General features: G+C 33.3%; 1 protein-coding gene and 1 long non-coding RNA gene across 2 annotated transcripts; one reads left to right on the top strand and one right to left on the bottom strand.

The window, feature by feature from the left end:
• The first annotated feature begins 6585 nt into the window (after positions 1–6585).
• LOC107866647 lies at positions 6586–7450 on the top strand. The gene is made up of 3 exons (XR_001673010.2): positions 6586–6676; positions 6784–7062; positions 7144–7450. It is a non-coding gene; the product is annotated as an uncharacterized LOC107866647 (long non-coding RNA).
• A 34027-nt stretch (positions 7451–41477) lies between these two features.
• LOC107864663 (GDP-mannose 3,5-epimerase 2) lies at positions 41478–47187 on the bottom strand. The gene is made up of 7 exons (XM_016711101.2): positions 46847–47187; positions 44305–44715; positions 43253–43346; positions 43032–43161; positions 42814–42946; positions 41982–42189; positions 41478–41896 (listed from the first exon to the last, which is right to left on the bottom strand). Exons 2-7 carry the CDS (start codon positions 44712–44714, stop codon positions 41741–41743), a joined length of 1131 nt encoding a protein of 376 aa, XP_016566587.1. The 5' UTR covers position 44715; positions 46847–47187; the 3' UTR covers positions 41478–41740.
• Between the last annotated feature and the right edge of the window lie 24902 nt (positions 47188–72089).

Below are 72089 nucleotides of genomic sequence, written 5' to 3'. Positions count from 1 at the left end.
GGGTGTCGTTATAGATTCAATAACTCATAAATTTTGTGTTCTATCAAATAAATTTGAATTAATAGAAGATGAATTAACTCAGTAGTGTAAAAGGTAGAATCCAATAACTCATAAAATATGTGTTTAGTTGGATAAGTTCAAACTTATGGATTGATTAGCTCAATTGAATGAAGTAACATTCAACAACTCATAAATTTTGCGTTGAATGAAATAAGTTTAAATTAATTGAAGATAATTAACTCAATCGTATGTGAATTAAAATATAAGTGTTCATTAATTTTGTGTGCAGTTAAATAAGTTTGAATGATTAAAAATAATTAATTCTGTCGTGTGAAAGACAAAATTCATCAACTCATCAATTTTATATTCAATCAAACAAGTTTAAATTTAATTGAAGATTAAGGTAAACTTGTGATAAATTAACTTTCAATTAATTCAAACTTATTTGACTAAACATAATTTTTATTATTAATGAATTCTGTCTTTCACGCTGGTGGGTCAAATAATTTTTCTTTACTTTGAACTTATTTGGTTAACCAAGAACTTTATGAATTGTTGAATTTTATCTAATATTAGTGGTATAATTAATGTGTAATTTCATCGAATTTATTCTATATATTTTAATTTATACGTGCAATACACGTGTCAATAAACGAGTTAGTGTAAATATGAAAATCGGCTAAAATTTAATCATGTACAAATTTAAATTCATATTTTAAATCATATGAAATCCGATGCCAAAGTCAAATTCATTAATTTTAAATTTATCTTTGCACATAGATGATTTAATTAACCTGAATACAAAAGTCAATTAAAATCCATCAAATATTTTAAACTTAAATTTGTAATCTAAAGCTATAATGTTATTTACTGCTATGGACGAGTTAATTAGCTTTCTGATTCTTAGAACAACATTAAAATATAAAGGTTTACGCTCAATTTTTGTGCAATTTCTATTAAAAAATTAGGAGGTCCATTCCAATCTAAATGGATCTATAACCCTCCTCTAGAAGCTAATAGTTTAACTAAAGAAAGATGATCAGAAGAATATGATCGAACTGAAATACATAATAGAAATCTACAAAACCAATATAAGAAAAATGAAATATATTCACTCTCAATGCTATGCACTTGTTAATATTCCGATCGCAAATTATACTTCATGAAGTATTGATAGTTAAACTAATTTAATGTAAAGTCAACTAAAAATATAACAAATGTATTAAAGTGTAATGTTGAACTCTTTAACCAAAAAAAATAAAAATAAAAAATGTTGAACTCATATCTATTAAATTTAAGTTGTAAATTTTACTCTACACATACACGACTTAATCTATGTTATATTAGAAGCAAATTTTTTTATCATAAAAAATTCTATAGAAGTTTACTTGTTGATCTTGAATACTCATAAAATTATTAACTGTTTATGACATAGTGTGCTTACGCTCAATCCGTTTAGCATTATTAAATTGAAAAAGAGAGTAAAAATACAAATATACAAATTGTAATTTGATGATAAATTTATGTATGAAAGACATATCTTGTATTCATTATTTGGGTGCGACTAAATTGATTTGGAAATGTTTATTGATTATATATCTTTTAAAACTTGTAATCTTAAAATGCAGTCAAATTCATTTGACTCATGTAATTCGTCATATACGTGCAATGTACGTATAGAAAAACTAGTTAGTATAAATATAAAATTCGGCCACTAAATTTTTTAGACATATCAAATTTAAATTCGTGATAAAAAATATTAGTGTTCAATTACTTTAATTTTATTTGATTAGACATAAAAATTTTGAGTTGCTGAATTTTATCTCTCAAACAATTAGATTTATTATTTTTCAGTTATTTTGAACTATTTGATTCACCAAAAAATTTATGATTTGTTAAATTTGACCTCTCATGCAATTGAGTAGTCTTAAAGGTTTAACAACTCATAAATTTTGTGTTTAATCAAATAACTTAGAATTAATAAAAGATTAATTAATTCAATCTTTGAAAGGTAGAATCCAATAATTCATAAAATTTGCTTTCAATTAGATAAGTTTGAATTTAAAAATAACTGATTAACTCAATTGAAGGAGGTAACATTCAACAACTCGTAAATTTCAGATTTAATGAAATAAGTTTGAATTGATTGGAGATAATTAATTCAATCGTGTATGAATTAAATGCAAGTGTTTGTGATCTATGTGAAGTTAAATAAGTTTGAAATAATAAAAAATTAATTAATTTAGCTGTGTGAAAGACACAATTCATCAATTCATAACTTTCCTACTAAGGCAAATTCGAATTTAATCGAAGAATAATGTAAATTTAATCAAAGATTAATGTAAACTTGTAATAAAATAATCTTCAATTACTTATAATTTATTTATTTAAACACGAGTTTTATTATGAATGACTTTTGTCTTTCACACGTTCGAGTCAACTAATTTTTCATTACTTAGAACTAATTTTAATAAGAACTTTATGAATTATTAAATTTTACCTCACGGTATTAAGTTAATGATTGTGCAATTTCACGAAACCTACTCTATGCAATATAAACATATATGTGTAATACATTTTCCAAGAAATTGTGTAATATAAATATGAAAATCGACTATAATTTTATTATGTATAAATTTAAATTGTCCTTAGTTAATGTAAATATAAAAATCAATTAAAATTTTATCATGTATAAACTTAAATTCATATTCTAAATCATAATAAATATGACACTGAAGTCAATTCATTAACTATAAATTTATCTCAGCACATAGATGATTTAATTAATTTAAATATGAAATTCAATTAAAATTCGTCAAATATGTTAAATTTTAATTTTGTAATTTAAAATTAGAACGCTATTTTCTGCTTTGGATGAATCAATTAGCTTTCTGATTTTTAGAATAATATTAAAATATAGATCATTACGCTCAATTTTTGTGCAACTTCTATATAAAAATCAGGGAGTCCATCCCAATTTAAATGGATCTAAAATCCTCCTCCAGAAGCTAGTAGTTTGACAAAAAAAAAAGATGAACAAAAGAAAATGATCGAACTGAAATGCATAACAGAAACTTGCAAAGCCAACAAAAGAATAAAGAAGAGAGAATGCATTAAAACACCCCTAAACTTTTCACGATAATTTACTTTAACACTTAAACTTAACAAAAATTTATTTACTCACCTTAACAACTTCAAAGTGAATTATTTTCACCCTCTCATGCATTCAATCAGGTCAAGGGTTTGTGTTGTAGGACCACATGATATTTAATTGGTCCATGTCATTTAAAAAAACCGATCCCTACTAAATTTGGTTCGATTTATATTTAATTAAAAATTTACCCGTTTGCAATACCCGATCCGCTTCAATCAAATATCCACAATTCATTGAAAACCCATCATTTCTCTCTATTTCTCTCCTAATCAAATATCCCTATCTCCTAGTCGCGAATCCAAAGTATTTGCGTTCAAACACTAAAATTGTTGAGAAATTTTTCACTCAAATCAAAATATTTGTTTCCAAACACTGAAATCTTGAAGGTATTTTTTCATTTACGTAATCTAGGGTTTTAACTCATTCGTTTTTCAAAGGAATTAGGATTTTTCTGTTTTAAATTTTTGATTTTTGCTAATGCTTGTTTTTTTTTTTTTTTTTTTTTTTTTTTTTTTTTTTTTTTTTTTTTTTGCAGTTTGACTATGAATTTTGTTTACATTAGGTTAAGATCTCACCATGAAGAAATTTTACAATAAAATTTTTGAATTAAATACATCGACGATATTGTTACAGATTGTTTTGATGTGGATGTTGATAAATTCTCTTACTATGAATTTGTAGGATATGTCAAAGAAATTAGGTATAATTGTTCCTCTTGTATAGTTTATATTAGACCACCTACGTCTTCTCGCTTGGTTAAAGTTACATGTAATAGGAATATTTTGGGTATTGTACCCCAACTTAAAAATAAAGATATTGTTGACCTATTTGTGTCACATTTAATTGAAGAGGCTGTTGTGATCCCTCCTGCCCTTGAATATGTTACCCATGTGGGTGGAGAATCTAGTGCTTCTTTTGATAAATAGTTTGCTCAAACAAGTGAGGGCAGCTAGAATTTAGGGTTTGAAGAGGCAATACAAACTCAAAAATCTACTATTAGTATTGGTAAAAATTGGGTGGTAGGGTTTCTATTGGTATTGGAGAGGAGATTGGTGCAGCTTCTACAGGTGTTAAAGAGAAGGTGGGTGAAATTTTCGCTGGTGTTGGAGTAGAGGTTGGTGCAACTTTTACAAGTATTGGAGAGGAGGTGGATGAGGTTTCTGCTTGTGTTGGAGAATAGGTGGGTGGAGCTTCTGCTGCTACTGCATCAGATGTTTTAATTATTGAATTTGATTGAGAAAGTGCAAGTGAAAATAGTGAAGATTCAGGTTATGGAGATTTGTTTGATGAAATTAATAATGAATATGGTAGTGATGTTCATGAGGAGGCTAGGACTTTGAGGAAAGGTAAGAGAGCTGCCAAATTGAAAAAGAAAGAAAGGGGTCCTAGAGCTAAAGGGGTTAAATTAAATAACAAAGAAGTAGATATTGAATATGATAAGTATTTACTCAGAAAAAATAATACTTTAGAAGATAAGATAAGCAGTGATGAGCCATATTTTGATTCAGATAAAGAGGCTAGCTTTAAAATAAACACTGATGTAGATGCTAATGTTGAAGATGAGGTCCAACAACCTACAAGAAGTGAAAAAAATAAAGAGGGCGAAAAAATGTAAAGAAAAATTATGTTTGATCCTACTTGCAGGTTAGTTATTTGAGAAATTGATTTATGTTTTGAAAATGTCAAGCAATTCAAAAAAGCTATTATTAGATATGCAGTTCAAGAACATGTATAATTAGACAAGTTTGTTAATGAACCAACTAGGGTAAGGATAAAATGTGTACATAATTATCCATGGTTATTGTTTGGTAGTCATGATTCAAAGATAGAAAATTTTATAGTGAAAAATTATATTCCAGTGCATAAATATACTGCCACAATAAGAAATAAATTGATCAATTCAAAATTTCTAGCAGAAAGGTACAAGGATCGAATTATTTCTAAGCCAAGAATTAGAATTTTTTAATCATAAAAATTTGATGAAAAAAGATTTGGAGGTGTATGTTGGTAGAACTGTTGCAAAAAAAAAATTAAAAATATTGTCTTGCAAGAAATTATGGGTAATCATGTGGAGAAATTTAAAGGAATATTGAATTATAGGGATGAGCTTTTGAAGATTAATTCAGGAAGCACATGTGTGGTGAGGCTTAGTGAAGAAACTTTTGAAGGTGGAAGAAAACGATTCAATCATTTTGTATTTGTTTTGATGCTTCAAAAAAAGCATTCAAAGCTGAATGTAGAATGTATTAGATTTGATGTTTGCAGAGGACAATTACTTGTAGCAGTTTATAAAGATGGGAACAACCAGATGCTATCACTAGCCTGAGCAGTGGTTGAAGTTGAAAATAACTTCACTTGAAGATAGATTATTAGGCTTGTAAAGGATGATCTTGAGCTTGGATATGGGACAGAATTAATAACCATTTATGATATGCAAAAGATTATTTTTTCTCTCTCTTATCTTATTCATTATCTAATTTTACTTAATTTATTATTCTGTCACCTATTTTTTTTATATTTTGTTGAAGGATTTTGGCACTACTATTCATGAGTTGATGCCAAAGGCAGAACAAAGAATATGTGCAAAACACATTCTTGTTAACTGGTCCTAAGACTGAAAAGGCATTGAAAGAAGAAATTATTTTTAGAGATGTGTAAAATCTACATATAAGCAAGAGTTGAGAAAAAATCTAGACAGATGGAGTTATTAGATGACAAGATAGTAGATGATCTACTATGGTACAATATTGAAAGATGGTCTAAGATCTACTTCAAAATTTTTAGTTGTTGCGATAGTGTTGACAACAACATGGTTGAAAATTTTAGTGCATGAATATCGGGTTCAAGACACAAGACTATCATTATAATGCTTGAGAAAATAAGGATCAAAATTATGAGAAGAATTGAACAGTTAAGGGAGTTCTCTGATACTTAGATGACAGACATTTCACCAACGGTTTAAAAAGTATTGAAAGAGAACACATCAAAATTAATGAAGTGTATAATTAAATGAAATGGTGAATATGATTTTGAGGTTAAGGACAATTAGGGTAATACCTTTATAGTGAATTTGAGTAACAAAACTTGTACTTGCAGATCTTGGATGCTAAAGGATATACCTTGCTATCATGCTATAGCTACACTACATTTTATAAGATTAGATGCTCTTCACTATGTTGCATATTAATATAACAAGCAAATCTACCTCAAGACCTATAACTATTTCATTCAACCTGTCACTGAAATAAAAATGTGGCCACAATCAACCAATATTTCTGTTATACCACTTGAAATTAGAAAACTACTAGGAAAACCTAATAAGAGTAGAAGGAAAGAGAAATTTGAAAATAAGACAAATAAATTATACAAAAATGGGGTTGAAATGACCTTGCAAAAGCTACTATAGGTAGAGGAAGAGGGACAAGTTCAATAATGTCAAGTGTTGGTTCTTCTGCAGCAGCAAGTCAACCTCAACCAAACATAAGTAAAGAAAGAGGAAGACCTAAGGGTTCTACAAAACAGGTAATTATTTGACTTCTTTATTTATTATTAATTATTATTAAATAATTTTTTATTGTATTATAAGTTGCTGTTGCTCCTACTCTAAATGTGGTTGGTGTAACTGAAAGAGAAAGAGGATCTGTTGGTGTTGCTGGAAGGGGTGACAGGTCTGTTGGTACTGCTGGAAGGATGAAGGGTCTGTTGGTGTTGTTGGAAGGGGTAGATAAACTTTTGTTGCTGCTATATTTAATATAGATGATATTGCTGATTGGGGTAGAGGTATTTCTGTTGCTGGTGCATCTAATATTGGTGGTGTTGCTGGTTAAGATAGTAGGATAATTTTTAAAAGGCCAAGATTGATTGGTATGGGAGTGCTACATAAACAAAGTGATTTTACAATCCACAATGTAAGTTGAATGATTTCTCAGTTTTCAATTTTCAAGCAAATGATCAAATGCCTAAGATAATTTATGCTTTTGTTACTACAGCCTACAATGTCTTTGAAGTCTCTTATAGTGACTGAAATTTTTGGACATTAGAAATCAATATCGAGCGTGAAATAAAAAGAAAAAAATATCGTGACCCAACAAGAACTTCAAAAAATAAGAGCACAAAAAAAAATGAAGACAAATTCCAAACCTGTTGAAATAAATTATATGAGCCAAACAGGCTCATCAGCTATCTAGTAGAAGATGCAGTAGTGACTGGTATGCAGTTGTGCCTGCATTAGTTTTGATGAATGTTTTGTTCAATTATGAATGATGTTGTCTTTTTGAAAAATAATTATGCAACTATGACTGCAATGTAATATTGTTCTCTATTAATTATGCAGCTGTGAATACACTAGTTGAATCTTTTTTTTTTTCAAATAATTATGCCGTTGTGACTTTAATATATTTACCATCTTTGGTATATATGCAGCTGTGTTTGCATTATTTTGATGTGTAATTTTGATTGTACTGTTTTCATTGGTCATTTTGTAGTTGTGTCTGTACTTTGGTGAATATGAAATCTACCAATTTTATGCAACTAAGTTTGCATTATTGAATCATGTTTGGCAGTCCAATAAGAACATCAAAATTTCATTGTAATTTCAAAAAAAACATTATACTAACATATCATCCCACAAGACATAACAAAATTTACTCAATTTCAAATACAATACAATGACAAAGAACTACATTACACTTAAAATAAGTCAAGAATAATTATAAAAGATCAAATTCATTTCAAAATAAATGATGATACACACCATTATACCAACTAACAACATTATTTTTAAGGTACTTTTATTGAGTCTTTCTTTACGTAGATCATTCCAAATCAATAGCTAATAGCTATAACAATAGCACAACCACAAAACACAATGAAAAAGAGTGCATTATCCTTAGTCCTTCCTTTAGCCGTGTTACTTCTCCACTTCTTCTCTCTTTCTTTCATGTTCTCGATTTCTGCTTTCTGCTTCTTCAACTTCATATCTATACAATTATCATCTTCTTTGAATACTCTAGGCTTATCAACTTTTTCAAAAATTTTCACAATTAATTTTTCAACTTCACTAAATGATGTAGACTTGTTACATTGAAATGATTCCACTAAATTCTTACGCTCACCTGATTTTTAAATTAAATTAGGGATACAAATTTTAACCTCGAATTTGTATTTTCTGTATTCCTCCAACACCAAAAATCATAAAATCTTGGACCCTTCCATGATAAAAACGAAAGAAATCAGAATTCAATTGAATCGGTTGGGATAATAAAATGAGAGCAAAATATGAGCTTTACCCCATAGTAATTAAATGCCCAATATCTTTTATCAAAATTTTTCGAAGTCCAAGATGTCTCTAAAGGCACCACAAATTTATGATTGCATCGAACCTATTGGTTCAAGCAAAATTGTCCTCTTCCATACAAAACTTACTCAAGTTAATTGATCTCATGATGTGCTACAAAGAATTCATTTTAAAAAACTACATAAAATAAAAAAACTTGATAAGAAATCGTATTTTTTTAAAAGAAGAGATGAATTATACCTTATAATAAAGTAAAGGTCTTTGTTTTTTTTAAGGAATTTCAAATCTTGGGTTGATTGAAGATGATAAAAAAAAAATTAAGGTTTTAAAGGATTTGGGGCTAATATGACTATTGTCTTTGTTTTTCTTCATTTTCCTTTAATTTTGTGTTAAATTTAGACCTCAACACGCTTTGATTTGATGGGGCAACACGCGCAATGATTGAATGCACGAGGAGGTGAAAATAATTCACTTTGAAGTTGTTAAGGGAGGTATATAAATTTCTATTAAGTTTAAGTGCTAAAGTAAGTTGCCGTGACAAGTTTAGGGGGATTTTAATGCATTTTCTCAGAAAAGAAATAAGTTTATCCTTAATGATATGCACTTGATAATAAACTGACCGTAAATTAAACTTCGTGAAGTATTGATAGATGAACTGATGTAATGTAATGTGAAATCAACTAAAAATATAACATATGTATTCAAATGTAATGTTGCACTCAAATATATTAAATTTAATTTTTAAATTTTACTCTACGCATAAACGACTTAATTTATGTTATATTAGAAGCAAAAATTCTTTATCATAAAAGTCTATAGAAGTCAACCTGATCTTCATGTATATAATCCGCCGCATACGTGCAATGCACCTATAGAAAAACTAGTTAGTATAAATGTAAAATTGGACGACTAAAATATTTTTAGACATATTAAATTTAAATTCGTGATAAAAAATTATTAATTTTTAATTACTTTAATTTTAATGATTATATTTATTAATTTTCAATTATTTTAAACTATTTGATTCAATAGAAAATTTATGAATTATTGAATTTGACATCAAATGCGATTGAGTAGTCTTAAAAGTTTAACAACTCATAAATTTTGTATTCAATCAAATAACATTGAACGAACAGAAGATTAATTAACTTAATCTTGCGAAAGGTAAAATTCGATAATTCATAAAATTCGCGTTCAATTAGATAAGTTCGAACTTAAAAATAATTGATTAACTCATTTGAATGAGGTAACATTCAACAACTCATAAATTTTGTGTTTAATGAAATAAGTTTGAATTGATTGAAGATAATTAACTCAATCGTGTGTGAGTTAAATGCAAGTGTTCATTAATTTATGTGCAGTTAAATAAATTTGAAATAATTAAAAATTATTAATTTCATAGTGTGAAAGATAAAAGCTATCAACTCATAAATTTCATGCTCAATCAGACAAGTTCGAATTTGATTGAAGATTAAGATAAATTTGTGATAAAATAATTTTCAATTAATTCAAACTTATTTGATTAAACATGAGTTCATGATCAATGAATTTTGTCTTTCATGCTGTTGGCCAAATAATTTTCATTACTTCAAACTTATTTAATTGAACAAAAACTTTAAGAATTGTTGAATTTTATCTTATACCATTAGACTAATTAATGTACAATTTCATCGAACGTACTCCATGTAGTTTTGACATACCGTGCAATACATGTGTTAATAAGCTAGTTAATGTAAATATGAAAATCGACTAAAATCTTATCATGTATAAATCTTATTCTAAACCATATGAACGAAATGCTAAAGTCAAATTCATTAATTTTAAATTTGCAAAAAAAAATTAAATCACCTCTGAACTTGTCCGTAAAATTTACTTTATACCCTAAACTTTACGGGTAATTATTTACCTCCCTTAAAAATTTTATAGTGAATTAATTCAACCCCTAAAGCTGACGTGGCAAAAAAAAAAGAAGAAAAATACGTAAGTCTTATTTTTATGAAATAATGAGCCCACTTTATATATATATATATATATTAAGAAAAAAAAAGAAAATATAAAAGAACCCCCCTCCCCCCTCCCCCCGCCTCCCCCCGCCTCCCCTTCTCCTTCTTTCCCCACCTTTCCCGTTCAACCTCAATTTTTCTAATTTCGGTATCCACCATAAAAAGTCTCATCTTCGCACCGACGCACTACTAATCAATCAAGTACCAGTAGCCCTCCAATTAAGTCCCATAATTAGTAAAATTAATGAATTTTTCTCCACTAATTATAAAACTATCAGGCGAACATCTCTATTCAACTCTAACTCAAACTGAACTCAACTGAAACTGGACTTGCAATATCTGCCAACAATGGATCTCAATCATCTTTTCATTTCACTCTCCCCCTCATGGATTTCGGTCTGCATTTTATTTTGCTGATTTTATTTATAATTATTCTGTAGGCTATTGTGTATGGGTATTTTTATTTTGCTGATTTTGTTTATTTTTTGTGTCCTAACCAAAGCCAAAGACAAAGCTAGAGAAAATTCGGAGGTAAAATATCTGATTCTTATCACTTGAGTATTTTGGATAAAAAGAAATTGACTGGAGGAGAATGATTGTAGTTGATTTATATGCCCAAGTTTAATTATTTTGGAATTCGGATGTAGATTATTCATTCTTTGATTTAAATTTCAATGTCCAAGATTCATACTGGTCTTCCTATTTTTGACGCTTTGCTATTTTTAGCTGAAATTTATAGTTAAAGTTTTCAATTTGATTATTTTTGTGAATATAAGAAATTAGAATGAAATTGAAATTGAAATTGAAATTGAAGGGAGCTTCATTTATCTTTGTGGATATAAAAAATTGAAATGAAATTAAAATTGAAGGAAAGTATTAGCGGATGTCGAAAAACATGGTGTGTTAATGGTGGCAAATGAATGTGATTAATGGTGCTAATAGAGAGGTAGGTTTGAGGAAGAAAGTGTTTTTTTTTTAAAAAAAATTTTATTATATAATATTAGTGGCACTATTTTTTAATAATAATTTTTTATATAGCAGTGATGTGGCAATGATGTGGCATGTGATGTGCCGCGTGTGTAATGCACCTACATTTTTAGGGTGTTATATAATTCACTATAAAGCTCCTAAAGGGGGTAAATAATTACTCGCAAAATTATGGGTTTAAAGTAAATTTTGCGGATAAGTTCAGGGGTGATTTGATGTATTATCTCTTTAAATTCATCTCTGTACAAAGATGATTTAATTGATCTAAATACGAAAATCAATTAAAATCCATCAAATATGTTAAACTTAAATTTGTAATTTAAAATTATAATATTATTTACTACTACAGACGAATCAATTAGCTTTTTGATTCTTAGGATAATATTGAAATATAGATGCTTACGCTTAATTATTGTGTAGCTTCTATTTAAAAATCATGGAGTTTATCTCAATCTAAATGGATCTATAACCCTCCTTCAAAAGCTAGTAGTTTGACTAAAAAACAATAATCAGAAGAAAATAATCGATATGAAATATACAACAGAAACTTGCAAAGTCAACATAAGAAAAAAGAAATATGTTCACCCTCGAAGACATTCCGACAGCAAATTAAACTTCGTGAAGTATCGATAAACTAATGCAATGTTAAATCAACTAAAAATATAATAGATGTATTCAAATTTAATGTTTAATCTAATTTATTTAAGTTATAAGTTTTACTTTACACATAATCGACTTAATCTACGCTATATTAAAAGCAAGTATTTTTTATCATAAAAAATCTATAGAAGTCAATTTATTGATCTTAAATACTTATAAAATTAATAGCTATTTATTTACATAGTGTGTTTTCGCTCAATCAATTTAGTATTATTAAATTAAAAAAATTGAGAGTGAAACAAAAATGTACAAATTGTGATTTGATGATTATTTTGTGTGAAAGATATATATCTTATATTAATTAGTTGAGTGTGAATAATTAACTTGAAAGCATTTATTGATTATATGTCTTTTGAATTTGTGATCTTAAAATGTTGTCAAATTTGTTTGAGTCATGTAATCCGTCATATAAGTACAATGCACGTATTGAAAAATAAGTTAGCATAAATGTAAAATTCTATATTTTACACGACTGAATTAATTAATTTTTGATTACTTCAACCTTATTTGATTGAACACGAAATTTCTGACTAGTTGAATTTTACCTCTCATACGGTTAGATTTATTAATTTTTAATTTTTTTTAAACTTATTTGATTCCACATAAAATTTATGATTTGTTGAATTTTATCTCTCACGCACTCGGATAGTGTTATAGGTCCAGCAACTCATAAATTTTATGTTTAATTAAATAAATTTAAATTAATAGAAGATTAATTAATTCAGTCCTGTAAAAGGTAGAATCCAATAATTCATAAAGTTCATATTTAATTGAATAAGTTCGAACTTAATGACGATTAATTAACTTTATTAAATGGTGTAACATTTACAACTCATATATTTCGTGTTTAATAAAGTAAGTTTGAGTTGATTGAAGGATAAAAATTCAAGTGTTCATTAAGTTTGTGTGCAGTTTAATAAGTTTTAAAGAAGTAAAAATTAATTAATTCAATTCATCAACTCATAAATTTATGTTCAATCAGACAAGGTCGAATTTAATCGAAGAATAAGACAAACTTGTAATAAATTAATTTTCAATTACGTTAAACTTTTAAACAAGAACCAAAAAATTTTATTGAATTAATTTCAATTCATAAATTTCGTACTCAATTGACAAAATCAAATTTAATCTAAGAGTAATGTAAACTTGTAATAAATTAAATTTTAGTGACTTTAAACTTATTTGATTAAACTCAAAATTCATTATTAATTTTCTTGTCTTTCATGCAGTTGGGTCAATTAATTTTTCATTAGTTAGAACTTATTTAATAAAACAAGAACTTTATGAATTGTTGAATTTTATCCCACATAATTAGATTAATTGATGTGTAATTACATAAAATTTACTCTCTATAATTTTAACATACACATGCAATACATGTGCTATGGAACTAGTTAATGTAAATATGAAAATCGAATAGATTTTATTATGTATAAATTTGAATTCATATTCTAAACTATAATGAACCTGATGTTGAAGTTGAATCCATTAATTTTAAGTTTATCTCCACATATAAATGACTTAGTTAATTTAAATATGAAAATCAATTACAATTCATCGAGTATGTTAAATTGAATTTGTAAAATTATGATGTATTTACTGTTACGGAAGAGTTAATTAACTTTTTAATTCTTATGATAATATTAAAATGTGGTGGATTCTTATGTTCAATTATTGTGCAATTTCTGCATAAAAATTAGGGCGTCCATCATAATCTAAATGAGCCTATAGCCATCCTCCTAGAAGCTAGTAGATTGATCAAAAAAGAAAATTCGAAGAAAATGGTCAAACAAGGGTCAATACCATACAAAGAAAGATGTTCATCCCCGATGATATGCATGTGATAAAACTTCAACTGCAAAATAAATATCGTAAAATATCAACAGTTAAACTAATATAAACATGAAATTAGCTAAAAATATAGAAGATGTAATGCTGATTCGAATCTATTAAATCTAAATCTTAAATTTCACTTTATATATAAACTACTCAATCTACTTTATATTAGAAGTAAAAACTCTTTACTATAAAAAGTATATAAAATTCAACTTATTGTTCTTAAATACTCATTAATTCATAATTATTTATTCACAGAGTGTGTTTACACTCAACAAATTCAGCATTATTAGATCTTAAAAAGGTAAGAACACAATATACAAATTGTGATTTGATGATATATTTGCGTAAGAAAGATATATATTTGGTATTATTAGTTGGGTGTGAATAATCGACTTGAAATTTTTGATTGATAATATGTCTTTTGAAATATGTAATCTTAATGTAATGACTTGAATTTCTGTTTTTTTTTTTTTGGGTTTTAATCATTTTGTGCTTTTTCGTAGTTGCGGCATATTGATTTTTAGGTTCGAGGATGATTGACATGGTTCTCAATGCGATTGAAAATGATTTGCATGAATTCTTTGGTCGGTCAAACTTTGACCCTCGCGATCGCGAGGTGAGATTCACGGTCACGCGATACTGTTCACTGAACAGTATATCAAGTCTATTTTCATATTTTTCTTCATTTTTGGACCTTTGAACTTCGGGCATGGGTGATTTTTTAAGGATTTCTTCATCATCCGAGCTTGGGTAAACTCCAAAATCTTATTTCCATTATTTTTCATCAGTTATATCCTCAAAAACAACTTTAAATAATGATTTCAAAAAAAAAAAAAGATTTTTACCGGTAAAGTTTAAAAAGAATTTTTATTTGATTTTGACCTCATTTAACCTATTTTCACATAAGTTTTATCCTGTAGACTCTTATAACCCTTGAGAATGTGTTTTTGAAAATAAAATTTTGATTTTATCCCTTCTATTTTTGAACTCATTTTTCGAATTCATTTTCGATCCAGTCTGAATATGGGCAATATGAGTATCGTTAGCTTTCTTGTAATGCATAAATGATATATTTGAATGTTGTAGTTGATTCTGAGGTCGTTCGCAAGGGAAAAACTCTGTGTTGAAGTACTTTAGATTAAGATTTCCCTGTTTCAAGGTAGGTCATGGCTTTACTTCCTTCAAATTGATATGGGTATTAATATATAAGTAAAATATGCTATGGATTGAAAAAATAACTATGATTTTATATTTTGAGTTTATTATTATTGTTGTGTGCCTGTGTGGGGCTTACATTCTTTTTTTGACCCGTGATATTTGATATTGTGTGTTGTCTATGTGCGAATTTTATTTGACACGATTTTATTTGCGCATCTGTATGCCTTCGTTCTATATATAATATCAATGCGGGGGCTGTTTTTCTAATATAGGTCTTATTTGAGCATTGGTTGCCTTAATTTTGATAAATATCCCGAGTTAAGTGTTGATATGATATAAATGATATCTTACATGTATAGTTATTTTGATGTGCCTTATATTAGAGTTGATGATCATGAATTGTGGGCATATTGAATTAATTTCTGGGCTTATATATATACGTGTTGGATGGATTGACTATCATTATATTGAGTTGATTGTGAACATTACATCCTTATTCCATACATGTACATTCATAAAATACTGGTATAATTGAAAAACACTGTTTCAATGAAAATGATTCACTTTTGTAAAATCCTTGGCCGAGGTCATTTTCAGGCAAGGTTGGCTTAAGATATGAGTTATAGTACATCATTGCGGACCCCCTTTACCCTCTTCCCCAATGGGTCCTACCTAGTAACTGCGAGGTCGATGGTCTATGTAGAAGGTCATGTGATGGTTTTCATCATTCATTCCATACACATTGCATTGCATTTGCATATATATCTTGCTTGTTTTCCTTGACTTGTGCTTAGTTTCAGTAAATTTTCATATTCTATATATATATATATATATATATATATATATATATAAACACATTATTTTTATTTTCTATATATTTATATATAAACTGTTAGTGAAAACAGCATGAGCTACCGTTGAGACTTTTCTACCTACAGGTGACGTGCTCATAATTTATTGTATTTATCTTATTTTTTACTTTGCTCAGTCGATCTGTAATACCTTCTGGATACAAGTGACCCATACTTACTCCTACTGTGCCCTTTCAGTCCAGATCCTAGTACAAGCACTTCCTATGATAACTTAGTTTGTGTGGAGACTTCTAAAGTTTGTGGTACTGTTCGGGATTGAATCAAACCTCATCTTTCCTCATTTATCTCTATTTTGGTTAAGAGAGACAGCTACATGAAAATATAAAAAAATATGAAAGTTTTTTTTTTTTTGGGTGGGGGTAATGTAATATTAGAGTTTTACGTTTATAATATAGATTTATTAGAAAACAATTTAGTTTTGCAAGCAGAAAGAAAATAAGATTTTTCTAGAAATCAATAACTGTAGAAATGGTAAATTGTTATCCAATTTGCTTTTCCTTCTCACAAACAAATACAAACCTTGAACAAATTGAATTGACAAGTATAACTATCAATAAAATTAATTTTTTTATACATATAATTTTCAACATAAGGCTTTTTTTTTTTCCATGGACTGTGACAAACACAGAAATTTTAAGTACTAAACAATTTATATACATTCACACAAGAATTTTTTTCGTATATTATAAAATTTTACGACAATAGAATTAGTTGAACTACTTCAATAAATATGGATTCAAAATAAATAAATAAATAATTCACTAACAAAGACTTTAATGTACAATATAAATTATTCCATTGCAAGCACATTAACAAAGTTTTTAATACATAAAAAAGATGGATTAAAACTTTTGGGCATATTCCATGAATATGTTTTTAAAGAAATCATTAGCAAAGATTAATTTTTCTTATTGATCCCAGCTTGGAGGCACTGACCAATTTTTTTTTTTTCCTCTTTCCAGATTAGTAGCCTATAAAGTTAAACAAATTAAAATATTTATTTCTTAATTCTGACAACCAATTGTGTAAGACCACGTTAGTCAATCAGAAGTCTTTTTATATCGGATTAAACCCACCCTGGCAAAAACCTAATCTTCTTGTCATATTTGATCACAGATATAATAATATTAATATGATATAAATTATACTACTAATTAAATAGTGTTGTTTCCTTGGCTTGCTCATCATACTATTTATTAGTGTTCTTTTTTACGTTATTTATTGTTTACTTTTTTTTTTCAAACCTGTTTTAAAATATTTTATGTGACTCGATAATTTATTATTATACAATTTTTTTTACCTTGACAAAGTAGAAATAAGATCTGCATATATCTATCTTTTTTAAAATTTGCTCATGAAATTACATTCTTTATGTTATTAAGTATAAGTTGACATGTTATCAAGAGGGCACTGATTCAAGCTATGAAATAGCCACTTGTAGAATTATGAGATGAGATTGCGTACAGGACTTAATGGTCCATTTTGACTCTTCCTCAAATCTCATATATAGCGAAGGTTTTGATACATCAAACGACCCTTTATGTTATTTAAGTAAATCACCTTATTTCATCTTTAAAATTTTCTCTAAAATCTTATTTTAATATATCTACACAATGATTGTGGTGGGGTCTATTAGCAATCCATTGTGTGTAGTGTATATCCCTACAATAAACAATTTTATTCTACGCCTTATTTTATCTGCATAAAATAAAGTAGGTGGGGTCCAATAGCAGTTAGAAAAAACTCTGAAAACCAAATTTAGATGAGAAGAGGAGTTTGTGGGGTCAATTTCTTTATTATAAATAGGTAGTAGTAGTAATTATATTTTATATTATTATGAGTGGCAGTGGGGTCCAATATATCTGTATAAAGCAAAATAAGAAAAAGCTATTGCCCAAAGCTTTGACACTAATGATAGCTTTATGAAAGCAATCCTCCACCTACTCTCCTTTATCTAATTTATTTATTACTTCCTCCGTTTCACAATAAGTTAATTATTGAATTTTGATATATATTAAAAAATATATATATAAATTTAATATATTTTTTTATTTTTACCCTCTTACAAAAAAAGACACATAATACATCACTTTCAATGCACATTTAATAAAGGATAAATTAAATTTTTTTTTTTCAATATCTATCTTAAATTATGAACCATTCACTTATTTTAAAATATTAAAATTATTCAAATAATTCACTTATTGTGAAACGTACGAAATATTTTTTCCTTCTCTCCCTTTTCCTCAATTGTGGTATTGGAATTGAGATTTGTAAAGTCTTGTCTATTGTAAAATTTGTGTTTTCAAAATATTTGGGAGTGGCAAAAACTTATTTATATTGGGTGCTTCTACTAATTTAGTAATAAATTATTATAATTATTTAGTCAATTATAATATCATAATTCAATGCACTTAAGTTTTCATTATATGTGAGGTTTGCAGCACGATCGGATGATCATAAGAGTCTATTGCAGACAACCTTACATTGCATTTTTATTGAAAAATATTTTTTACGATTTAAACATGTGACCTCCTGATTTTACGACAGTAAATTAATCAATTACTTCAAAGCTCCCTTTCATATGTGATCAATATATATATATATATATATATTGAGTAACTTCAATTACTTTTTCAATCTCTTGATATTCATGATAAGAGATTTTATTTCTTGAAAAGGTTCTTTGTAATTTATTAAATATACTATCTTCTACTCGAAAATTGAATTTTAATCCTTGAATTTTTCTTAATAATTCTCCATCGAACGTTGCTTTTAATGCATATCCTCACTGATTTTCTTCAGCTTCTATAACTTGAGTGTATAATATTAGGAGGAACATTCCTAAATAGTTTGGATCAATATAATATCAAAAAGGAAGGAACCCAAATAACTTTGGGAGATAAAACTTGTTTTATTCCAAAAATTAACACATGAAAAAGAAAATATAGAAATAATTTTAGGATCTAAAATTGTTTCTATAAAACATGTTTTTGCTTATGACAAACTTGACACTGATTTACTATTAGGAAATGATTTTATACAACAGTTTCGCGAAATTTTTATTCACTTAATCAGTGGAATAAATTAATTAGTAAAATAACCATCATCATACCAATAGTATGGATCATCATCACTATCTACATACGAATAGTCATGTATAGACCATTGTTCTTGAACAAGATGATCTATAATTTTTTCAAGAATTTTTTCTTGTAAATCTTTATTTAATTTTATCATTTTTAAAATAGTAATTAATATTTTTTCATTTAAGAAAATAGTATAATAACTCATTAGACAGTGTAAAGTATGTATATCCTTAACTTAGCCTTAGATCTTTTTAACAGATAAACCTGTGTATTTTTTAAAGCTTGATCTCTATCTTGTGCTCTAAGTAGTAGCTTCTCTACTTCGTTAATTCTAGATTTCACAAGATTATTCGAAGTATTCTTTCTTAAAAGATAAATTTCTCTACCATAGTTTCTCAAATTTATTAAAACTTCATTAATCCCTCTTATAATTATTATGATTTCTCAAATTTTTCTTCTAAGTTTTTGTAATTGTGGTTGTACCACTCTCATGATAATAAACATAAACAATTCATAATTTTAAATTCTCTATAGATACTTAGTAATATATCATATGTATGAAGGTACAGAGCAGGTATGTATATAGATGACATACTAAAATATCATCTATATAGACGATTAAAAAATTTTTCTCAGAAAATATTTTATCCATTTTTCTTTGAAAAATTTATGGTACATTCTTCAATCCAAATATCATGACTAATCATTCAAAATGTCCATTGAAAGTGCTAAATGTTGTTAGAAACATTGATTCCTCTGAAAGTTTAATTTGTCAAATATATATATATATATATATATATATATATATATATTAATCATAATTCAATGATATATAGTTATGTTTATGAAAACACATATCAAATATTTATCAAATTGATGTAAATATTCGATACGGATAACTATTTACGGGGTGCAATAACTTTTTGCCAAAAGCCACACAAGGAAAAGATACCATATTGAACTTTTGAAAATTTCTAACACTCCATCTTATTCCGTTTCATTTTCTTTTAAAAGAAGAAAGATAAAATGATTTTTTTTTTTGGTTATTGAATTTATTCAAGGAAATTGTTAAATTTCATGTTAGTTTTTCATTTTTTCTTATAGAGTTTAATATATAAATCATTAGCGTAAAAAAGTTTTGCATCATCAGATCACATGAATTAAACATAAACTTCCTAAAAATGTGATAGTTTAATCTTAAAAATAAATCATATTACCTATTATTATAATAAACAATAATAATATAAAAAATTCTTTGTCTAGGGTGATATGAATTATTGCACTTGGTTAGATTATTTACGATAACCACATCTTTATTCTAATTTTAAGATCAATTAATTGGGATTTAAATTTTGTTACCTTAGGTGAAATGCTTAGGAGAAATGATATATATTAGAGATCAAGATGAGAAGAAGTGCTCTTTATTTTTTTTGGTGGGAAAGATGCATTATAATTAAAATTAAAGAAGGTTGCACAAGTTCACGAGCCTAGTTTGGCTCAAGTACAAAAACATGGAAACTAAGTCCAGAGGGAATTACATAGGGTGAAACCTTTCTGTTGTAGCAAGTTCCTATCTTATCCGTCCAAATTTCACGGGCTACAAAAGGTGGTGGTACTTTCAAAAACTCATGATTAGCAAAATGATTACTATTGGCTCCCTCTTTGGCTAAAGCATCAACAATTCTATTTTGCTCCCTATAGTTGTCACGAACTGGTGGCGCACCCAGCAATCGAATCAGAGACCTGCAAGCATGAAGAATTGGGTTATATAGTAGATGGCCATGCTGTAACAGATCAATAATAAGTTGGGAGTCAGTGGCAATTTCAACAGGAAACCAATTATGCAATTTAACCAAATAAAGACCTTTGAGAAGGGTTAAAAGCTCCATATGAGTGTTAGTAGTGTGGTGAAAACTTTGGTAAAACCTCCCTACCCAGTTCCCACTAGAGTCCCGAACTACTCCCCCAATGCCCCCTTTCCCTGGGTTACCTTTGCAAGCCCCATCAGTGTTGAGTTTATAGTGAGAAATGGGAGGACGGATCCAGCATAAGGAGATAGAGAGAGAAGGGGTAGGAGCGTGGTAGTTGGACAAGTGAAGGAATTCAATGGCGTCAGAGTAGGCATCTCTAAAACTGGGTTGGCCATTAAGATGATTGAAGAGATTGTTATTCCTATTTTTCCAGATATGCCAAAGGCAAAAAGGTAGGAGAGTAGACCAAAGGAGAAGGTTGTCAAAGGTTGTATCCTGGAGAAGCTTCCAGGTGGTAAACCAATTGGAGAGGGAGAAAAGCTGGGTAGCTAAATTGAGATTACCCTTATAGTTTTGGATCAGATTGGCCCACAAATGGAGAGCATCATTACAGAAGAAGAAGAGATGGGGTATATTCTCACAGGGGTAGGAACAGGCACAGGAAGTGTCAATATGAATATCTCTATGAGCTAAAGTAGCTTTGGTAGGCAGACTGTGGTGCTGCAATAACCAGATGAAGTGTTGAATCTTAGGAGGAATTTTAGACTGCCAAATCCAGTTCCAAGATGGAGGAGGAGAGGTTACATTAGAAGCTTTCCTACTAAGAAGAGCATAAGCACTTCTACAAGAAAAAAGATTCTTTGCCATTCAAAAATCAGAGGGGAGAGTCCATAGTAATGGTAAAGCTAGGCATGAAGGTATGGAGAATGGATTGTTGAATATCTAGGGGGACTTCAAAGGGGAGAGAATTAAGGTTCCAAGTCCCCTGATGCGAAAAATAAGAAAGCTACAAAGAAGAAGAATTAGGGAGGGGCCCCTGAATAAGCTGACTTAGAGGGGGAAGGCTTGGGATCCATCTATCAGTCCATAAATTCACCTTGGTCCCATTATGCACAGCCTAGTAGGTACCTTCCTTACAAACCTCCCAGCTTCTGAAGATGTTTCTCCATACTCTAGAGGTGTAGGGAAGCTGTTCAGGGTTGGTGTGCCTGTTCCTGTTGGTGAGAACCTTAACCCAAAGAAGGGAGGGACAAGAATGCAGCCTCCAAGATAAACTGCAGAGCAGAGTTTGGTTCTTCAGGCTAGCCTTATGCATCCCAAGACCACCCTCTCTCTTAGTTTTAGTGATGGTCTTCCAGCTAACCAGATGCATTTTCCTTTTTAGATCTGTAGTACCCCAGAGGAAATTCCTCTGGATCCTATCAATCCTCTTATACACAGTAGAAGGGAGAAGGTTTATTTACATGACATGGTTAGGGATCCCAGCAAGAGAGGCCTTGACAAGAGTAGTCCTGTCGGTCATATTGAGGAATTTAGTTTTCCACCCAGCCAGTTTGGAGTGTATGTTGTCCAGCAGAAAGTAGAAATCAGAAGATTTGGGAGTGGAGTGAAGCACAGGAAACCCCAGGTATTTCCCAAAGGTAGAACTGGCATTAATACCTAAGATATGAGAAAGATCCTGTCGAGTTGCAAGGGTGCAATTCTTAGAGAAGACTACTTTGGATTTCTGGAAATTGATCTTAAGTCCAGAGTGAGAGGTAAAATTTTGAAGGGTGGAGATAATTGATTGGCAGTTGGCTCTATCATCTTTAGAAAAAAGAGTCAGATCATCAGCAAAAAAGGAGGTGAGAGATAGGAGGCCTTCCTGCTCACAATGATAGAAGTCTAATGGAGGATATCCACCTCATGACTAATTCTTCTAGACAATAATTTCATGCAAAGAATAAAGAGATAAGGGGACATAGAGTCACCCTGTATGATACCCCTGGTGGGCTTGAAATTGGGGGAAGGGGAGCCATTAACTAGAACAGAGATAGAGGAAGTAGAGATGCAAGACATGATCAGTCTAGAAAGAAAAGGGGGGAAATTAAAAAAGGCTAGAGCTTGGTTAATGAAAGACCACTCCAATCTATCAAAGGCCTTCTCAAGATCAATTTTAATGAACATATGGCTATTGGTCCCAGAAACTTTATTGAAATGGGATAAGTACTCCTGGACTATGATAGCATGATCAGAAGCCCTTCTGGAAGGGAGAAAGCTAGCTTGAGAGGATCTTATGATTTGCTGGAGGAAGGGTTTGATTCTATTGACAATAATTTTGATAACAATCTTGTATTGGGTATTACATAGGCTAATAGGTCTAAAATTCTTCAGATAAAAGACATTCTTATATTTAGGGATGAGACAGAGGTAAGTGGAATTAGCCCTCTCATCCATAGAACAAGTAGTTAATGAGGTTTTGTAGAAGTCCAGGAGAAGGGAGGCCATAGTGGCCAGTATTTCTGGTACATGAAGGGGTGCATCCCATTAGGGCCAGGAGCCTTATGAGATTTGAATGAGTAGGTAGATTGCTTGATTTCTTCCAAGGTTGGGGGAGAATCAGGCATGGCATGAGCCAAAGAAGGGATGGATTCAGAGGGGAGGGGTTGAGCTTGCACCTGAGCCTAATGCTCAAATGATCAGTAGAGTAAAGGTCAGAGTAGTAAGCTTGAATGGACTGCTTGATCTCACTGGGTTGGAAGATCCAAGTGTTATAAACCAGAAGGGAGTTGATACAATTTCTCCTTCTTCTACAGATAGTGCTAGTATGGAAGAATTTGGTGTTCCTATCGCCCTCAATTAACCAACTTATCCTGGACTTAAGTCTCCAAAACTCGTTCTCTTGATCTAAAATGTAGTTGAATTCTTTCAGGAGAGTATGTTCTAGTGAATGTAAGTAAGAGCTGGTAGGGTAGTTATGGGATTTCTGAATACCTTCCAACCTAGCAAGAAGGTGCCTTTTCTTATGAAAAATGTTACTAAAAACCTCCTTGCTCCAGCTTTTGACAATGTTCTCAAAGGTTTTAGTGGCCAAGGTAAGGTCAGAACTAGGCTGAAAAGAGGTAGAGACAAGACCCTGAAAGTCTTTGTGACTACACCACATAGACTTTTAACTCCAAAAAAAATTGATTTTTAGTTTCGAAAGGGTTTTTATTATTAAAGTGACAAAATGAAGATAAATTGTTTCGAAAAAGATTATTTACATTCAAAACTCAGAGTCGCCACTTGGCATAAATCGGGTGTGCCAAGTCACCTTTGAAAATCCTTTTCCAAAATGGCTTGACTCTAAAACTGATCTGCGAACAGAGATTCCGGCTAAAGAATTCTATTGACCGATGGGAAGGTGTTAGGCACCCCTCGATCCCATGGATTGACCACGGCCGCTTGGTGGAGCATATCGACTAATTTTTGACACTAAGGATGTATAAACCACACAAAGCACGCAAAAATAATCAATCAAGCAAACAACACAAAAATAATCCAAAATTTAATGTCCAGTCCAATTATACAGTCCAAAAAATAGAAAAATGTAAAAATATTAATCCTATTTCTAAGCTAATCCTAGACTATGCTCTACTCGATGCCTCGGGCCTTCGTTACGAACTTTCTCGGGGTACAAAATACTTTGGGCCATTCCCCGACGAATAAACACAAATACCTCAAGGCATTCCCCGGCCAAATGATATATTTGATCTAAAAACCATAAAACCAAGCCATTCAACACATGTTTTCAACTTCAACATTTCATGAGTTCTAAATTTGCCTACCCGAACCTACTATTTGCCTATTCATTTGAATATGTCAAAACTTTATCACGTTCCGACGACATTCAAGCTTATTTAAACGAGATAACAATAAACCAAAAGAAAATCTAAATTCACCCTTTTTATCAATTTTTCAATCTTCGCCCCCAATCCATTCTCAACCACATGATTAATTCTTAGGCAAAAAACATTATTTCATGAAACGATCCATACTCAAGGGAACTAACCATGATTCAAAACAAGCAAATGTTCACCACCAACACAGATCAAGCAACATATAACACTCAATTCGATAGATTCGAATATAATAAATAATAGAAGGAGGGGATAGAATTAGACCTTAATTCGAAGATTTCAAAATTTAGTATTAACCTGGTGAAGAGACAAAACCCGCAATTAGACCTCAGATTGAATCTCAATCGACTAACCTGTCTCAACTCGAAATTTGTCCAACTCGAGGCCGAGTAATGCACGAAAACATGGAGAACAAGCCCGATTCTAATGAACCCACCCAACCTCGAGATGGATATCGTGATAATAAGAGAAATCTGAGCTGGATTCTAACAAATTTGCGACAACTTTGATATTTTTCGGTGACTGTGTCGCGACCCAATTGATGAACAGTAACCCATCGCCGTTGCAAAATTTTACCAAAAAGGTAAAAAAATGAATGGATCTCAAACCATCTCCCTTTAGTTTTCAACTATCTTTCTCGATTTTAAACCCCTCGCTCTCTTGCGCACGGTGGAGTGTACGGTTATGGTGTATCGATGGATGTGGAAGAATCTGTGTGTATGCCTATTTTGTGTGTCAATTCTCTATTTTTAGGTGAAGGTATATTATGAGGAGTCTGTGAGTATGTGTGTGTATAGAATTATGTGAAAAAGATGATGATGGTGAGTGGAATTTTTGGTGTCCTCTTTTCTCCAGGTCTGTGCGTGAATGGCCAGTGAGGATGATGGTGAGTGTGGGTATTGTTGTTGCTGTGTATGAATTCCCATGAATCCCCCAATATCAGTGAGTGGAGTGTGTGTTCGTGAGGGAGTATGTCGTGAGAAAAAAAAGAAAAATAAATCCTGGTTTTTCTCTGGTGAGGGTGAGTTGTCGTGTATGGTCTCTGTATATATATGTTGTGGGTATTCCTTTAAGGAGAAGGAAAAATGTAACCAAAAGTGGGGGTGGGGTAGGTGATTGGGATAAAGTTTGTTAGGATAAGGTTAGGGGTTTATTAAATTTTTGTTATTTTTGTAGATTATAATCATATGGGTGAGGGCACGCAGTAAGAAAGGGGTAAAAATGAATAACTTGGGTCTTCGTAAGGGACAAAATTAGGTGTCTACAGCCCCTGAGCAAGGAGTGACGAATTCGGAGGAGGAAAGAAGGGAAAGGTCGAACTCACTTGAGCCATCAAGTCTGATAGGCTCTATGGAGTGATGTCCTCCTGGAAATTAGGGTTGAGCACATTTAATAGTGCTGCCATCCAAACATGGTGGTCATAATTCTGAAGGCCCCAACTCAAACAATCTAAGGTCAGTTGAGCTAGATAACAGGGGTTCAGAACATGAAGGGTTAAGAGCTTCCCCTCCCATGGTAATTGGAGTTGTATCGAGTGGGTGGATAGGTACATCTCCAACCATGAGGAAGGGATGTGCTCCAAGGAAAGGGGCTCCGTCACTAAGGTGCTCATGTTCAAAGGAGCTTGAGAGCTCATTTTTGGAAGAAGGTAGAGTTTGCATGGCAGAATGAGTGATGTTAGGGTTAAGTAGAGGAGGAAGTTAATGAGTTTATCCCTCGAGAAAAGTATTAGCATTTAATGCTTTGTTCGTGGGAAAGGTAATATTCATTACTTAAGTAGGGGAAGATGAAGAGTTTTGCGTCGGCATGCGGTAATAATTAGCTTTGGCTTTGGGAGAAGGAGAGTGAGGTGGTAATAGTGGGACCCAGGGTTAAGAGCATACTTTTGGTAAACATTCTGTTCATTAAATATAATTAACTCAGTATTTATATCAGGAGATTGAGTTGCAGCATGGGCTTGGGTAGACCCTATATTAGTTGGAGAGCAAATAATAGGGCCCTTATCTTTATTGTCTGATAATATGGGCCCAATTACTTTCTGATGGCCCAACTTGCCCATACGGGAAGGAAGGCCTATCACAGGCGAAATTGGATCAGGCCCAACTTTGGAGCGAAGCCCAGTGAGCCAGCTTTGGCGAACTGGCCTATGGGAGGAGGACGACAGACCCTCATTGCCGCCTAACTGCTTTCGGGGTACCCTCTTGCTGGGGGACTGGAAGTGAAGATGGATACTTACTTGAATCCGCCGAAAGAAGGTTACCTTGACCCTGTTGTTCAAGCTTAGCATGGCTACCTGGGTGGTTGGGGTTCTTTCGTCGACGGGCAAAGGAGACGGTTCTCTAACCGTCACCTGCAGGTTCCGGAGCTTGCAAATTGGGATTTGAGTCCTCCGACTTCTTTGGTTCAGATAAGGTTGGACATGAAGACTTTGTGTGGCCGATAATCCCACACTCCGTACAGAGGATCCCTTCTCCCTCATAGACTAGATCTTGGTGATGATCTCCAATAACAATAGATGTGCGGATTGGAATGTTAAGTGCCACTTGTATGCAGATTCTAGCATATCGGCCTTTACTTGTGGCCGATGTGCATGCATCGATCTTTAAAAACTTCTCCAGTTTCTTTCCTACACGCTCTAAAAGACCCGCATCATAAAATTTCATAGGTAATTGAGGCAGACAAACCCAGATCACGGTAGCTTCCATCGGCGCAGCGGACGGGACGAAGCAAGGGTCCCATTTGCGCATAGAGAAAAAAATCCCCGTGATAAACCACGCCCCCCCATGGAGAGATTTCGCTTGATTTGCATTGTCAGTGAATTTCATAGTGAAGAAGCTGTGCCCCAGATCGATAAAGCATAGAGGTTCGGAGGGCTTCCAATTTAGTCCTCAGATAGGGATGGGAAAATTTCTTTTGAAAAGGCTTTATGATAACAACAAATTTCCAAGGCTCATAGAGGCGTTGTTTATCATTAGCAGAAAGGGTAATCGAGTTGGTGGAGTCGCTTTCTGATGGTACTTCCTCAAATTGAACATCCGAAAGGAAGGTTGACGAAGGCAGGAGATTTGTGGCTATGGCCTTATAAGAGGATTTGCCCTCTTCCATAAGAACTTCGTTTGGAAACGGATCAGTAGACAGTGATTGGGAGGAGGGCATAATGGAGAGTAGAAGAAGGTATGATCAAAGACAAGAAGAGAGTAAGGAAAATGAGAGGTAGAGAGAAGGCAGAGTATCTCACTCTAACCATAGCTAGTTCATATGAAGAAGTGCTCTTTAACTAATTCTAGATTTCTACTAGTACATTCATATTCTAAAAATTCTACATTCATCTGGCTTCTAATTCCCTTAGTCCTTTCAGTAAGAAAAGAAACTTTCAAAATTAAATAAAATGAGCATACTAACTATACATGTCATTAGAGACAAGTTTTGTATGATTAATTTTAATGGTCATTAGGGAATGTAATGAAGCTGAGTTTGGAGTCATCTTTATTAGAAACCTTCTAATTTGAAATAAATTTTTTATCAAAAATTCAGATTTAGCCGAATTTGCTTTCAAATAAATTATAGTCTTTTCTTATTAAAACGAGACTTTGAAAGCTATTGAATTTGCCTAGCAAGTTGGAGTTATAATCGTGACTTAGCAAATTATTAATTGTGAAAAAATAGTATCAAAGCTCTAAAATCTAAATTCATCGATCGATCTTATGAGATAATTCATGTCAAGTAGAATCTTACAAATAGGTGCAAAAATGTTTGTACTTAATTATTTTCAAGAGGTTACAAGCACAAAAATTTTTGGTTCAAACATAATCTTTTTGGCTTAGTACATCGACAATTTCTTAAGCTTATAATAAGTAAATTTTATGTAGACACTTGAATTATTCTTTGTTCCAATTAAACACTTCAACACATTTTAAATTGTATCTATTAGATACTTTTTGTTCAAATTTAAAAAAAATTATGTGTGTTCAAAAACATTTAGCCATTTATAAAGTAATTAAATTAATCACATGAAATATGTCATCTGATTTAATTAAACATATCAATATCAATTGAAACACATCGGACGTTTTATAACTTATTGGGATTAATGCATGTAGGATAAACCTTTTTTTTTGTTTTATATTTTTTTGTAAGAAAATGACATGGATGTTTAGGGTGGTCACAAGCACATGGGATGTGTTATGTGTATTATTAAGTGGGGTCAAATCTACAACACTCTGCTTGTAAATAACTGTGTTAAGAATTTGGAATATTCGTTAGATATTTGTGTAAAAAAATTTGAAAACACATATTCCAAAAATGTACCAAAAAATGAGAGCATTGGAAAAGTTGAATGACCCCTCTAATTCGTCTGTTTGATCAGTATTTTACAAAATTCGAGTTTGAGACTATTTATTTTCTTATGATTCTACTCCCCCGTCTCATTTTATCTGTTTCAAATTTTTTAATTTGATGTCCCATTTAATTTATTTTATTTATTTATCAAGATAAGACAATTTTTTTTCATTATACCCTTAGTGTAATTCATTACTCCTTGTTATTAGCATTCTTGAAAAATATTGCAAAGAGGAGTACCATTAAAAATCTAAATGGTGCTTTGGTATTAGTTATCCATCAATATTGAAACTAACAATAAGACACAATTAACAAGGGTAAAATGATAAAGTTACATTACCAATCATTCTTTTCTTAATAGTTGTACCATCCCAATTTGGAACGGGTAAAATGAGACGGAGGGAGTATTATTTAAACTTTCAAAAATTAATTTTGTACACACTGCAAATTTTATTTTTGGCAGAAACAACTCAAACCAATAGAACTTGAAATTTTTTTAAAATACATTGCGAATTTTGTTTACAAAATTTCTCAAATATATGTCATGCTGAAAATATATGGCAAAGGAAAGTTTATTCACGTTATGACGGTTCTCGATGATTGGTGACACGAACCATACGTGATTGCTGCAAATCTGCTTCCGTTATATGGAGAAATTTAATTGTAAATCTCCTAACTAGTATTTTATGATGAGATGCTACAGAAGACTTAAATATAGTATGTGTATACGTCACCTTAAATTCATACCGATAAAAAATAAATTGTATTATATGAAGAATAAAATTAAAGACTTATGAATAACACAAGACTTGTGTATACCAAGTATTTATGTGTTTGTCGTTGCTACTCTTTGGGTGTGCACCGGAGATCCCCTGACATCCTTTAGAATACACAATTGTTGTATGGGATTCAATTATTAACTTCTCTTATCGGATATCCGTGCTACATCAACTTAGCCATCCTCGCATATTGTAGTACCTAATTATTACAAATATAATCTCACTTCATCAAATTACGTCGATGTGAAGGGGCAAGTATTTACCTCATGTACTATTTGAATTCTTTCTTGAAATACAACTATACAAGTAAAAACTAAATTATTTCCATTTTTTGAATTACTACTAAAAAGGTGGAATCTTTTGTATTTATCCGTTATAATAATGGATCTCCAGTGTTAGACGTATGTGGTCCTTTGAGTCCAAAGTTCAAATATAGTAGTAGTACTTTCTTCAACTGCCAACCCCACTTCTCCACTCCCTTTTTTTTTTTTTTAAATGAAACTATTCACCATCCTAAGTACTATCTATTTTCTTAATAAGAACATTAGTCTACCTTAATAGTTTGTTTTCTGAATTTATGTTAGAAATGTTATTTTACTAGTTTATGTATGGTTGGATAGTTGAATAAAGTTTGAGGGAAACATTAAAAAAATCTCAAGTAGATAGCTGAAAGAAAAAACATTACATATAAAATATTGGATACTTTAAATAATGTGAGGCGTTTTGAAAAAAATAACGTGAATTTAATTTTTTTGAATAATATCACAACATCCGAACAATTGATATCAGAGTCATTGAAGAGTACTAATGGCGTAAGGCTCGCTTAGTGCCTTTGCCTATCTAAGGATCGATTTACTACCTTTACGCTAGCATAAAAAACGCATATATACAAAAGTTCACAATACTCGGATCACGTTTGTGGTATACTACCAAGTAATTTGGAATAGTGTGTATCAGATGCAATAACAGCGGCAGCAACAACAATATATTCAACGTATTCTCACAAAGTAACGTCAGGGGATAAGTATACGCATTTCATACATTACCTCGGATGAGGTAGAGGAGAGTCTGTTTCCGATAGACCCTTTACTTAGGACACAAAACAGTTGAAAGACATAGTACAAACAAAACAAAAATGGAATAACATACCAACATATTATAAGAGAAACAAGACTCCCACAGAGTGGTTACAAGACACTATGAATAGGAAACTACCAGACACACGTGTAGCACTTGCGATCACTGACCCGTCTACAAATAAAGCACTCCTACCTACTAGCAAGGACACACTCCCACCTACAAATCATCTATCCTAATGCACATTCTCCGCACCTTTCTACCTAAGGTCACATCCTTCAAATTAAAAATAGCTCATCACATTCATGTGTTAAAATTACAACCCTTCGAAGGTCTAATATTAGATATAGTTTTAGAAAAAACAATCTGTTCAAATTGCGTTTGTGATAAATATTGATGGAACTATCAAAATATTGAGTGGTCGTTTGGTTAGGAAACAAACTTATCTCAAATTAATTATTTCAAAATTTGTTATTCCATTCTTATGGTGAGACAAATATAACAATATAATTTCGGGATAAGTACTACCAAAATGAGTTATTCTATGCATTTTATCCCCATCAAACATACAATAATTCAACTTAAAATTAATTTTGAAATTACTTATCTCTTATCTCTTATTCCTCGTACCAAACGATCCAGTTTATTAGAACGTGCCCCTTTAGACCCCTTCTTGTGCCAGCAAGTCAATAACTCTGATTTGCTCTTTGAAGCTTTGTTTCACAACTGAATTGCCTAATCTCCTCATCAACAAAGTGCATTTAGAAATGATAGATTAAGTAACTAGATTATGTATTACTCCCTTAGTCCCATTTTGTGTGGGATCCGTTTTTAGTCCGTCTCATAAAAATGTGACTTTACAATAATTAAAAACATAAACTTTACAATTTTCATTTTTCCTTAGTAAATGATTTCAAAAGAATTATTTTAGATTATAAATTTCAAAAGTCTTCATTTTTTTAAAATGCCGCGCTTAGTCAAATTGTGCCATATAAAATGGGACGAAGAGAGTACATCAATGGAGTCAATGGCCACTTCCAAAATAGTTTCTTTCTGGAGGGATTCACCTGAGCTAAATAGATTGGATATTGTTGGGTCTCAGAACAAAAGTCGTATATTGATAGCTGAAAAGACTGAGAAGCTACATATAAGGTGTAGAATTTCTTAATGGTGTGAGACCTTTTGGAAAAAACCGTATGTACTTGATCCAAAACTGACTATATCACACCATGTAAAAGTGTCTTTGGGATTGTTGAGCCCAACAACTGATATCAGTGCTAGACTAAATGAGATGCGTATGAGAATGCAGCGAGTGATGAGGTGTAGGGGCTTGATCGGTTTGCTAAACCTTTACAAACTTGGAGATGCACACCACAAGAAGAACTAGTTGCGAATTTCAATTGCCATAAATACTCAAATGATGTGCATGACACACAATGGATATCAGCGACCCGTGGATTGTGATGATGGATCACGTGGAACATAGTTCGAGGAAGAAATTATGTTGGGTGTGCGAACAGAAGTCTCAAATTGATAGTTGAAAGAACTAAGAAGCTATATATTATGTGTAGAATCTCTTAATATTATGACCCCTTTTTGGGAAAAACCATATATATGACTTGATCCGAAACGAACAATGCCACACCATATAAAAGTATCTTTGAACTGACTGAGCCCAACATATATTAGGAACAAGATTATTGGTTCTAGCCAGGAGATGAAATTCCATGGCCCTATTGTTTTACCAATTATATATATCCCATAGGATAAGACTATTTTTCCTCAACCACCAAAAAAAGGAAAACAAGAGATCAAAGGAAATGTTGTTGAGATATTAGTTGTTTAATCATGTGCCTAGTCGTCGATTAATTAAGTTAATTAGGCATGCATTTAAGAAATACTTGTCCTTTCAATTTTATTTTCTTAATTCATATAGAAAGATGAGGTGAGTCTGTTTTGTTTCGAAATTGCATGCTCAACAAGTCAAAAAAATTAGTTAATTGGAGAACTTAATAAAGTTAGGTTTTTCCTAATATTTGAATCCTAGTTAATGTTCTTTTAGTATTAGGATTGGAGTTAAACCCAACTTATATATATCTTTATGTTATTTTTTGCTAAAATTGGATAAGACTTAAATTTCTCCAATGCAGTACATACTAAATTGTCTTACATGTTGAGTTTGGGTGTCGACTACGTTTTTCTTGGGTTGTTGTGCATTTCGCATATAAAATTTATTGGCTCGATTGATTTAAATAGATTTACTAAAAAGGTAAAGTGTTCACGATTAAGAAGATCTATATTGTCAAGATCCGAATATCAAAACATCTTTTTAACAGTGAATCGGGGGTGGCTCAAACACTTTGGTGGCCTAAGGCAAAAATTGAACGAAGACCTTAAATTTTTAAGAAAAAAATAATATATATTTTCTTATAAAGTCTATATTTTAAATATTTTGAGATGAAAAGTTGTTAGTATTTTTTAATAGTTGATTTCTTCTAATAATTTTTTCATAACTAATGTGTTTAATCTTTCTTGAGGCATAGTACTTTAAAGTTTAAATACATCAAATTTCAGTAATTCTTTACTTTTATATAAGAAATTTATTTTTTCTACGAATAGTTCTTAATAATTTTTTTTATAAAAAGCCTATAATCTATTATTGTGAAAAAATGAGGCCCCTCAAATTTAGAGGCCTAAGGCGGTTGCCTATTTTTTTTAAACTATGTAGAGCCGGCCCTGCAGTGAATAAATTTCAATCATCCAAATATCAGAATTTTATATATCACTTTTCAATTACTAATATGAGACTTTGTTTGCATACTTCAGCTTCTACTTTGACACATTTAAGTAAAGTCTTAGTATGTCACGACCCAATCCATCGGGTCGTGCCGGACATCTACCTACACCTACCTCAGATAGAAAAATCCTGATAATCCCGTAAATCAATTAAATGCGAAAGTTAAAACGAGAAATACTTGACTAATTGAATATTCACCATCCGAATGTCTAATCAAATTGAAATACTATTACTCGTTCAATTCTTCTCAAAACTTGATTCAATACATCAGGTAGGAAAAGTAAGTGCGAAAAATAATTATAAGTGACTCCCCAGGACCTAATCTAAGATACAAGAGCACTAGACAACAAGTAGGGATATTCATGACACAACATCCATGTAGGATATGTAGAAAGGGTAGGAGTATTTTTGCTGAGTGATCGGCATCGCTGCTATAAAAACTCCAACTAGTCCTCACCATGACTATACCCCTCGATCGGAGATATAGTAAGTATAGCATCAACACAACCACACATATTGGTAAGATCAATAATAAATAGGGAAAAATCACAACATCGGGTAAATTTTTTATTTTGAATCCCCAAACTATCAATGGTTATTATCCCTCCCTAGCATCTTTGTGACCTACATTTAGCATCTCTCTGACCTACCTGTCATTTAATATTTTCTTATATCTTTGTCCTTTGACTTACATTTTGTATATCTTTGTCCTTAAGCTATAATCAATTAAGTTCTCTCGGTGCTCGCAATCACAAGACTTTGTCGTTGAATCATATTTCTAACACCGTACAAGGGACCTCATTTACAGAACATATATAAGATAAAATGCATGCTCAAACATATCATCTCTCCTCATCTCATCATCATTACGTACCGATAAGGTACCTGGTCCATTACCACATCATATCATTCTGTACCGACGTGGTATCCGACCCATTATAACATCATATTATATTGTACTAGCGTCGTACCCGACCCGTTATCTCAACACCTCAACATAATGCATATGAATGGAAGCAAGAAATCAATAACATAACTCATATAAAAGACAATCACAAATGTCAGCCTACAAAGCGTCACGGTTTAATTCAGCTTACCGTTACATCTATCTTCTTATTCATTTATTCAATGACCTTAGCCCTCACAATCACGAGTATCTCAATACCTCAACACAATGCATATGAATAGATGCAAGAAATCAATAACATAACTCATATAAAAAACAATCACAAATATCAGCCTACAAAGCGCCACGGTTTAATTCAGCTTACCGTTACATCTACTTCTAATTCATTTATTCAATGACCTTAGCCCTCATATAAATTTCACAATCACGACTTATCACGCACCCTAATGGGTCTGCTATCACCTGAGTTCACATTATTATGTGTTTTTCCTCTAATCGTATCTTACCCTCAAGATTTTGTATTACTTTCCAACTATGAGAAACATTAATCGCGACAATATGACAAGCAATATCTGCACTACAAATCGGTTGACCTCCATATCTTTTTACTCACTATCTCATCTTCTAAACTCTGAAAAGTATCAATCATGACCACTAAGACATTAGGGCTAGACAAGTTTCCCTTAAAGCAATTCGGACATTTATGCATTCATGTATTAGTCGGGTCATCCTAATTTTTCATTTTACCATTTCATATTACTTCGTTCAACTTTCCACCTTAGCCAGCCCTGAGTGATAATAAGCTACGCACTTTTGCCTCATATTCCTATCCAACATTAACCCAAGCAACCATTAGCATGGATGCAATAACTCAACATATTCATGCCTATCTGAATTCTAACATGTCCATCCATCCAACGTCTTGCTCGAAGGCTTAATGTATGATACTATTGATATTAATATTTATGTTAAAAGTATCTAGCCCGAGTCTAGTTGCTACAAACTAAACCTTAGCTTTCCTCTTATATGAAACATACTGCTACGGAGAGGAGTTAGTTGTCCCACTTGTGCTAGACATATTTCCATGACGGATTTTCTCCGATGTGCCTCGAAATCGTTCTCATAAACCTTGATTTTTGAAATCTCATGATTGGAGAGTTAGGATTTTTCAGAGCGTTTTAAAGAAAGGTGGAGACCTAGGAAAATAAAAATAAAGAAGGGTTTTAAAAATCCCTCGGTTGACACATAGCCTGTTATTGTTGCTAACTCAACTTTTACCACTGCATCGGTTATGATACCGCTGCATCGGTTATGATACCGCTGCAGCGGTTACCAATAGTCCGGTCCAGCCCCTTATTGGGCCTCTTGTCTCAATTGCCTAGGCCACGATTTCTTGCCGATTTAAATTTTTTTGATCCATTACAAACTATTATTTATTGTAAATTATTTTGAGGCCTTTTCACACGTAACAACAATTTGGATCATTACATAGTGTTGCAAAAATTAATAATCTTTTGTCCAACATTTATAATTTCTTCATTCAATTCTTGGTTACTATGATGGACAGACTGATGAGATAGGGTCTAGAAGATGGTTAACATACTTTTGGGTTAACAAAATTTTGAAAAAAACTAATGCATATGATACCTTAAGTAAATCTTGTATAAAGAATTACATGGTTGACACACTTCTGGGCTTGATGTAATATAGATCAAGAGACGAATATTTCTTCTTTAGTTGACTTAAACAGGTTCTTTAACCAACAAAGGTTGTGGTGGAGTGGTAAGTACTTCTTCATTCTTAACCAGAGATTTCGGTTCGAACATCCTTGGGCACGGAGTCACCTTCGTTGAGGAGCACACTAACACTCCCCCCTCCCCAAACCAAAATGAGACTTCTCAACGTGAATCTGAATTTAGTCGGATACCAATGCGGATATCGAACATTGAGTAAAAAAATAAAAAAAAAAAAATCGTATCAATCATAGTGATACCTTGGCGAATAGTCAAACAGTCAAACATAACAACAGTTTACTAAATAACTCATGATATAGTTACAACCGAACAAATTCAAAGCAGAAAAGATAAAACTCCAACTCTCGCTATGTTTTATAATCTTTGTCAACTCTTGCTATTTTAGGTAAATACAAGCATTGATTTGCTCTTTCGTGTAATTTTTTCTTCCCTAGTAAATTTTTTAAAAAAAACGGAAAAGGATCAAAAATACCTTTGAAATGGATCAAAAATACCCTCGTTAGTTTTTTGGCGTAAAAATACCCCTTCGTTAAATATTTGGCTAAAAAATAGCCACTCCTCCTAACAGAATTCCACCAAGCATGCACCTAGGTAAAAAAGACAACGTGGCCATGCCACATCACCATCCACGTGTAAAATTTCATCTTTAATTCCACAACCCAATTTATCATCCAACCCCACCCAAACTGAAAAAAAAAACCAATAATCCAGAATTGATCCATGCAGCAGGTACCTTTTTGTATTTTACTGTTTGAATAGCTCGCAAGAATACTTGTTTTCATGATTTCTGTTTAAAAGATTTCTTGTATTTGGAATAGATATATAAGTTTTTTCACTTCAAACAGAAATTCAGGTGGAGAACTGCATGGAAAACTTTTTATTTTGTCTTTATTGGTGGTTTTATTTATATGCAACTGCTTGGTAATTATCATTATTGTTATTTTCTTCTTGATCAAAATGAAAACTTTTACAGCAGGTTGTTGAAAATATTTTTACACATCATCAAAAATGTGTGATTGATTGTCGACACACAAGCACCTAGCAATGAACGAAAAATATAGAAAAAAATTTGACAAAATACTGTCATAACTATAAACTCGTGGTTAGTCATTAATGAGAAACTGCTGGTTAATGTTATGCTTGTGTGTTATCCTATAATGGTAAGTGAATAATTGAATTTTTTTTATTTTTTATTTTTTTTAAAGTTTGTGATCTTAAACTAAAGATATTTCATTTGGGTGAGTTTTAGCTATTGATTTTAGATCAGGTTTTTTCAATTTGGATCGGGTCGAATGATAAATTGGATTGTGGAATTAAAGATGAAATTTTACACGTGGATGGGGATGTGGCATGGCCACATGGCATGCTTGGTGAAATTCGGTTAGGGGGAGGGATATTTTTGAGCCAAATATTTAATGGATGGATATTTTTGAGGAAAAAAACTAATGAGGAGTATTTTTGATCAATTTCAGATAGTTCAGGGTAATTTTGATCCCTTATCGTTTAAAAAAACATCGTTTCTAGGTAAGTCGACAAACTACATTGTCCTAGGGTAACTATCAGTTGTCAAAAGTCCAATAAGCTTTTAATGCCCATTCGGTTGAAATTGCTAGTACAAACTACCTGGAGAAAGAAAAAAAAAAGAACTATACAATATTTGCTAAAATTATGACATTTGGTTTAACAATTGGTACTACGTACTTTGTACTACATTGGCAATCACCAATAAGATAACACTATTGAGTATTCCTTTCACTAATCCTTCAAATTGATTGATTTGTAATTAATTTTGTTTAGTTGGTTGATCAATTAAATATCCAACTTTATATATTTAAAAATCAATTCTTGAAATTTTTAATCAACTTTAGTGCATTTTTTATAGATCACCTTGCATCAGCAGTCCATTTTCCTGGCCAAAAATCAAGCACAAGTTAAGGAGCAAGTGGGAAATTATATTGAAATCTTGTAATTAATCTTGTTGTTGAAGTTAATCAACAAATAAACTTGACTATGATCCTCCAACTGCAAAATAATATATACAACTTGATTAGTTTACTTGCAATGTTATTTTTTTTTCCCTCAAGATTACTCTAAGAACTAACATTTAAATACCACTTGATAGGACAGTACTCCTATTTACTATATCCTCCTTGGTCCTTTTTACGGAACATTGTTGGTTGCTCGATCTAGTAAGTTGGTCGTTTTTCAGCCATGATTAATCATGGGCGAATCCAGCTTATCGGATGTGGTTCACCAGAACCCAATAATTTTTATTCAAAATTCTCTATACCTATTAAAATCTTCACGAAACATTTATAAATAGTTGACTATATGAACCCGGTTAAATTATTAGCCTATATTGACTTGAAATCGATATAGAATTTCATAAATTTCAAATCTTAAATCTGCATCCCCGACTAAGTCATTTGTATATAAGATAAGGTGTGATATCTCAAGATTAAGTCTGGGACACCGTACATCCCGCCTTATCCCGTACAAATTTGGAATTATTTTATTCCATATCTCAAGTAGGATAAATTAAACTAGAAATTATAATCCCAAAATTATAATAGCAAGATAATTTAGTACGCGTACCGCTTATCAAACGGCCCCTAAATATACACGGGTGGACTCTGCATTGTATTGTTATAGCGAAAAAACAAAAAGCTTTTTTATAAGAGTAATGGTTTTTTAAACGAGGCATTTTTCTTGAGTGAAAATGATTTAGAATACTTCATTTTTTTATGCTATATAATTGGGTAATGTTACAACAAATTAAACTATACAATTCTTAAATGGTTTGAATGTAACCTTAATATGGGTTGTACACCTAATTTTCTTGGAAAGGTAGGGGAATATTGATAATAAAGGTTCGTTCGAATTTGACAATAAGTTAAAAATAATAATTAGAAGAATTTATTAATGAAGGATTTTCATTTTTTTTTTTTAAATGTTGGTTGGGTTGTTGAGAAAACAAGTAAAAGATGGTATGAATTTGTAGTCAATAGAAATTTCAACTACTTTTAAGGTAGCTAAACTGATAACTTTACCTCAGTTTGTTACCAATGGTCATTTCTTAAATGGAATATCACACACTTTTAGTCTCTGCAACTTGTAATTTCAATTGAAAACATTTGCTATATAAATGTAGTTAGTTGTAGTTTTAGTTTACTACATATTCCTGGTGCCATTTCTTGATTTTAACGTTAGCAAATTCAGTCATTTCAATGGGTAAATTTACCAAATAAGGCATCATTGACCTTTTGTAGCAGCCCTAGTCAAATTGTTTGGATCGTTTGATACAGAGACTAAATTATTCTGGAATTATAATTTTTGAACTAAGTTATCCCATGATAATTTATACCGTCAATCAAACGTAATATAAATTTTTTCCAAACTTAATCCTGAGATACCCCACCTTTTTCCGCATACCAAAGGATCCCTTAGTATTGTCCGGCGTCCGCTTGAGCCTAGACCTACACGTATTTGTCTCTTAGGTTTAAATTCAAAAGGCGTCTAAACAGTTGATTCTGAAATGTAAGATTCTTGACTTTCATCTCAAAATTCGCTTGAAATGTAACGCACACCCTTCTTTAGAAGCTTACCCTCTGTTATGGGCCTCAGACCTTTAGACCACCTATACACACAAAATGAACCTACAAACAATATCTAAACTCCAAATCTTTTCTATATTGAAACAAGAAATCTATTTAATTGTTTTTGTCTAAGAGGAGAAAAATATCATTCACAGTGTACTTCTGTTTGCTAATAGAATCCTAAGATCAAGTGCATTGGTATACATGGTGGACTAATAAAAGGTAGATTGAGAATGAAACTACAACATAATTAGGTAGAAAGATATAGAAAGCAACTTGTCACTTATACCCATCTCAAAATAGTTATAGTTATCCATACATTTAATTCTCTTAATTGCTTATATAAGCTTTTACAATTAGCTATAAATTGACATAATGCTTAATCAACCAACCAAATATTGGACACAACTACAAAGTGCGAGTACAATCTTTTTTTGATTTTCTTTTTTTTTCCCCGAAAAGTATCATACACGTCGTCAATTACAAAAATTGCCAAAATTCGGCCAAACTAATTTATCGATATGACCAAAATATACATAACTTACACACAAACATACATATATATTAATATATTATATATAGGACATGTATATTTATACTTGAATATACAAAACCTACTCACTATTTTATAAACTGGATCATCCAAACGCATCAGACTCTAACTATTCCTTGTCAACGCAGAAAATTCGAATTGCAAACGCAATATACCAGCTACAAACATTTTGGCCTTAAGTTTGGGACTGGACATTTGAACTTCAATCTCGTAGGTCTCAAGTTGATTCTGAGGCGACTAAACATTAAGTACGTTATAATTTTCGACTATGTTTAAATTGCAGTCTTCCAAGAGGCTATGTAACACATAGTTCTTATTTGCTCTTCACCTCTTTCAAATAGCAATTCTCGGAAACAGTCTCTCTACCTTCACAGGGTAGGAGTAAGGCTGCATTCACACACCCTCTCGAGACCCCACTTGTAGAATTACACGGAGTATGTTGCTACTTCTCTTTCATATAATAATTCACAAATACAAGACATGATGTTGGCTCTCTATATCGTACCACATGCTCTTTAGTACAAAATGGCAAGTCTCATTTGTTAGAATGTTAGAAACTAAACAACATATTGATAATGCGACAGCAAAGTACAAAACCATGGAACTTTGGACATGGTTGGTCAGCAAGAAAAGAAAATCTGGTAATTTTTACGCACTGACTGTATGAACAATGCTTCATTCAAACAACTATAAAGCAAAAGTGATGAGCTTTGTTCTTCATTTCCTTCGTTCTTCTAAACATTTGAACGTATAATAGTCATTTTAATGTCCGGTAGGTGCTTCACAAAAATGAATCAGCTCGTGTCACCTCGACTATTGCATCAAGTACTTCCTACCTCCGACTGTTACAGCTACTAGGTAGCTCTTCCAACGAAATTTTAGGCAAGCAGGAAAAAGTCACCTAGCATATCACATGGTTAATCCCACTTCATTGACTGCTAAGTGCAACAAAGACGGCGGTCTTACAAGAGTCAAGGAGTTGTATAAAATTTGGAAGGAGCAAGAAAACGATAGATTGATAGAAAATGGCTGTCTCATACAAACTCAGAAAATACCATAAATGCAAGCATATGCTGACTACATCTCTAGGCATTATTTGGCAGGTGCAATATGGTGTAGCGAAAAAATAAAACTGCTTTAGCACATAATATTAAATATATCAATAGGTAAACATTCCACGCGACAAAACATGGTGGAACTAACAAGATGGCTTTCATGCATACTGAATGATAGTCACTTGGCTTTATCTACTTCACTCTTTGCCATCGGCAGCACGCAGGGAGCCCAATTCAACCGGAGCTTGTGTTCCCACAACTTTGGATGACCCATAAGCGGACACATCGGAACCCTGCACTTTCTCTTTCTCAATTTGTTCCTTGATCCAGAAATATGTAATTCTCAACCCATCCTGAATCATTTGGAACACAGACATTAGAAGTGCACTTATACAATTAATAAACACCAAAGGATGATCAAATGATCTAAGTTGATACCTTCAACTTCATCGTAGGAGCCCACCCAAGCCTTTCTTTTATGAGTGTGTTGTCAGAGTTTCGACCACGCACACCTTCTGGTCCCGGGATGTGATGGATAGGAAGGTTCTTGCCATCAAAGCCGAGGACTATCTCTGCCATCTCATTCATGCTTACCATCTCATCACTTCCGATGTTCACAGGCTCTCTAAAGTCTGATTTCGTTAACCTAAATAGGGAATAAATTTGTTTGAGCAATGGAAGTGCATCTCCAAAACAAAAGTTTGACTCGTTCCAGATGCTAAAACATCACCAATTAGGATTAACGATATTCTGAAGGGCCTCTATTTCCTATTAAATTTATTTCTGGTGAGGCATGGGGTCCAAGGGAAAGGTCCATTAGAAGAATATTTTACTTTTTAACCCAAGATTGTTGGTCAAAACTAAGCCAAAATCTCTCTTTTGCATTTTTTGCCATGATCTCTGACGTATCACAGGACCAAGTCCCACCAAGCTCACATACAAAATAAGGAGGTTCTCGGATTCTCTGTCGTCTACTCTTCTCGATAACTTCAAATTTGGTTTACAGGACTCGAGACTAGGGAGGATTCAATTTAGTAGGTGGTCATTCGTATTGCATATGTGTACCTTCCATCAGAGGCACATTGCTTGAAAAAACCTTTTATTTATTTCACTTCTCTTTCTTGGCCTGGGGTTTTTTAGGGAAGGAGGTGTCTCCAAGCATTGAACCATGGGATGCTCAGATCCATACAGACTACATATTTGAGTGACACAGTATTCTCAATTAAAATTCCGGAAGAGAAATCTTATTATGTTTAGAGTTCCACGTTACCTCAGAACACCTTCAACACACTCATCAATGAAGGTGAAAGATCGAGTTTGCTTTCCATCTCCCCACATCTCGAATTTGTCAGTGGAAGTGAGGGCTTTTCTACAAAAAGCTGCTGGAGCTTTCTCGCGTCCACCTATAGTTTTAAACAAAAAGTTGAACACTTCTCAAAAAAAACAAAAGACAACGTACCGACATGTAATTTGCTTGAGCGAGATTACCTTTCCATGTTCCAAATGGGCCATAAATGTTATGGAAACGTCCAATGCGACATTCAATTCCGAAGTCCTTGTTGTAGTGCTTACATAGCTCCTCTGTTGCTAGCTTTTCTAAGCCATAAGCATCTTGAGGCTAAAGTCATAATAAAAACTGTCATCAATACTGCAGATCATCTAATTCCAAATACAGCTGACACTTATTAATATTAATTCAAGGTACAAACCTCTGCAGGCCAAGCATCAGACTCCTTTAAGCTCACGTTAGTTTCCAACTGCTTAAATTCAGGGTAAATGCAAGCACTGGATGCATAAAAGAACCTGTAACCAAAATTTGAAAGGTCAATCTCTGGAAACAGTAATATCCTTTATTGAGAATTTTCGATTTTTTTTTAAGGAATTGGAAAGGGTAGTATCCTTAGCTACTCTAACTTAACAAAGGGGACGAACACGGGAAATCAGAATCAGCTATAAGGAAGGAAAGGACCCTATAGTGGTATTCATCACGGAACAAATATACTTTTTGACACGTTATGTTAAGATATCAAAAGCAAGAGGAATCAACCAAATGAAAATGTATTTGTCAGCCAGCTTTTTCAGTCTATTCACCCAAGCCCCGAAACTTTAAGACCACGGGTTGAAATCCCGTCTCTACACCTTGTTTTGCCTCATAAAGGAACATGACTGAAGATTGCAGTGCTCCTAGATGACTAGTAATACTTTTTGCTTTATTTTACTAGATATTAGAAAAGGCTTACGGATGTAAAAAAAAATTGGCCCACAGAAGGAAAGGGGTGCGACAAATAGAAAAAACTTCGTCATCTTTCTGCACATGAGGTCTAACATAACAAATTGATATCAGTAAACTCAACCATCTACAAGGAAATTACAGTACTAACCTACACCCAAAATTCTAAACAACTTTTTACATTAGTATGTGTATATTATTGGTTTCTTCTACTCGGTCACTGGGGACAGCGTGTTGCAGAGGGGTTTTTTAAAGCACTGAATTTAGATGGCAATATTATCCCCTATCTCCCACCTTGCCAAGGTAAGTCCATCATTTTAGAATGAACGAATGCCAAACGATGGTTGTCATATATAAATTTGCAAGTGAAATATTCATAATTTAATGTAACCCTTTCATCTTAAAAAGAGAAAAAAAAAGTCCAAATAAAACCAGTAGCACTTCAATACAGCATAGGTGACTTGCATTAGAACACGTCTGATGTTAAACACTGAACAACACTCCCTAAGAAAGCAGGAGAGATTGGCTAACCTCTTAATACCATTTATTCTTGAAGCCTCCATCATGTTAAAGCTGATCATAGTATTGTTATACATGATCACCGAGTGGTTAGACTGAATGAAGCCCATACCTCCCATATCGGCAGCAAGATTGAACACGTGATCAACTCCTTTTGTGACTTTTAAACAGTTATCCATAACCCTGAGATCAACAAGATGGAACTCATGACAAAACATGTCCTCAGACATGTGCTCATTCTTCTTCCAGTCAGAAGCAATAATGTAATGCCCCTCGGTCTTCAGACGCCTTGCAATGTGTGAGGCAATGAATCCACCAGCTCCTGTAATAGATATCCGAAGCTTTTCTGAAGGCCAGTAAGGTTCCCGCTCAAGGTTTTCATATGTGTATTCCCCGTACTTAGTTTCAACAGAAGTTCCCATTCTGTGCACAACATACCATCATTAAAAGGAAAATGTGGGGAATACTACGTCAAATGGAGCCAATCTCGAGAGTCTAGATGCATTAGTTAGGAACATAACAGAATCAAACTCACCGGATTATCAAAATACTTGCAAAAAGAAGGAACAACATTAATGAAGTGAATCTCCTTGTGGTTAATACCGAAACAAGAAGTCAAAGACATACATCAAGTAGGGATGAAGGACAAACTCTAGGTGTAAAGCACATAAAATGAACATCAAGAATAAAATTTTATCTGAATACACTAGGAATTACTTTGAAATTGTAATCTTTATTGCTTTCTTTGAGCCAAGGGTCTATTGGAAACAGCCTCTCTACCTGCCAAGAAAGGGGCAAGGTCTCCGTACACTCTACCCTCCGTAGATCTCACTCATGGGACTACCCTCCGTAGATCTCACTCATGGGACTATACTGGGTATGTTGTTGTTGTACGCTAGGAGTTGCATTTGAAAAATCACATTAAGAAAAGGGTAAGGGTCGAATTTTTCCCAGTCCTATTCAAAACATCTCACTTTCTCTATCCGTCATACTTTGGTCTAATATTGCCCCATCGTTAGGAAAGAGTCTCGTCGCTCTTCAACCTTGATGGAATTCCTCAATCATAGAGTGAAAAATTGGCAAGAAAATTGGAACACGTGGAGTCCACCCCTAATCACACCCGAGCTCCATAAATGCCAAATGACAAATATGAGATGATTTGCCAACGTCAAGGACATAAATGTACTTTTGGGAAATTGAGTCATTGGAAATAGTACAGGGGAATATTTGAACCTCACAGAAATAATGGGGTTGACATGATCCCTCAATTGATAGTTATTATCAAGTCATCTTTCTTCTTAATTTCAAATTTTCACAACAAAGAATTTAACTTTTTGAGATAATTACTATTATATTAGTTGAGTGACGATACAAGAAATCAACTCCAATTAGGGAGACAAACAGGGATACTCACTCCATCTCAGCCAGTCGAACAAAATACAAAAACTAACACCACAAAACTAAAAGATTCTCTTTTCAATAAGGAAAACAAAAAAGATTCACTTAACATAGGCTTTTTCATATCACAGCATCAAGATATAGTATTTGCCATCCGTTATACTTTGGTCTAATTTTGCCCCGTTATTTGGAAAATGTCTCGCTCTTCGCCCTTGATCCCTAATGGAACTTCTCAATGATAGACAGAACCTGAAAAAAATAAATTGGACCTCTCTTCCTCGGATAAATTGAACACGTGGAGTCCACCCCTAAACACGTTCGAGCTCCATTAATGCCAAATGACAAGTATGAGACAATTTGCTAAAGGCAACGATATAAATGCACTTTTGGCAAAATTAAGTCATTCCAAATAGTACATCGGCAAATTTGAACCTCCCACAAATAGGGAGCTTTGATTGCTCAGATGGTCACTCAATTAATCATTCTTATGTAAAAAAGTCTCTTCTTCTTGATTCCAATTTTTTACAACGACGAAAGTAACTTTCTGAGATAATTACTGTTAGACGAGTGAGCATATGCGAAATCTAACTCCGTATAGGTAGACAAACAGGGATACTAGTAGAACCACCCTATCTCAGCCAGTTAAACAGAACACAAAGAATACACCACAAAACAATAAAAGATTCTCTATTTTGGACAAGGAAAACAAACAAGATTCATTTAACAAAGGCTTATTCACATCACAACATTATGATATAGTATTTGCATAAAGAACAAGAAAATTTATAAACAGAACTAAAAACTATTCCTTATTGCAGCACCACAACAAATTAAGCACTAAACAATTCAGCAAGTCCACACAAAACACCCAACTAACACAGAAAAAATGTATTGATATACCAAATAGACCAAAAAGGATAGAATTTTTTTCCATATTAAGATAAAAGAAGAGAGAGAGAGAGAGAGAGAGAGCAACAAGTGTACCAAAACCTCAAAAAATCCAAAATGAGAAAAGCAACCTCGGAAAAGTTATAAAGAATCAAATCACATTAAAAACCCTTAAACCCCACAAATTAAAATTAAAGATTCAAAGAGAAAACACATCCAAATTAAAACCTCAACAAAAAAAAAAAAAGGAAGACAGAGTGCAAAATACCTTGAAAAAATTGGACTTTTGAGGTCTTGAAGGAAATGGCAAAACTCAATAACGATAAGGGGCTATGTCTTCTTTTTTGGGGGGAAGAGGGGTGGGTGGGGGATCTCTATCTTTATAGAGCTAGTTAACAATTTCCAAGTTGCAGGGGTTTCCTGGTTCAAGATTAATATAGTAGGCAATATTCTTTATGTGGACCAGAATTTATAGAGACGGAAAAGGGGCTGTATATCTGATGTGGAATATAAAGCATACTAGGAATAGAGTCGGTTTGAACAATCATCTTCAAAATCCATTTTCATTGGTCTGTACTTTGTAATAATTCTAGGCCATGAAGACTTTCATTCACACGCTCATTTAATACATTATTATTATTTTTTAATAATTATCATTCGATATTCGATGTTCGAAATTTAATTGCATGATTAATTCAAATTTGCATAGATTTTAGTTAAATGAGGTTTTTTATGGAATACTCGAATAAGTGATTTCCAGAAAGAAAATATTTCATAATTAGCGGTTATAACGATAAATACGATAATTTTTGAAATTTTTGAATGCATGCATGTTGAATTAGGGGATAAAGGAGATAAGAAGCTGCACAGACTCGTGGAGGTGAGAAAGTGAAATGCTCGAGACCTCGATCAAGTGAAGTGTGAAGTACGTCAATTATGAGGAAGTCTAGCCTCATCATAGGATTGAAAAGTTTTAATCCTCATTGGTAGGATTAGGGAATGGAGATATCCAAGCAAAGGTGGGAGTGACCTTTGTTGTGAACAAGATGAAAATAAGGTTAAGAACGTTTGAACATGCGCGAGAAGTTAGATATAGTGAGTAAGAGAAAAATCAATAGTAGGTCAAATAAGTACCGAAAGATGCGCTTAGACAGGACATAACATAATTTAACTTATCGGGGACATGGCCTTAGATAAGACTGTGTAAAAGTTACGGATTAGGATAGAAGATTAGTAGATTGTGGAGTATTGTCTTGCTTCTCGATGGTTTGAGGTTTTGGTGGTTTATGTCTTAGTATTAGCTTTATTCTTCTGGTGTCTTATTTTTTATGTATATCATCATAGGTCGTTTACGATATTTTAATCATTGCACTATTTTTTTTCTATTATTGTTTCCATAATAGTTGTTATGTTTTCTTCGTTGTCGATTTCTCTTTTCTTATTTACTTTGATTGATTCTACTCAAGCTGAGGGTTTCTGGAAACAATCTCTCTACCTTTATTAAGTAGTGATAAGATCTGTGTACACTCTACTTATCGAAATTTAATACGCAATCTATACAGGAGGCAGAAGTTTCATAACTATAAATACTTGTACAGTAATATATCAAATAAGAATTGTCGTTATATGATTTCGACTGAAACTAAAAAAAAGTACGCAGATCAAAAAGAATCCATCAAAATAATTAAAATAGAATTTTTCGAAGAATGTGTTGGGTTATTGGGTTTTTTCCCCTTCCTATATAGATAAATGAAGCTCAATTTGGACCAACCAACTTTTCGCCCATAGACCTATTATTATGGGTCATATATATTCTTCTTTTTAGTCTTATTCCAACATCACAAAAGAGAGTTTTCAGCAGCCCAAGAGAGAAAAGAAAGCTGATTTTCGCCTAAAAAATTCAGTCATAGCTGTCAACTTCAAATTGCGATTTCCGTTTTGTTTCTTGTCCAATTGAGATGATTTTTGGACTGCTTGTTCCTCTCATCTCAATCTTTGATTAGAAAATGACGGAGTTTGGTTTGGTGGCCTGTAGCTCCTGTTCTTCATTCCCGAACAGTAGCTGCGTTTTGATATTTTCGCTCCTTTATTTCTCTAGTATTTGGTGTTGTGGTTTATGTATTGTTGCTTGTTGTTTGACACTTGTTTGGTGGCCATTTTGAAGAAAAATATTGTAACTCTTTGGTGATTATAATGGAGATTTTGATCCTGTAATTTTTAACTCTTCACTGAAGGGTTTTTCACGTAAATTTGGTGTCTCTTGTTCTTGATTTTATTCTTATCTTATTGTATTTGTCTGGTGATTTATTTACTGCCATATTACCTTATTTTGCTTGAATTTGCTTGTCAAAATTTAGATTTGGGTATTCTTTCGCTGCTATCCTGTCTAACATTTTGATTGTGCTTTTGCCTCTCTCCCAATAGAAAGAACCATGTAATAGAAATTAATAGAGAAAAGACACATTCCCCTCCCCCCCTAAAGTTGCAACGAAAACTTACTTTAGTCATTAAACTTAACTCGTAATTATTTATCCCCCTTATGAACTTTAAAATGTATTATTTTGCTCCCTTAATGGTTGACGTGGCCAAAAAAAAATAAAAGCGTGTTTTAGTGGGAAAAAAGTGTAAAAAAAATTTAAGTGGGGCTCACTTTAATATTTTTAATTATTATTCTTTTTCCTTCTTCCTCACACCCCACCACCCCCATTTCTTCTTCTTCCTCACACCCCACCACCCCTATTTCTTCTTCTTCCTCCCACCCACCATGTCTTTTCCTTTCAAACAACACCAAACAAGGAAAACACAAATCAAATGGAAAATTATCAACATCAAACAACACTAAAAATACTGTTTTGACCGCATAATGTAATCAACTTTACTAACTTAGATTACTTAGTATTCACAAGAAAAGCAGCTGACTGCTGATCCAAGAAACACATGAACAAATAGTTAACGACAACATAAGCATATAACTAAACCTTTATTAGCAGACAATTATGTAAGGAAGATCCAAAATAATAGAAAGCAAATTTTAAACCAAAATTAAGCAACCAATGAACTTACAGATGGAATTAAGATGACCAGAACAAAATAAAGTTACCAACTTTTAGGTATTGAAAAGGAAAAAAAACATTAAACAGAAATCAAAACATGAAGAAATTGTAAGATAAAAAAAATACCAAAGCACAAGATATTTTGGGAGATTTATAAGATTTTTGTAGATTTAAGAATAAAATTATCGATATGCCCTTTAACTACCACTTCGTTTAACTTCCATATATGAAATTATGGGGAGCCGCCATAGCATTTGACGTCTTCCGAATTCCAACCAACCACTAGGAGCTTCGCTGGCCATCGCCTCCGGCGAAGCAGTGGCGGAAAAGTGGAGAAAGGGAGAAGGCTGTACGTGGGGAGGCTAAACTCGCCGGAGTTCGGTGGTGGTGGCTGCCGGAGAAGGCACAGGAGAGAAAGAGAAGAAAAAGGAGTTGAAAATTTTAAAAATTATATATATATATATATATATATATATATATATATATAATTTAAAAATAATATATATTTATTATTTTAAAAAATAATTTATTTATGTGGCATTGACGTGGATCCGACGTGGCTACGACATGGCTCTAACGTGGCGCGAGTGTGATGCACTCTCCATAGTGAAAGTGGTATAATTATTTTAGGGTGGTACAAAATTCATATAAAAGTTGTTTAGGGGGGTAAATAATTATAAGTTAAGTTTAATGGCTAAAGTAAATTTTCGTTGCAACTTTAGAGGGGAAACCATGTATTTTCTCAAATTAATACTATGTAAAATATGCTAAAATAGTCAAAATAAATAAACACAATCAATTCATCATCCCTTTATGAGTAGTAAAGCCAAAAATCTACATAAATAAAAATTAATATGAAAAATATGCTAACACAATCAAAATAAAATAAACACGTTCAATTCATCATCCCTTTATGAGTAGTAAAGCCAAAAATCTTACATATATAGAAATTAATATGAAAAATATGCTAAAATAATCAAAATAAATAAACTCATTCAATTCATCATCCCTTTATGTGTAGTAAAGCCAAAAATCTACATAAATAAAAATTAATATGAAAAATATGCTAAAATAATCAAAATAAAATAAACACGTTCAGTTCATCATTTCTTTATGAGTAGTGAAGCCAAAAATCTAAGGGAGTTAAATTTGTGATTTGAACAAGCATTTTCCTACTCTAGCTAACTGGCTGATTTAAAATACATGCATGTATGATGCAACAATATTAATTCTATTTGTGCAATATAATTGTCTGATAAACATATCTCTGCATGTGAATATATTTTGTTGTTATTAAGTTTTAATTTGAGATTTTTAGTTTTAATTTTCTTTTATCAATTTATCATATTTGTGAGTTCAGAGTGTTTAGTCTATGCGAACACAATTTAATTTAAATTTAATGTAGTATTGATTCTTTTGTTTCTTAAACATAAAAATTTTATACTTAAAAATAACATTAAAATACTGTGTAGAAGTATTATTTTTGATAATTAAAATTTTTAAAATGCATAAAATGAATGTGACCGAACAAAAAAAAAGAAACTTATACCTATCAAGTTTTAATTTTCTTCAATGTTAAGAGTTACGCTTAATTAAGCACTTAGCATAAAACAAAAGCAATTTGTCATATAATATCAAATCTCCTTCTGAGGTTAGAGTTACGTTTAAATAAGCACTTAATAGCATAAAACAAGAATTAGTTTGTCATTTCTATCATATGATTGGTGAGTTGGTGACCAAATTAAATATAATTAATCACGTTTGACATCTGTCCTAATTACTTCCTTTGTCCACTAATATTTGTTCATATTATTAAAAATAGTTGTTTAACAATACTTGTTCAATTTGAAAAATCAATGAATTATTTACCTTTTTTCTATCAATTCTACCCTACCTATTAATTACTATTTATCACCTAATGTATTTTTTAAGACGTTAATTTATTATATTTAAAGAATGATATAGTACCTCTATTATTTATTACTTTCTCCGTCCCAAATTATTCGTCTCAAATTGAGTTGACACAACTATTAAGAAAACAATGATTAATAATGTAACTTTACCATTTTGCCCCTATTAATTGTGTCGTGTTAGTTCCAATATTGATGGAGTTATTATATGGCTGATACCAAAACATTTTTTTGCATGGATAATTAGGATTATAGGATTATCAAAGTCTTTGCAACATTTTTCAAGATTTGATAATTCAATGTTAGTAACAAGGAATAATCAATTATTAAGAGTATAATGGGGAAAAAATTATCTTATCTTGATTAATGAAAAAAAAAATAAGTAAAATAAGAAATCAAATTAAGAAATTTAGGACGAATAATTTGATACGGGCGAGTATTTCTTTAACATGCATATAAGTCAAGAGCGTAAAAATAGTATTGGACGGAGGGAACTAAGTAATTGAATTCTTGAAAGTTGTTGAAAGTCCATTGTTCTAAATTTGTAGTAATAGTATAAAATTTTAATATTAGAGAAAAGACATCAAATTATCCTTAACGTTTCGCCAAAACTTACTTTAGATTTCAAACTATATGGGTAATTATATTTCACCCTTAATAACTTTCAAATGAATTTTTTACCACCCTAACTGCTGACGTGATAAATTTTTAAAAAGTCAGCGAGTAGATGATTAAAAAAACGTGAAAAAAGGTGGGGCCCATCTTTTAAATTTTATAATTTTTTTTCTTTATATATATATAAAGTAACCATCTTCTTCATCTTCTTCTTAATCCCCTCCCCCCCTCTCCCATTTCCATCACCCTCACCCTACCCCCAACATCGTTTTTTTATTTTTTTCGTAACCCCCCACCCCACCCATCCCATTTCTTTATTTACTTTGACTATTTAACTTACCACACTATGTTTTGGGGATTGATAAGATCAAATGATGTTGGTGGTGTCATTGCTCTTTACGAAAGAATGATCGACAGAAATTTCTTGCCTAAGGCACGTACAGTTGTGACTCTGATGAAATTCTTCTGTGGAAACGAAGAGTTGATCTGAGTTTAATTTATGAAATTACCTGATGCGTAAAGGGAACTGTCCACACTACCATTCCTTGGAAATTCTGGTCACAGGATTGTGCTCCCGTGGGAGAGTTGAAGAAGCACTTGAGTGCTCTGAGGAAATGTTGAAAAGGGGTAGGCACATGAGCGAGCTAGTGTATCAGATGTTGAAGAAGCCATAGGAAATTTCGTAAAAGGTGAAACTGAATGTTTTGAGAAGTTTGTGAACTGGAGTTTTTATGTTTTGGAGTTAAAAAATTATGAAATTTGTGGTACTTGATAGGAAATTTGTGTCAAAATTATATCAAAGTTGACAACTTTGCTGTTTTAATAATTCTGTTTTGCCTTTTGATAAGGGTGGTTGAACCCAATATTTGATTATGAAAAATAGAACAGAAGGGTGGTTGATGATGCTCTTCAAGTTGATCGTTTCTGGAATGATAAAATCGTTTGTCCAAGCTTTGACATCATAGGCAGTTTGTTGTCAATTTCTTGTTAATTTTGATTGTTAAAAACATTGAGGGAGTTGATATGAAGGTTGAAATAATATTTTAATGGTGGAAAAATCTTAAATTGATGTCTTTATGGTTGTTCTCTTGGTGGTGTTAATGGGAAAAATGAAAAAAAAATTAAAGGGGAAGGCATTTTCGTAGCAATGGTGGGGATTGGAAAGGGAGAAAGAAAGGGGGTGGGGGTGGAGGTGGGGGTGGAGGGCATGGTCTGAGAAGAAGAAAAAAATAGGTGTAGGGGTCTGGAAAAGCGGGGCGGGAGAGGAGGGATCTGAATTGAAGAAGAAGGAGGGGTGAGGGATGTGAAGAAGAAAGGGATCTTTTAATTTTTATTATTTTTATTATATATATATTGTAACGCCCCGAATCTGTACTCTGGATGCTACCGGTGCTCATAATTTAGAAGAACCACAAGCTAACCCATGACTGGTACCTGCTGTAATAACTGAATAACAATACTGTAAATATGCAAAAATAGGCGGAGACTTGCCATAAGGTTCAATACTGAATAATACTGAATAAGGTATCACAATACCCAAAACTGACAATTAATACTGAAAACTGAACAACTGACTGAAAATACTTTAGTCTGAAAAAGCCCCTAAACTGTCTGAAATATAGAGTTGATGGGATAAGTCCCCAACTAACTTCGACTACTAAAATAAACTGAAATAATAATCATATCCTCGGACTATAAGGACCCATCACTATCTCTGACTACTGGATATCTAAACTGCTAAGGGTGCTCGGGAGCTCGTGCGTCTAAACCTATGATATAAGATATGATAGCGTAAGAGAAAAGTATGCATCAGTAGAGAAAAGTATGCATCAGTACTTTGAATGTACTGGTATGCTAAGTGAGGTAGGTTGAAATGCATGGGTTCATATGCATGAACAATACTGACTGAATGACATGAATATAACTGAATAAGAGTACATGCATGAAATGTATACTGTAACTGAGATCGTGATAATACTGAATACTGAGTCTGAATACTGATTTACTAATATCTAAGTTTACTGATACTGTACTACTGAGAATTGAATAATTGTATTTGACATTCCTAATTCTGCGAAACTATATTGAGTCCTGTACTGAACTGAGAGACTATATCTGATAGTCCTGAATCTGTAGAACTGAACTGAGTTCTATTCTGAGATTGATACTGAAACTGAGACTGTAAGAGGTAATCATCTAACCGACATGCCCTTTTCTAATTAGATTGGGGTCTAAACTGTAACCTCAGTTGAAAGGGTGTCAATATCGTGCCACGGGTAGATACAAGTTGTAAGTTAATTCTCTCTGATAGGAAGCTCTTTCTTCAACCCTCGCTGGCAGGATAACTCGAATGAGATATATCAACCCTCATAATATCTGTCAGGAAGATATCTCAACCTACGCTGGTTACGTAGTTCTGTAATACAGGGATTGCTACTAAGGGTCAAACCCTCTGCGGGCAGGAATGCCCCTATCCCTGGGTTTGCTCGGTGCTGAATCCTCTCCTAACTGAATAGACACTGAACTGATTTCTAGTATGTACTAGGTTGGACTGTACTGTTACTGATTTTACTGCTTTGGCTGAACTGTACTGAGTTTGCTGAGTTCCATGGACTGATGGAACACTACTAAATTCTGTTAACTGACTGAGTACAGAGTACTCTGAGGTCTGAACTGAGTATTGTGACTGAGTTACGAACACTACCGAGATTTCCTAAGTTTCTGTAACTGACTGAATTCTACTAATCGAGTCACTCTTGAGATTATTTTGTAACTAACACTGACTCTAGGTAAACAGCTAAATTGTTGGGTATTAAATACCCCCAGGACTCGATAGAATGAAAATAAAGAATCACATGATCTTGCTTAGAATAAAAATGCATACTTGATTCATAATGCATCTATAAGGACATTTTATCAAAGACTTGCATGGTATAACTTGTACATAAACTAGCATGACATGATTTTTTCCCCTTACTAGTTCATATGAACAATTCATCAAGCACTTGGTGAGCATAGAATATGCACATAACATTAAACAATAAGTGAGCATCATGATTCACTTTCAAATCTCAAATTTTAAGACTTCAACATGAATTCACATGATAATACATACATAATAATTGATTTGCACATAAATCTTGCACTTATGTCATGGATTGGAAACCCAATCAACATTATAATCATGAATACACTTAAATTCAATCATGGAAATCATGAAATCACTTTGCTCAAAGTTTTAAAAGAGTTTCTTGGACTCCAAGTGAGGAAGGGATCCTTTGATGAACACTTCACATACCTTAGTTTCTAAATCCTTGAAGATTAATGGTGGAAACCTTGAGCCTTGGATGTTGAATTTAATCTCCTAGGGTTTCTGTTCTTGAGTGTTCTAAGAAAGAATGAATATAATTTGCTAATTGAGGGCTAAATCTTGTGTTATGGGGGATGAAGGACATGAGAAAAAGACCCAATTACCCCCAAACACGCGGCTTTTAATAACTGAAAAATTGAACCATCGACGCGCAGGCCGACGCACCACATCGTTGGCATCGACGTGATGGCCAACGCATCGCGTCGAGTCCGCATCGGTTTACTAAAATTTGACGCTGGGAGGTGGGGAAAACATTTATCAACGCGATAGTCGACGCAGCATGCCAAGATTGCTTTGATTCACTGGTTTGGGATTCCAAAGGTGCTTCAAACAAAGTTCAAAAAATTCAAAACTTATTCAAGAACACCTATAGACATTCATGATCATAAAACAACCTAAAGATCGATACTTTAAGGTTATAAGGGTCATGAAATTAGATTGCCAACTTTTGAAGGCTAAAATAGCACTAAGTATGGACACTTAGCTAAATTTTTCTAAGTCTGGGACCCCTTGACAAGCCTTAAAAGACTGACTTAAGCTTAGAATTTTTTTGCGGGGTCTTATAATATATATATATATATATATTTATATATATGTGTGTGTGTGTGTGTGGCTTCATTTATTGTAACACACCGCACTATCGGGCTTAAGTTTGAACCGTCCTTTTTACGTGTATAGACTCGAACCCAATGATTCTTTGTTAATATATGTGTGATGATTAATACTATAGTGTTTGAATATCTTTGAATATGAATTGAGGTCAGAAAAATCCCCAAACTCAAAGACGAGTTGAAAACTTTTCAATCGATTAAGTTTTGATGAACGTCTAAACTTAGGTCAACTTCCATCGATGACAACTTTTTGTATATATTGAATTAGAGGGTCTACTGTATATCAAATAAAATTTATTCGAGTCTTCTTTCCAACGCAACTGGTTTCACCTTAATCCAATATTGGAATAGAAAATTATGCTCATTTTACTTCAAAGTGTCTGTCTGCCAAATGTGATGATGAGGCTGATGACCTATCAACTACGTGACAACCTATCAGCCCTAGACGTCAGCCTAGGGCGGTAAGTGGTAAAATCTAGCCCAAAAGTGCTGACCTAGGTAACGACCTATCGCCTGAGTGATGGGTTATCAACCATGGTCGTCAACTGATGAAAATCTATAATTTCTTTGGTTTCTTTAGGGGTATTTTAGTCTTTTTCTCACCCTAAAACCTACCCCACGAATATAAGTTATATTCTAACAATTATAATCCTTTTTGCTATCAGTTTTCAACATAAAAAATACTCTCTTCACTCTCAAAACAAGATCAAACTAGGGTTTCCTCCAAGAACAAGAAAATCAAGAATTGATCCTTAAGTTCAAGATTTCAAGAAAACGAATCAAGATTCGGGTTTCATATCTCAAATCTTATAATCTAAGGTATGTGGGGATACTCTAAAAAAATCATGGGCGTAAGTTTTAATGTCCTATCAAGATTTAAAAATCCACAATTATGTTTTGTAATAAAGTGTTTGATATCGTTTTGAAAAGTAAGTATCATGGGATCTTTTTGATGAAAATACATGTTTTCTTGAACAACTTTCCATGAGAATTGAACTATAACTATATATGTATGATTTTATGTGTTTTGTAAAGTTTATTGAGAGCATGAATGACCTTACTCCCTCTCCTTTATGATGTCTCTGATTTTCAAGTCTTGTGGATCAGTTAAATGTATGATTTTTCTCAAAGAAAGTTTGTGAGTGAATCCTTTATTAATGATTATGGTATGATATGGTTTGTTACATGTTGAGAGGGATTTTTTCAATAAAAAGTGTGTAATGTGTCAAAATTTACAACTCTATGGGTTTTGATAAATATAAACATAACATGATCACATTATGGTTGTGCCCTTGAGAGGGAAAGGTTTTGATGTAAGCTCAATATCCTGTTGCATGATTTTCTCTCGCTGGATGTTTAAAATTTTGGGTGGTCATTAGCATGATGACACGTAAAAAGGTCTACAGATTGATATAATGTATTTTGATTTACTTGCAAGTCAGGGTATGAAGATACCCGATGATTCACTGCCCTTAACAAGATAGTGTGAATTTTTGGAAAGTATGAATGTATTTTCTTTAAAGAACTAAAAGTTGGGCTTAAGAGAGATAGTAGGTTACTCGAAGAAGGCATTTGAGTGCAATGACTCATCGTCGGAAACCGTAGTTGCCGATGCAGAACTTATAATATATGATCCTACATAAAAGGACATTTTTAGGATATCTCACATGGGGAAATTTCCTGCGGTGTGCTCACATGGGGGGTATCACCACTTCAATCCTGGCGGCTACTTGGATTGGAGGCTTGGCCGCCTAGTCAAGGGCGGGCTCCACATAGCCCGTGAAATTTCAAATTTATAGGGTGTACCGACTAGCTCAGAAGAATAACAGAGAGTGAGTCATGGTTTCAAGGAATTATTTTGGGGTTCATTAAAGTATGCCCATGTGCTTTACTTACGTATTATGATCATTATTTTATGAAATGCTCTCATCTATTTTGTATTAAAAACATGCTATTTTGAGTTGTTTCACATACTAGTACATCTGTATTGACCCTCTATATTTCAAGATTTGAGATACAATCTCGGGGTCCTGATAAGCCGTGGATTGATTGGTTAGAGATTGGCAGTTGGTGAGCCTCCCTTATTTTGAAAGGCCTAATATATAAGTCATTGTTATTTTATTTTGATTTATGGTTTGATTGGGGGCCTTGTCCCAGTCTTCAGATAGAGGTTACTTTCAGTCAGTAGAGATTTCACAGACTAGTGTTAGATGTTCTTGATCTTTATGAACTCATTTTAGTGTTTAGCATTTTGAAATAAAAATTGACCATGATTCCGTATTGTTTTACATTCCATATTTTTCCTTCATATTATATGAATGTATGTATGATTTCCGGATAGAGAAGGGTACTCAGGCCTTCACGGTTCGGGATGCCCATCATGGCCAAGGCCTCGGCTTGGGTCGTGAAAAACTTGGTATCAAAGAACAGTTCATGATCCCAGGGTTTCTGCGAAATCATGTCTAGTAGAGTCTTGCTTATGGGTGTGTTGTGCACCACACTTATAATCAGGAGGCTACCGGGAATTTTGGAGTTGTTTCTTATTCTTTCATACTCTAGTTTGTGCTATAGCGTCGTACATAAGAAAGTTATCCAAAATTCTTTCCTTATTCTAATTTCATGGGTCATGCCTCATTATCGAGGCGATACAAGTCTAAGAGTCTAGCTCCCACAATGTGGTGGTTCTCTCGGATTGAGTTATCCATAAAATTTATGAGATAGCACAAGGACTTAAGAGGAGTCAATTAGTTCTTCAAGGTGTATTGATTCAAGTGTGTACCTTTATCTTGATGAAATTGTGCTTTTCAGCCTGAGGTACGAAGTGTATCCAGTCTCCTTTTATAAAATTCTTGTTGTGGACGTCATGTATAAGGGTAATGATGTGTAGCAGAATATTAGAGTTGTATTTCCACCCGATTAGTAGTATATGTTAAAGTGTCATGACCTATTGGTAGTGAGATGGGCCAAGTAGTTAGTGATATGAAGTCACAAGGTTAGAAGTCAGAGTGGGGGTGAATTTTGTGTAAATAAATAGTTTTAGTTGTATAACCATTGATTGAGAGGGTGTTTGCCATTTTATAGTGATAGACTAATGTGGTAGCGATATTTGTAGTTTGTATGGTAGTCTGTGAAAAAAGTGATAAGATATGATTATTATTTATTCAAAATAGGGAAGGATCTCAGAATGGATAGGTATGGTGGTTGTAGAAATCGTTCATAGGTTGTGAATGGAAAGGGGTAGATTAGTCAATAAGTTATGGGTAGAAATTCATTATTGTATATGGAATTTTGAAGGTAGTGGTGATATATGCATGGGTAAGTAAATATGATGTGAGGGAGTGGAATAAGTAGATAAGATTGTAATGGGTTATAATATAAGATTTAGATCGACTATCCCTATTATGTGACTTTAGTCCCTTAATTGTCTTTTCTCTAGTAGTTGTAAATTAGTACTACATGGGAGGATGTATGTAGAAGATTTTGAGGGGTAGAAATGATATCGTGGAGAGGATGAACTTATGGGCCACAGTTAAATGAAATATGAGATTTAGGTTGATATTTCTATTTGATTGGTTAGTATAGTATATGTCATGCTTCATATAATTGACGTTATTAGACAATAGGCTTGAACTTAGAAGTGAAGTGTGGTGATAAAAATAGTAGCTTAAAAATAATGATGTGTATTTTAAGGGAGCGAACTTGTAGGCTTGATGGGACATGTGCAATAGCCTAGGTTGGAAACTGGTGGAAAAATGAGTGGTCAATTATGATATATTTATATGCATGGGATGAGTGTTAGAACGACAAATTGTGGTTGAGTTGTTAAGTGGATAAGAACGTGAGTATAAAGGAATAAGTTGAACCCCAGGTAGCAAGTTGTTAGAAAAAGTTTTATGTGTATAAGTGTTTAGTGTACCTAGATTTAATTCTTGATCTTGGAGTATAGAGAAGTCTAGGGAGTTGTTGTATGGTGTTCATTATAGCAGAATTGAGAAAATATAGGTAGAAAATATGTGCCTTTTGTATAGTTTCGCAATTTTTGTTAAGTTGTGAGTTGTGTGATTAGAGGTGTAAAGCTAGCATTCTAAGGAATTGGAGATAGAGTGTTAAGTGATTAGAATCGTGGGTGTCTATGCCATGAGGATGGTACTCATAAGTTAATGACCTTGGGAGTTGGAGGAAATTACGATTTAGTCTCCCTGGAAGGAGGAGGTTCTAGAAAGAATTTAGTATCTTTATATAATTATTAAGAAAAGTATTTGTTCATGTGTATATTGATACCCATTTGTGATAAAGAGTGTGGATGCGTACGTTCATGAGAGTGAAAGTTGTAGAGTGATGGCTATAGAGGTTAGTGAAAGTTAAGAGTAGCATTTTTCGGAAAGCAAGGCCTTCAGAGCATAGTTCATCAGGGAGAGTTAGAGTTTAAGTTTATGGTGATATCTCATTTTGCATTAAGAGTTGTGGCTATAGATTTTGATGTTAGGTTATGTCTGCAAGTCTAGGGGTGTGACTTTGGTCTAAGGGGGAGATGATGGATTAAAGTAGTTCCTGAATTTTCTTGTGGTGGCAAGTTTCTAGTAATAATCATGATAAATCAATTCCTAGTCAAGCAACCTCCTCATACTTCGATTTGAATGGACATTTACCAATTTCTTATGTATTCATGTCTTGCCTATGCCTAAGGTTTGATCTCTCTATGTAACTCATGGCATGTTTCGACCTCCAAACAAGAAGCAATAATGTCCTTCAGTTCTCCAATATTCCAATTATCCAAGCTCTATGTTATGTTGCTCATGATCCAGATCTATGTCTCGCAGCATACCTAGTTCTAAGAAGAATTATGAAACTATATGTCACTGAATCATTTTATGCCGGGATTAGCCAAAGTGCTAAAGTTTATGCTAACTTATGAAAAAATTTAGTTCTTTAAATAAGGATCAATTGCGTCAAGTGGCAATCCTTGTCTTAATTGTTAACTACATAAATTTCGGCTTTATGCCATATACCTTATGATATGTGCACCCATGTTTCTCACTGTGGTCTGTCCAAAGAAGTTATGTAGTGTTGTGTTTATGCCAAATGACTCTTTAATTATGATTTGGACACTTGATATATAAAGCACTTCGTGTCTATTTTATCGTATCTTCACCTCATGTCGCTCCTTGAGTAGTGCAATAAGTATAAGTTGTGGTCTGACAAATGTTACTTCCATTCATGATGCTTATGCTCGGGTCTCTTAATGACCCTCTGTATGTTAGTATGATGGTGGTTGTGGAAGCGTAGTAGTGTGTTAGGTAGGGGAGTAGATGTTTTTTAAGATGAAAATTTTGATGTGATTTCTTAAGCTAAGGCTATAGGAGAAGGGGGAAGAAGAAGATGAACTTTTGTTACCTGAGATAGTTAAGAAAGAGGTTATGTACAGAAAACCTTAGTAAGAATGATTGAGTTGGATGGTCTTAGTGGGGAGATCCATGTAGTGGGTGTAGTAATGATTAGGCTTGAATGTTGTGATTATTGAAAATACAAACCAATGCGTTGTAGGGTTAGTACTCCTTGATTTAAAACTTGAGTGTGTTTGATAGTAGTGAGAAGGTGAAGTAAATTTTCTTAAATGGGTGTAGAATTTGGAGTCACATAGCTTAAACTAGCACCTCTTTTCTCTGAATTAGGCTTCAACATAGGAGTACTATGCAGTGGGACTCAAAATCCTGTGGTTAGATGTGTATTGGGAGAATTGTAAGTTGAAAATGATAAGGCATGTAATTTATTGTTTGGGGCGTAGACAAGTAGTGTTTCTAAGTTTAAGTCTTTTCATTATATCTGGTAAGGTGGAGAATATTTTCTATTCTTATGTTCCGCAAGAATATCATCTCATATCTTGTACCAATCATAATCAGGCAGAGGATTCTTGGGAAAATTCATATCTTACAAGGTTTTGATCATGTTCCAGAAAACACATGCCAAGATCATGTCGATGTCAAGTTTTGTTATCTCATGTTTCATGCTTACACGTTTCCTTAAGGGTTATCATAAAGCTCATTGTCTGCCTTCACATATTTTGTTGAGGAAAAATATACAATACGATGTTACATTATTTATTCTACACTTTTAGAGCTTCAAAAAGTCACTACTCATCATTCGGGGCTGAATGATCCCAAGGGGGGATAATGTAACACCCTGCACTTTTGGGCTAAAGTTTAAACCGTCCTTTTTTACGCGTATAGACCCGAACCCAATGATTCTTTGTTAATATATATGTGATGATAAATCATATAGTGTGTGAATACCTTTGAATATGAATTGTGGTCACAAAAATCCCCAAACTTAAAGACGAGTTGAAAACTCTTTTATTGATTAAGTTTTGATGAATGTCTAAACTTTGGTCAACTTCCATCGACCATAAATTCTTGTATATATCGAATTAGGGGGCCTAATATATATCAAATGAAAGTTCTTCGAGTATTCTTTCCAACGCAACTGGTTTCACCTTAATCCGATATTGGAGTAGAAAGTTATGCTCATTTTACTTCGAAGTGTCTGTCTGCCAAAATGTGATGATGAGGCTGACGACCTATCAACTACGTGACGGCCTATCATCCATAGACGTCATCGTAGGGTAGTAAGTGTTAAAATCCAGCCCAAAAGTGACGACCTATCACCTGAGTGACGGGTTATCAACCATAGCCATCAACTGATAAAAATCTGTGATTTCTTTGGTCTTTTTAGGGGTATTTTGATCTTTTCCTCAACCTAAAACCTACCCCACAAATATAAATTGTATCCTAAGCGTTATAATCCTTTTTGCTATCAGTTTTCCACATAAAAAATACTCTTCACTCTCAAAACAAGATCAAACTAGGATTTCCTCCAAGAACAAGAAAATCAAGAATCAATCCTTAAGTTCAAGATTTCAAGAAAATGGATCAAGATTCGGGTTCACCTTTTAAATCTTATAATCTAAGGTATGTGAGACTACTCTAAAAATACCATGGACGTAAGTTTTAATGTCTTATTAAGATTTAAAAATCCCCAATTATGTTTTGTAATGAAGTGTTTGATATGGTTTCGAAAAGAAGTATCATGGGATCTTTTTGATGAAAATACATGTTTTCTTGAATCACTTCTCATGGAAATTGAACTATAACTATATATGTATGACTTTGTGTGTTTTGTCAAGTTTATTGAGAGCATGAATGACCTAACTCCCTCTCCTTTATGATGTCTCTGATTTTCAAATTTTGTGGATCAGTTAAATATATGATTTTTCTCAAAGAAAGTTTGTGAGTGAATCCTTTATTAATGATATGGTATGATATGGTTTGTTACATGTTGAGAGGGGGGTTTTGAATAAAAAATGTCTATTGTGTCAAAATTTACAACTCTATGGGTTTTGATAAATATAAATATAACATGCCACATTGTGGTTGTACCCTTGAGAGGGGAATTTTTTGATGTAAGCTTAATATGAAAACCTATTGCATGATTTTCCCTCATTGGATGTTTAAAATTTTTGGTGGTCATTAGCATGATGACACGTGAAAAGGGCTACAGATTGATATGATGTGTTTTGATTGACTTGCAAGCCAGGATATGACGATACTCGACGATTCCATGCCCTTAACAAGATAGTGTTGAATGTTTGAAAAGTATGAATGTGTTTTCTTTAAAGAACTAAAAGTTGGGCGTAAGAGAATTAGTATATTACTCGATGAAGGCGTTTGAGTGCAAAGGCTCATCACCAAAAATTGTAGTTACCGATGCGGAACTTATGATATATGATCTTACATGAAGGACATTTTTAGGATATCTCACATGGGGAGGATTTCCTGCGGTGTGCACACATGGGGCGTATCACCACTCCAACCCTGGCGACTACTTGGATTGGAGGCTTGGCCTCCGAGTTAGGGGGGTTCCACATAGCCCATGGAATTTCAAATTTGTTGGGTGTACCGACTAGCTCAGAAGAATAGCAAAGAGTGAGTCATGGTTTCAATGAATTGTTTTGGGGCTCATTAAAGTATGCCCATGTGCTTTACTTACATATTATGGTCATTGTTTTATGAAATGCCCTCATTTATTTTGTATTAAAAATATGCTATTTTGAGTTGTTTCACATACCAATACATCTGTATTAACCCCCTATATTTCAGGATTCGAGACACAATCTCGGGGTCCCTCTAAGCCATAGATTGATTGGTCAGAGATTGGCAGTTGGTGAGCCTACTTATTCAGGAAGGCCTAATGTATAAGTCATTGTTATTTTATTTTAATTTATGGTCCGACTGGGGGCCTTGTCCCAATCTTCAGACAGAGATTATTGTTAGTTAGTAGATTTTGCAGATTAGTGTTAGATGTTGTTGATCTTTATGAACTCATTTTAGTGTTGAGCAGTTTGAAATAAAAGTTGATCATGATTCCGTATTGTTTTACATTCTGTATTTTCCTTCATATTATATGAATGTGTGTATGATTGCCAGATAGAGAAGGGCGCCCGGGCCTTCATGGATCGGGATATCCGTCGCGGTCAGGGCTTCGACTCGGGTCGTGATATTTTTTAAATAAATATTTATGTGGCAGTGACGTTGGTGCGTGTGTAGTGAACCTCCCTTTGTGAGAGTGGTAATATATCTTTAGTGGGGTATTTAATTTGAAAGTTATTAAGGGGGTTATATAATTGCCCGATTAGTTTAGGATTTAAAGTAAGTTTTGGTGACAAGTTTAGGGGAGATTTGATGTCTTTTCTCTTAATATTATCACATTTTTCAAATAATAGTGAGAGTTGGTGTATAAGGTAATGCATTTAACTTTGAAAAAATTACACGATTAGATTACTTAATTTATCATATTTACATAAAAGTTTAATTCTTTTTATTTCATTACATTTCATCTGTCACGCCCCAAAGTCCCATCGGGCCGGACTGGCACCCGAAGCCGAGAAGGCCCGGGAGAACCCGTTCAAATACCTGTACTTTCACTTACATGTCACCAAAAAAAAATTGGACAGCACGTCGTTGCATATAGAAAGGTCTAATTACCTGTATCAGCACAACACACACAAATATATATATATAATACTTGGCCGTCGGGGCCACCACATATACAAATATAACGTTACTATATAAACTTCCATGACTTTACCCTTCCTTATGTCTACAAAGCCTCTAGGATATACATGACATAACTAGGGTCGGGACAAACCCCCGCCCACACGTGACTCATGTACAATAACAAAACATAAGGAACCGACTCGGAAAGCTCCGAAGCAAACTGGAGCTCACCAACAATAGCTGTATGACCTGGCTCCTACTTGTGCGGTGTATGAGTTGAGGTACCTGTGCCTGCAGCATGAAATGCAGGTCCCCCGTGAGGGACGTCAGTACGAAATATGTACTGAGTATGTAAAGCTGTAAATAATCACATATGATATAGGAGCTCAATAGAAATCAGAAACAAGTGAATAAGTCATAATAGGAGTGGACCACACTTACTAGAACTTGTGACAACCTGTACATTGTATTTATTCAATCACTTTACCTTCGTTCTTATCGTCTTTGTAATCATTACTGTACTGTACTGTGACCATTAGGCTGCCTCCAGTACATATCAACTGGGATCGACCCATGCTAGGCTTATGCCCCTGGGATACCACCCATAAACACATAAATAGGGATCGACCCATGCTAGGCTTATGCCCCTGGGATACCACCCGATAAGAGAGAACTCCCTTCACTTAGTTCAATTAATCTTTGAGATTGTTATTTCAGTCGCCACCACATTTTTGATACTTTGAAACAATGATACATCAATAGGAACCAAGTAATAGACCTTCTATATAATAATGATGTAATAAAGACTCATTGGTACATCAACAATGTGTTTCAGAATCATCAATATCACAACAATGAAATAAGAGCCTTTTGGTATATCAATGAAACATTTTGACACTTTATAGGATGGAAACAACTTCGTTGGTAACGTAGAACAATACATGTTTTTGGACAACCTCGGAATCTTACTTGATGGAACATTGGTGTTTTCATGCCAAAGAACATTGTTAGAGTATGCCTTACATACCTCGTTGTAGATTCAGATACCAATTCAACACAACTTCCCGCCTTTACAAATCACTTATCTACAATGAAATGTTTGGCATTTAATATTAGCAACCCAACACCACAATTCTCTTCCATAATTCCATACTACCAATATTTGCAAAACATTCCAAAAACCAACTTAAACAATAGGTTTATGTGTGTATATGTATATAATCATCATTTCAATACCACATCATCAATACTACATCATCACCTCAAATTCCTTCACAATTTAACATAATCCAACCATGCACAAGAATAATCCAACATCATTTCCAATCATCTTTCAACAACAATCAAATAACATACTTCTTATGCTCACATGCATATATATACATATCCATATAAATAACACCAACATAATTTACATCCTTACCAAAAAAATGGCCCTTTTGATTTCGAAGTCCTGTTGGCACAAATAAGGGGTGCTTCTCGAAGCCCTTGAGACGGTGAACACAACTACGGAATCAATTTGGATTTTCTACGGTTGAATCACAAGATAATTGGAGTTGAACTTAGGCTAGGGTTTCTTATTCTTCAATGATTTGGATGATAAATGGTGGATATAAGGCTAAGTATATGTATATAATGATCAATTTTCGTTCAAGAGGTGATGGAAAATGACCATATTGCCCTTAAAAATTTAAGTAAATCCGAATCTGTCCATGGTGGACTGTTTTGATAGGCTAAAGTAAATCGGCCATAACTCTTTGCTCCGATATTGGATTTGGGTGAAATTGGTATCGTTAGAAAGATAATTCAAAGGTATTTCATTTAATATAAATTAATCCACCCAGTTCGTCCTGTACAAGTAGTTATGATCGTTTGAAGTTGACCCTAAAAATCTGTTTTGAGAGGCTGAAGTAAAACGAGTATAACTCCTTACTCAGATGTTGGATTTGGATGAAACCAATTTCATTGGAAAGAAGACTCAAAGATATTTCTTTTGATATATGGTAGCTCAACCAGTTCATTATATTGAGGGAGTTATGATCGTTCAAAGTTGACCCAAAAAACTGGCAGGCCTCAGTAGTTTCCTGCACATTTTACTGTTCACATCCCGGCCACCGTTTTAAAGTTTCGAACGAGCTCGCTTATATCCGAAACTTATCCGTTTTTGGAAATCTTTATATCGTTGGAAAGCTTATTCAATAACCTTCGTATGGAACCATCGACGGGAAAATTCCGATATAAATAAAGTCGATTCCTATACACCTATAATCAAACTATACACTTGAAACCATCTCAAAATAATCAATACTCATACTTAAACTCATATATACCTAACTTAGGATCAATACATATACTCCAACACATATAACAATGACTAATGCACGTAATTAAGTACGGGGTGTTACATCATCCATATTATTTTACTTTTTCTCTAAATTACATGAACATAGATTTTTATCTCTTCAAATATTCCTTTCCATTTTTCTTAGATCTTCCAAATTTCATTCGTTTTTCCACTGCATTTTCATCTTTCTATCAACTTCTCATTTTCTCTCAATAAAAGATATCATCGATGGTGATTAAAAGCTTCTATTTTTGTGACTCCCACCATCCGGCCACCATCAAACCTACCACCCTCTCCCTCTTCTCGCTTTTCTTTGCCCCCGCTCTCATCACCTTCTCTCCACCTTCACGTTTTTCATCTCCGATCATCTCTAATAAGAAATCACCGATGAACCACCACCAAAACAAAAATCTTAAAAAATTTCATCTTTTCCGGCGAAATGTCATAGAATTTCAATGAGACAGATAAGAATTGGACAGATTTGATCGAAAATGTTTGTTTCCTCCATTCGGAGAATCTCACAAAATTTATGCATCTGATAGATTTTTATATTGATTATACATAGACTAATCTATCTGGATAAATATGTGACTAAAGTTATGTGAAAGATTTATGTTAATGTTACTAATACACAAAAAATCTTGTTCATGCATGATATACTATGTGCGAAATGATTTGGTTATGATACATTGTTACAATGAATGCCATATTTATTGTATGTATTTGCAGCGCAATACATAACAATCAAACTAATAGCTTATTTATCATGACTTAATTAGTGTCTTGATACATTAAAAACTATTTGTCATCAAGTGTGTTAGGAATCGGGCAGAAATAAAGCAAACCACAAGCAGAAAGAAAACAAGAACACACAAATTTACGTGAAAACTCTTGCGGGAAAAATCACAGGCAGAGGCAGAGGATGTTTCAATATAATGAAAGGAGAGGAGTACAATGTAAAGAATGAGTATTTTCTGGATACCCAAAAAAACCCACTAAATGCACATATATAATATGTGCATACAAATAAGTCCTAGGTCCAAAAAACATAAAGGTCCATATCGGGTCTATCGGCCCGATCCCTACGCTACTACCATAAACCCCATTGAAAATTACCAACATGGGTCGCATCGGGAAAATTTCTGGGCCGGATCAACAAAATTTGGATCACAACTCTAACAATCTCTACCTTAACACGAATTCTAATTCAGAACTCAAATTCATTTCAAGACAAACTCTCCACCTCTTTCACAAAAGCCCCTAAGGGCTTATCTTAACAGCTAACACTAACCGAGTCCAAGAAATGCTCAAACTTGGAACTTGGTAGTATTTTGGTCATCATATCAGCAGGATTATCATGAGTACTAATCTTTCTTACCACAATATCACCACGAGCAATAATTTCATGCACAAAATGATACCAAACATCGATGTGTTTTGTCCTCTCATGAAACATCTAATCTTTCATAAGGAAGATAGTACTCTGACTGTCGCAAAAAATCGTAGTAATCTGTAAGTCTTTGCTAAGTTCACCGAATAGACCCTTCAACCAAATATCTTCTTTGAAAGCCTCTGTAATAGTCATATACTCTGCCTCAGCAGTTGACAAAGCAACCGTAGTATGTAAGGTAGCTTTCCAACTAATAGCACAACCACCAATGGTGAAAACATAGCCTTTAAGGGACTTTATTTTATCATGATCTCCTGCAAAATCAGAATCAACATACCCGATTACTTCATTTCTATTTCGCCCAAACTACAAACAAACATCAGCAGATCTATGCAAGTATCTGAAAATCCACTGAACTGGTTTTCAATGTTCTTTGCCAGGATTTACCATATATCTGCTAACTGACAGCATAATATAAATCTGATCGGGAACACACCATCGCATACATAAGAGACCCAACGGCTCTAGAGTATGGAACTCGAGATATATTGTCACGCTTATCATCTATCTTTGGAGATAAAGTAGCTGAGAGTTTGAAGTGAGCTGCTAATGGAGTATTAACGGGCTTGGTATTTTGTATAGTGAACCTATGAAGAACTTTTTCAATTATCTTTTCTGACTCAAGTATAACTTATAATTCTTTCTATCCCTCAGAATCTTCATGCCAAGAATCTTCTTTGACATAAGAGAAGATACACCAATGAACCATCACTTACCTCCTTGAAGTAGACACAACTATCATAGCTGCTCCTCTGAAATATATGAGAGGTCATAAAAGAGTCAAAACTCTTATACCACTGCCTGGGTGACTACTTTAAGCCATAAAGAGACTTTTTTTAGCAAGCATACATCGTCCTCCTTTCCTGAGACTACAAAGCCCTTTGGTTGCTGCATATAGATGTCCTCCCCAAGTTCTCTATGTAAGAATGCAGTTTTGACATCCAACTGCTCAACCTCAAGATCATGCATGGCCACACTACCAAGCAAGGCTCGAATCGAACTATGCTTTACAATTGGAGAAAACACATCTGTGAAGTCAACACTTGGAACCTGACTATAACCTTTAACAATTAGTCTTGCTTTGTACCTAACATCTTCAACTCTCGATGTTCCTTATTTCTTTTTGAATACTCACTTGCAACGGATAACTTTCTTATCTTTAGGCAATCTCACCAAATCCCACGTGCCATTCTTATGAAGTGATTCCATCTCCTCCTGTATAGTAATTATCCATTGGCTGGAATCATCACAACTAACTACCCTTGAGTAAGAAGAAGGTTTTTCATCGGAATCAATACCTTCTGCTACATTCAATACAAAAACAACCAAATCAGCTTCAGCATACTTCTGAGGAGGTCTAATATCTCTTCTAGGCCAGACTTTAGCAATAGAATATTATGGCATCACTGGTGGTGAAGAAAAAACAGTACCACTCTGTATCACCGAGCTAGATTGAAAAGTAGACACTGGTGTAGACTCTGCTCTAATTTGCAATTCAACGTGGGTGAATCACTTTTGCTGATTCATGGCACTAAGCTCATCTAGAGGCGAAGCACTAGATTCGAAGGAAGCCCGAAGCATGGCAGTTTCATCAAACACAACATCCCGGCTAATTATAACCTTACTGCTTTTTGGACACCAAAGTTTATAACCTTTAACACCAGGCTTATAACCCATAAACAAGCACTTGACAGATCTAGGTTCCAACTTTCCATTATCAACATGAGCATACACAGGACATCTAAATATCCTCAAAGCAGAATAACTAGCAGGAGTACCAAACCATACCTCTTGTGGAGTCTTTTTATCAATCACGACTGAGGGAGAGCGGTCAATAAGAAGACAAGATATCAGCCCAAAAAGACTTGGGTAAACCAACATTGGAGAGCATACAACGTACCTTCTCCATTATAGTCCTATTCATTCGTTCAGCCATACCATTCTGCTGCAGAGTATGACAAACTGTCAAGTGTCTCACAACTCCTTCTGACTTACATAAAGCATCAAATTCATTAGAAAGGAACTCTAAACCATTATCAGTTTGGAGGCATTTTACTTGCTTCCCTGTCTGTTTTTCAATCATAGTCTTCCACTCCTTAAAAGTAGGCAACACATCATTCTTTTGCTTCAGAAAGAACACCCAAACTTTTCTGGAATAGTCATCAATAATAGTCAACAAGTAATTAGCCCCTCCTTTAGAAGGTACTTTAGTAGGACCCCAGAGATCAGAATGAATGTAATCAAGTGTGCTGTTAGTTAAATGGATGCCTTTAGTGAATTTGACTCTCTTCTACTTCCCGAAAACACAGTGCTCACAGAACTCCAATTTGGTAATACTCTGCCCATCAAGAAGTCCTCTCCTTCTTAGTTCAGCCATCCCGTTTTCACTCATATACCCCAGGCGCATATGCCAAAGTTTAGCAACATCACTTTCTGATAGAGAGTAGATAAAAATAACTGCATCACCTGTAACAGTTGAACCTTGTAGGACATACAAATTTATAGACTTTCTCTGTCCCTTCATCTCAACAAGAGCACATTTATAACCTCTAGGACTCCACTTTCACTAGTGTACCTATAACCGTTTGAATCAAAGGTACTCAAGGAAATAAGCTTTCTCTTTAGGTCTGGGACATTACTGCATATCACCAAGTGTCCTCACAACCCCATCAAATATCTTGATCCTGATTTTTCAGTTACCAGCTATCTTACAAGGTGTGTTATTTCCCATCAATACAACACCTTTAGAGATTATTTCATATGTTGTAAACCAATCCCGATTACGACACATATGAAACATGCAAGCTGAATCAAGAATCCAATCCTTAAAGGGTTTGGAGTTACCATCAGAAACTACTAGGAGTTCTCCATCACTACTGCCATCTTCAACAAAACTAGCTTCACCGGACTTTTCTGGTTGGTTTCCCTTCAATTTTGGAGTTTTTTTTTCTCTCTATTCTGTAACTTTCAACACTCAAATTTGACATGACCCTTCTTCTTGCAGTAATTACAGGTTTTGTTTTTGTTTTTGGATTTCGATTTGTTTCTATCATTACCCCCAGAGTTCTCTTCACGATTCCTTTCTTGAACAATGAGACCATCTCCTTA

Source organism: Capsicum annuum, chromosome 3 (assembly GCF_002878395.1).
Source record: "Capsicum annuum cultivar UCD-10X-F1 chromosome 3, UCD10Xv1.1, whole genome shotgun sequence".
Lineage (NCBI taxonomy): Eukaryota > Viridiplantae > Streptophyta > Magnoliopsida > Solanales > Solanaceae > Capsicum > Capsicum annuum.
Note: the sequence above shows the minus strand (reverse complement) of the source record. Positions and strands in the feature narration are given on the sequence as shown.

Coding starts and splice junctions, on each gene's coding strand:
- LOC107864663 (XM_016711101.2), bottom strand. CDS start 44,714: ATGGGAACTTCTGTTGAAACTAAGTACGGGGAATACACATATGAAAAC. Junction 43,347..44,304: donor AGAATAAATGGTATTAAGAG/GTTAGCCAATCT, acceptor TTTTGGTTACAG/GTTCTTTTATGCATCCAGTG. Junction 43,162..43,252: donor CTGATGCTTGGCCTGCAGAG/GTTTGTACCTTG, acceptor TTATGACTTTAG/CCTCAAGATGCTTATGGCTT.